The 72,089-nt window shown below is 38.3% G+C and overlaps 1 protein-coding gene across 1 annotated transcript; it reads right to left on the bottom strand.

Moving 5' to 3' along the window:
- Positions 1–27,262: 27,262 nt before the first annotated feature.
- LOC119141422 (hippocampus abundant transcript-like protein 1) lies at positions 27,263–59,024 on the bottom strand. The gene is made up of 12 exons (XM_037373755.1): positions 58,738–59,024; positions 47,961–48,056; positions 45,390–45,452; positions 43,014–43,141; positions 41,989–42,103; positions 39,976–40,194; positions 38,747–38,860; positions 38,125–38,196; positions 36,024–36,136; positions 35,015–35,112; positions 33,137–33,294; positions 27,263–28,889 (listed from the first exon to the last, which is right to left on the bottom strand). The coding sequence occupies exons 1-12, from the start codon at positions 58,939–58,941 to the stop codon at positions 28,686–28,688; spliced, it is 1,584 nt and encodes a 527-aa protein (XP_037229652.1). The 5' UTR covers positions 58,942–59,024; the 3' UTR covers positions 27,263–28,685.
- Between the last annotated feature and the right edge of the window lie 13,065 nt (positions 59,025–72,089).

The raw sequence follows: 72,089 nt of genomic DNA, 5'->3' as shown, positions 1-72,089 counted from the left end.
GGCATTCTTAATTGCTTAGCTAGGACAGCTCTTTGCTCAGATTGCTGGATCCAGTGAATGCTCTGCTTTGGCATCAAACTGCAGGTTTTGCTAGAGAAGCCAGTTGCTATTCAGACTAAGCTTGATGGTCACAAAGACATACACAAGCTGCAGGAATAGTCTGTTGTAATGAAGAATTGCCCAGGGATTGGGAATTGTGTCTAAATAAGGTATAAAGACTGAATGATTTTCCGTGTCATAACACTTCAGATAATTAGTTTAATTCCCAAGCATTTTTCATGGGAAAATATTTGTACGACAAATATGTTTCAGTACAATATTTAAGAACTTGATCTAAAATCCAAGCAAGATAGAGTAAATATCACAGCAGACAGTATTTTTGTGTAGTTCTGCCCAAATCAAGCAGCTGCATTTAGCATTTCTGTAACAGCTGTTATTAATGTTTAATCCAAATTTAATAAAGGTGATAATTTAATTTATATAGCTATTCATACGCAAAATACTGTGCAACACTGGTGACTGCAGATCCTTTATGATGAGGTGCACATTAGAACCAGGCTTTTAAGCAACATCCTGCAGAGAAGTACATTTCAGTACATATCATAATGAGTTCAAGGTAGAAATGAGCAAATTCCATGTGAGGCTACTGTCCAAATTGCTTAGTTAAAACCGCAGATTGTGGATTCAGGCATCCACCTGCTTGCACATCAGAGTAGGAATATCACAACAGTAAACGGGCAAAGGCTTTCCCATTTTAGTTCTGATAACAGTTTAGATTCAGCTTGCCTAGAAAAACACAGAGAGTGAGGAAGCATATGCAAAGTCTTCAGTGACAAACTATATTCCATTTGGGAAATAAAGGTTATATAACAGTGACCCCATTTTAAAAACCATGTTCACAAAAGAACTCTATAGTCACAAGAAAAAGCATCCACATTGCATTTCAAAAGTTTGAGATATGTGAATTTTCTGACTCAAGCCATTTTTCCTGGGTACAAAAAGCAAATTTTTTGTGGGAGAAGGAACGGGAAGCGTATCATTAAAAGAGAATTTGTCAGCTGGCTGTGGGGATAACAAACCAGTTCTGAGGAATTGCACTCTGGGGCTTGGAAGCAATGACTGAGAAGGGCATTTGGCAAGAGGAAATGTTTGAGATGGAAAATGAGAACATGAAGAAACATGCAAACAGTTTAAATGCCTCTGTTCAACCTCTCCCTGCAGTAAGTGCAAGGCTTTCAAACAAAAAGTCTGGTCCAGCAGAAGTTCAGTTGGTAAACACCACTCCTTTGCATAACACAAACAGTTCAAACAGCAACTCACCAACAAGCTGCCAGCACCAGCTTGGCATAAAAAGCAGGAATTAAATGAGTGATTGCATCCACCAGGCCTCTATAGCTATGTGGCAGCAAAGTTGCACAAGCACAGACAAACTCTGAAAAACTGATAATTTAGTGTTCCTTCCTGAAGGAGCTGGCTAGGAAAATTAAACTAAAAGTTTAAAAAGCAAACAGAGAAAGTGAAATCTCCTAGACCACATTTAATCTGCATTTCAGGTATTGGTGAAGACGTTGGAAAAAGCAGCAAATTGCACTGTGTGAAATACGTGTTTCAACATTACATGTTACTGGAGCTGGCACATGTACTGACTTTGGCAACAAGCATTTCATTCCACCAGGCCATGTAAAGCCAGCCTATCTATATGCATCAGCACTAATTCCTCTCTAAGCATTACAAAATCCAGTGAATTATACTTGCGTGCTCAGTAAAAGGCTGACCCATGTCATAAAAAGCATACTGAAGACACCAGCCACAATGCAATAACCAAGGTCTAATGCCGTTGCTGTTGCCTATATTACTTGCAGGGTATAAGTGGCAGTGATGAGTGGGGTACAAAGAAACTAACTTGGTATCCAGGATAAACATGTACTGCTGTCCTGGAGGAAAATAAATCCACATTTTTTTTTACTTGTAAATTGAAAGTGTTACATATGGAAATTAGACAGAAACAAGAAACACTAGCTACTGTCACCTTTCAGAGTAAAATTGTCCTTTCCATTTATTTATTTCAATATCTTCTCCCATAAATCTGGCCTGCCTTAAATACACAAAAAATGTTTGCATAAGACGGATCTCAGATAGCAGATCTCACTCCGTACCTGATTACTTTTTCTCATGCCTGCAATGTTCAAATCACCCTTAGAAGAAAGGCATTTGGTAAGCAAAAATGAGAACAGTAAAACATTCTGCATTCTATTTAGCATCTAAAATGGAAAGGTTTGAAGTCTTTCTCAGACTGGTTTTCATCTTTCTCTTCTGTTCTGCCTAAAAGAGAGAGACTACCTAGATTTTATTCATAGCCATGTTAATTCAGAATTTATTCTCCTCCCATAGCAAATTTTCTACCCTTGGAAATATTCTATGTCACCTTTCACTGGTGTGAAAAACCCAGATCAGACCATTTTCCTTTTGTAGGGTTATTTAGGTATGATGGCATAGGTCACAAACCATTTTACTTTCCTTTCTCATAACATTCAGTTAGGGGCATCAGGAATAAAACAAACCAAGGACTGAGTCATACTGACCTTTTATTCTCTTTTAAACAGCAAGCTTTCTAAATTAAATATATATATATATATATATATAATTACTGCCAGCAGCAGCATTGTCAGGAGCAACAAGCTCATGCCAGGCATCCAGCCCCAGCCCAGTCCTCAGATGGTGATGGCAGGCCACTAACTGGGCAGCTCTTTACTCCTCTGCCCGTCCTCTGGCAGCCAGCTCCCCCATGACAGTACTAAACCCAGTTGCTATCGTAATGACAAACTGGTCATTACTCCCTTAGCATGCCAGCTAACAAATTACAAAATTAAACTTTGGTCTCCAAACCCAAAGAGTAATTATCATATTTTTCACACAATGAGCACAAACCGTGTGCTAAAGAAAAGCAACCCAATGTTCCGCAGGGGTTTTGATTATAACTTGTGTTGCGACAATGAGGAAAGTTGACCTCTTCTGAGCGGTTCCCTGGCACTGCTCACTGCTTCTTTTCTCCATGTGCTCCACTGGCAGGGCTCCTGCCAGAGCACCACCAACCCAAGTGCTCCTATCTTCTAAATTGTTTAGTATATAAACTAAACTGTATTGTTTCTGTAGTCTATACAATGCATTCTGCAGTACCTGTAATAAACATGACAGTACAACATTCCTCATGGACTGTAAAACTCCAGGCTTGCCTAGGTTTAAATTTTGCATACATTAAGTTCTTTGCCGAAACAGCATCACAGTCAAACATGGAGCTGGTTGGGAATTATTTTATCTGCTTTTTCATGTGGAAATATAAATAGAGGTTGCAGATCAAAACTGACTAGGAATTACATCTCACATCCAAGATGGGTTGGGTAATCAAAGAGTGAGCACATGAGTCCACGGCAGGCAGCTGGTCAGAGTATCTACCTGGGTTTGCTAGTACAGGGTATGAATTCCTGGCCTCAGTCAGGAAGACCAGAATAACACCTGGGTTTCTCATAGGCTGCATGAGTGCTCTCTTGAAGACATCTTTCCTTCTGTTTTTATGCACAAAAAAAAATCTGAGAAGACCAAGGTTTATCTTAGTACAAAAAAGGCTAAGATTCCAGATATTAAGATTTTATGAGTAGGAAAGAAAAAATATTTACTGTCTAAGTTTTTTAAAAGATGATAAATATTCTATGGAGCAGTATGAAAGTGTTCAGTCTTAGAGAAAAAAAAAAACAACCTGGTTTGACATGGTTTCTAGCATCACTTTATAGCATTTATCTTTATTGTTTTATATTGGCTAGAGAACCCTGAGTATTTATTTGTTTGAATTCCTTTCACACTGCTGAGTTAGCCCTTTTGATGCTTCATCCCAAAACTTGTGTTTATAGAGTATTTCATATTTTCTTTGATGCTGGCAAGTCTCCCAAGGAATGATACAGTTGAGAATTCACTGGAAATAAAAAAATCAATTATTCAAGAAAATTCTGCTCAACTTCAACCACTCCAGATTTCCACACTTGTGCATGCACATGATTTTATATGCAGAAAGTAAATATATTATTTGTATGTGCATAACTTTGGCTGACAGTACAAACCCCAGGGATAGTATGCAACTCCAAATACTCAGGTTACAAAAAATAATTTAATTTATAAGCTTTTAAGGCTATATTAGCTCTGTATTAGTTTCCTATGCACTATCACAGCTCCAGGTGTAGAAGAATAGGAACACTCCAGAAGCATTTCTGATCCCACCTGTCAATAATAAGCACTGTGAGCTGCAGCCATAAACTGTGCTCCACAGGTGAAAGCCTGATAACCTGTGACCTCAATTCGTGGGTACTGGGTACAAGAAAAATTGGTTTTGGACTGGACTTTGTCAACATATTCTGCAGCATACATTTCTGCTAAGCTTCAGTAAAGCACAAGAAATAAAAACTGAGCTAGACAAAATCCAGGGTGATAGCTGAACACAGTCAGAAGAGATGGAAGAGATGCAACTGTCAGCTTCTTAATGGGGTTGTTCCATGTACAATAATATGAAGAAGGATAAACCAATATCCAAGCAAAATAGCTGAATGCAGTACATACCGAAGACTTGGCTGGGTAATTAGATATCTTGGTAGTCTAATGGCCAGAAAGAGTCAATTCCCAAAGGAGACATGAACAGCAGATCAGTAACATCCATGCATGAAATGGTGGAAACAGAGAACTGGTTTGAAACCCACTGTGTCTGAAGTGACTGAAGACCACAGCTTCCTTTGCAAGTCACTGAAGAATGGCAGACTGTATGTGCAGTTGTTCTGCAGATTTCTAAAGGTCTGTCTCAATGAAGAGTTTTCAAATGTTTCAGTTCCTCCAAGTACACTGCTATTTGTGCTGTACGGTGTGATAGAGGTTTGTTCATTTCTTGCATCGGGAATAGACACTTCTTTCCAAATTCCAAAAATGTCACGCATATTTCTGGGAAATTATTTCCCTGACAACTATCCATTTGCCTACCCCAAACAGTGAGATATCAAAAGTTTTTCTGCTCTGTCTGGTGGTGAAATAAACTTTTCAAATCTTTTCTTAAACCTGCATCGCAGCAGTTGGAGCAGGGGTCCTCAAACTTTTTAACCAGGGGGCCGGCGCGGATGCAGTGGCAGGCAGCCATCTGCGGCTGCTTGGTTTCCCCCCAGCCCCCGGTGGGGGGGCGGGGAGGAGGGGTGTCTGTAAATAGCGGGGGCCGGATTGAGGAGCCTGGGGGGCTGTATTCAGCCTGCGGGCTGTAGTTTGAGGACCCCTGAGTCAGAGCAATCAGCTGGTCTTTAGGACATGTCCATTGAAGTTTGGCCTTCCCATTCTCTCACATGTTGCCTATCCTGGAGTGAGTTTCTTTTAATATCTTCTTGTTAGAGTATTTCACTTTGTACAGATAGTTAATAGAGGTGAGATTTGAATTGAATCCTCTACATGAAGTAAGTACCTTTACCTCTTTCTTTTTTGTGATTTTGATATGCAACTACATCCAGCAGACTAAACTTTCTTTCTGAAAGTTTAGTCACACCTGGTACAGTCCCATGAAAATGCATTTTGTCAAAAATACTCCTAACAAACTAGCGCTTCAATTAAGCTGTGCCTCACAAAGGTGTCTAAGATGTGTGATGGGAGCAAGACTTGACATGAAGTGAAAAAACTGAATGAAAAAGAGACCCTGACATAAAAATCCAGCATGGTGTTCTCTGATTCCTTTAAAGCAATTCCATCTACTTTATTTTCCACTTAAAGGTGGGGTCAAAAATATGGAGACTTTTCTCCCTTCAGTGCCTTGCAGACATGCTTAGGTGTTTCTGATTGCTTCTTCTTAGAGAGCTAAAGAAATACAGAACAGACCTCTGGGAATGAGTCTTTCTATTCCCTTACCAAATATAACTATGCATAGCTTTTCACTTAGACAGAAACTTATATAAGGTGTTTCACGCTGATTTTGGAAAGCCATGCGTGCTAAGAAATAACAATCCATGTGATACTAGACCCCCACAGCCCAAGAGTGAAGCAAAAAAGGATTCCTACTATTCTTTTCCTGATTAGGGGCAAAACCTTAGAAACAAGTTAATTATCTAAACCTCTTACACATATTGCTGAAGTGCAGATGATTTCCTTACAAATGGTTCATGCTCATTCCCTCAAGTGTTCTTCAGGTTCTAAATTTAGCATCTTTTGCAAGTATAAAGCCATCTTTGAATAAAACTAGAAGTTTAGAAAGAAAATTTGAAAGCTAGGAGAAGAAGCTTTAGCAGGTGTCAAACAACCAAAAACAGAAATGAGGATGAAACATGATTATAGTGGAATTTATACTATAAATACAAGTATCAGCCAAGCCTATGAACACCAAAGTGAAGTAAATACTTTCAACTGTGTCCTGGTTTCAGCTGGGATGGAGTTAACTTTTTTCTTAGTAGTTAGTACAGTGCTGTGTTTTGGCTCTGATGTGAGAACAATGTTGACAGGACACTGGTGTCTTTAGATGTTGCTGGGTGAAGTTTATATTAAGTGAAGGACTTTTTAGTTTCTTGGGCCCTGCCAGCAAGAGAGCTGGGGGGGGGGGGGCACAAGAGACTGGGAGGGGACACAGCCAGGACAGGTGACCTGAACCAGCCAAAGAGGTATTCCATACCATATGACATCATGCTGAGTATATAAACTGGGGGAAGAAGGAAGGGGGGGACATTTGGCATTATGGTGTTTGTCTTCCCAAGTAACGGTTACACGTGATGGAGCCCGGCTTTCCTGGGGATGGCTGAGCACCTGCCTGCCCATGGGAAGTGGAGAATGAATTCCTTGTTCTGCTTTGTTTGTGTGCACAGCTTTTGCTTTACCTATTAAATTGTTCTTATCTCAACCCTTGAGTTTTACATTCCTTTCCAATTCTCCTCCCCATCCCTCTGGGTGAGGGGGAGTAAGCAAGCAGCTGCGTGGGGCTTGGTTGCTGGCCCAGGTAAAACCATGACAAACTGACTATGAAAAATGTCATAATAGACCAGAAAAAAGTTCATTATTCATTAAGAGTCCCTGTGATTTGGTACTTTCCAGTAAGACTGTGAATTCCAGTTGACCAATATTTTTGCCAGAAAGCATAGAGAAAAAATTGGTGCATTTTCATGTTTCCTTATTTTTTCCTCCTCAGGATCAGATTCAAATTCCTGCACTTAACTTTCCAAGTTTCAGTATCTTTTAAGAAGGCTATTTCAAGGTAGTTTCTAGAAAGGCCATTTCAGCTGGGAGACATCAGTTTCTATATCCTATAGATGATACTGGCCACAAAAATAAAAGAGTCAGGGGCAAGAAATAAACATTTTGTACTTGATTGTGTGATTGTTTGGTCTCATCAAAACCCAGTTCCAGGATATCAGGTTGAAAGTCTTCCACAAAGGTGATGTGAGACCTGTAAGAACCAATGGTATTTCCAAATAAAGGGAAGTATACTACAACAATGTGCCTAAGGAAATACCCAAGGAAAACATAATAATTTTAAAACTGTGTATTTATTTACAATTAAAGTTAAAGCACTAATTAGAAATCACTAACTAATAAGGGCATTAAGAATTAAGGCTGATCTGCTATTTCTCTTTGTGATGACAGAAAAATGTTGACCGTTTTCCTTAAGCTCTTTCTTACCTGCCAGAACTGGAATTCATGGAAAGGATTCATCCACACATTACAGATAACAGAGCAGGTTCTGCCCACAGACAGTCCATAGGTGCTTGGAGCAGGTCTCTTTAGTGAGCTAAAGGGTCACGGCCTCCCTGTTTTAGAAAGGTGGTCTACCACTGTGGCCCTGGAGGGCATAACTGGGATGCAGCTGGGGAAGCTGGCCACTTACAGTCAGTGAAGAAAACATTTGGTTTCCCAGTCCCCAGTTGTTCCAGAGGGAGTAGCTACAAGACGACCAAATTGCACATTTGTCTTAATCACTTCCCAAAACAGTTCCAACTACTTTCCAGCTATGGCCCTTCATAAAGAGCGCGCTAATCAAAATTCACTTTTGGCTTAAATTGCTATGAAGCCAATATTCTCATTCTCTGAACAAATAAGAAAATCTCCCTCTAGATTTATATGTGTTCTCAGGAAAACAAACAAACAAACAAACAAACAAAACAAAACAAAACAAAAAAACCCCAACAAAACCCCAAACATCAAATTTACTCAAAGCAGAACAGGAAAACATCAGTTTTGATGTTTCTCACAGCTACAGTAAAAGTTTATTCGTGTAGAAAACAGAGGCAAAATAATCAATAGAAAAGACACTGTGCAGTCTGGGAAAGACTGTGCAGGTTGATGGTTTGGTGTGAGATTTATTCACAGTTGTGTTATATCTTGTTCAAGAATAAAACAAAGAGTAAAGAAGTACAGTTGATACTCTCGCAAATTACTATGTATGGTGCGTTGGTCACTTCAGATGACTGTTTGGACTGGGAAAAATCTCAAAAATCCCAATGCCATTCTTACTATCAGTCAAATTACCATTTCTTCAGTACCTGCAGGAAATAAGAATATTTTTCTCTGCTTTGTATCATTGTGCAGTTGAGTTAATATTCTACAAAAAAACAGTTTATAGAAAAATTCTGATTTGGAAACCAGATAGAGAATATTTTTATATGGATTTCAGTGGCCAGATATTTTATGATTTTATTATTTTGTTAAAATAGACTTCTCCAAAATAATAACTAGGATAAAATTGGTTTTGTTATTAGAAACATAAGAAAATTTCATTCCATTTTATTGTCTTTTCAGCCAGCTTGCTTCAGGTTCTTTCAAAGATCCCAGGTTAAGCAGAAAAGCTCAAGGAAGAATTTGGTTTCCTAATCTTTGATGATGCTCAGGTTGGACAAAGCAGACCTTATCATAGGCAAAAAGAGCCATTTTGCAGCTTCTGTGATCTTAAAAGTTGACAATAATCTCTCACAAACGTCATGACAATACTATCAGAAAATCTACCCTGTGGATTATTAACCACAATTCTAGAAGTGTAATTCTAAATTCAACAGAAAATCTTTCTTGGCTGAAAGGAAGAAAAGGATATTTTTCCCTATTTAAAAGAGAAAAAACTAGGAACAAGGCAACGTGGTGTTCTCTGTATTTTGCCTTAAGAATTTGCATCACAGTGACCAAATTCTTCCCTGTTTTTGCTGAAATCTCATGAGGAATGAATGCAGTGACTGTGGCAGTTGTTAAAGCTATTTTTCTATAGAACTGTAAAAAAAATAGTGCATTATAGATAAAGAATTAATTTTTCCTTTAACTACCAAAAATATCTACAAAAAGATCAAAAGCAAAACAATTACTACTTTTACAATAGAAAATCAGAAAATCAATATTTATAGTTCTAATAAACAACAAAATGCATCAATATGTGCAAAGTTATTTTCTATTTCATTTCAAGATTAATTCCATCTTGCTCTCATTTTAGTACATCTCTTACACTAGAAAGAACAATATAAAATTTTCATCAGAAACAGCTGAAGATGTACACTGGCAGACAAGAGTCCTAAAATTTTCATACTTTCACTCAAGTTAATGACTGAGAGCTTAAGAGTTCAATAAAACATTGCACAAAATGTACACTTAAGTAAATATGCAAATAGCTGTGACCTTTTGCATTCAATTTCAATTGTGAATGCAAGGCTGCATTGACGTGCGGAATTAGACTCTTTAACTCAAAAGTTATAAAGTAGGTATCTTTATTGCACGCAGATGCACGGGGGATCGCTCCTCTCCACAAGCGTGCATGCCTGGAAGTGACGAACCATCTCACATTTATACAATAAAACAAATGAATATTCAATTAACGCCTATACATATTCGTTACCTAAACCCCACTTCGTATGTTAATTAGCTTATCAGTCTGTTGCCTGGAATGTGGTGGTCTTGCAGGTTTGTAGGTGATTCATGTTCTTGTGACCATCCGATCTTCTCCAGCAAGGAGACTTAGCACTCCCTCCCTCTAGATAGCATTTGAATGTCTCTCATCCTTTTCTCATTCTTTTTTAAAATAGCCCCTTTGTTAGAGAAGGAAGGGCAGGCGTCTCCCCTTTTGTTAGAGGAAGAGGGGCAGGCGTCTCCCCTTTTGTTAGAGGAAGAAGGGCAGGCGTCTCCTCAAAACTGTAGGCGTCTCCTCAAGGCTGTGTGCCTATGTGACCAGACACCGCACCCATGACCAGTCACCATACCCACATTCCTGGGCAGACATATACAATCACGATCGATGTCCATTGTCCCCATTTCACACTATTTCTCCATATCAGCATTTTTCCAGGCTCAGTAGCCAGCTTTCAAAAACAGGCCATGAAGAGTACCATATATATTGTAAGCACCAGTTTCACATGGCCCAAGGTTTCCCAATTACAAACTTAATTGAGATTATTAAAAGTACAGAATATCTCCCCTGTTGCTCCCAAATAAATCAATGCTGTCTTCACCATTGACTTCCATAGAAAGAGTATTGATTTAAAATGAGTACTTCTGAAAATTCAATTTCCACCCCTTAAATAATTAAAGGAAATCCTTGGCAGACAAATAGCACAAGGAAAATACAAAATAATAAAAAAAAAATAATTACCTGTTTTACAAGTAACAGCAATGCACTGTTTTCAGTCATAAATGAAATTACTTTTCATCATTTCAAAAATTCAGCAAATAATCTAAGCAGTAATACAGATGCAAGTAATTAATAAATCTGAAACAAGCAAAGCTCTTCCAGACCTTAAAAAATATTTGCCATCAAAGTCAACATTTACAGAAGGAGATAAAGGTGGGTTTGCCTTCCTTATCATTACAATGTAGAATTGCATCTCTATCCTACCTATGTGAAAAGGTATGGAGACCTCTCTCCACCCCTTCTTCCTTCAGAATTTTACCTCAGGCCTATAAGAAACCCCAGATCTTCAGATTTTGCTTGTGACAACAGAAAAGCTATGAATAAACTAATGTTTTATTAACTATGACTTTGTGTTGTACAATGACACAAGCCCCTAAAATAGCATGGCTTTGCCACAGAAACCAGGGAACTGACTTCAATCAGTATGAAATATCTTACGGATTCAGCTGTTTTCTACCCTTGGGAGAGGTCACAGAGGGAAAACTCAGTCTAGAAGTTGCCACAGTGTCTTAACAGGACCCATCAGTCAAGCCAAAAAGTTAGCTAAAAGAAAATACATTGCTCGGTGCTTCCAGTGCCCCCCACACACTAGGTGAACACAGTTTCAAGAAAGCTTGTTCCTGCACACTGCAGGTCTGTGCTCATTTCTTCATTGTAACTCAGAGGTGATGATAGCAAAGGTGCTGAAAAACCTGACCCATATATTTAATAATGAAATAAGTTCTCCTGGGTTCATATGGTCTCAATGCTCTCTCAATCTGCTGACACAGACATTTTAATTAAGCTGCAAAAAAGCGATTACGTAGCTCAGTAAAATACATCCTGTCCTCACACAGCTCAGATAATAAGGTCTTTTCTTTGTTCTGTACATCACACTCTGTGGAAATGTATTTTTGAAAGTGCAATCAAAATCAGCCCTTTAAAATTTAGCACTAAATAGTCAGTATTATAGCAAAAAATTCAGAAGATAATGGCATATTAAATCTTATCTCTGAGGATTGGAGTGGTGGTTTTATTCATGAGAAATTTTAGAGTAGAAGGGCAGAAGGAACTGCCGAAAAGGCACTGCTACGCTCCAAACCTCTACATCACAGCACAGGTCATGAACCTAAGTTCTTGCTGAATTAAAGAGCATCAGAAAACCTAAATCTCAAACAATCTGAACAGGAAATCCAGTGTACCACCTACTGTTTTGTTCCAGTACTTTAATGCCATTGGTGACACTCTTCATTTCAAATCTGAATTTGTCTAGTTTCAACTTCTAAATGTTGGGTCTTCTATAACTTCTGTCTCTGCTTCTCATATTTATTACTGTTCTGTCCCTTCTCAGATGTCTGTAAAGCATAACTCCTGCCCTTCTCCTTGATAAGCGAAATCTTTCCTGGAGTCGCTCAACTTACAGTAAAATCCTCACTCTCATGACTCTCCTCTGAATCTTCTCAGACTTACCAACTTCTATCTACAGTTAAAAATGACGCAAGATTTTGAGGGAAGCTGCTTTAGAGCCAAATACAAAAGTAACCTATCTTCTGCTTTTCTACCCATAAATCCCTGATATACTCTACACTTTAGTTCAAACAATTAGGGGAATGCAATCAAAGGTGTCAGAACTAATCTGTTGCAGAATCGGGATGAATTCTACTTCACAGGTAGTAAATGATGTTTTACACCCTAATTATCTAATGACTTGTTCATTTTCAAGTCTCACAGGCAATAGTAAAAAGATGAGTCAAGAAAAGTGTTAAAAACCAGGCCCAGTACTTTGGGGACTTGCTTACTAAGAAAAAAATTAATCGGCTATTCTCAAAACACCTCTGTCATTAACGTGATATGACTCTTGACCTTTACAAGACAATCTGACACATTGTGCACAGTAATGAAAAAAATACTGTAATGCACAGACTGCTTAGCTGCAAGTGAGAAACAAAACATTCCTTAGAAATGCACAAGCACAAAGGAAGTAATATGTAATTTGAGATGGTGAACAGATTGAAAACAAATAAAATAGACACTAGGTAGTCATATCTGAAGACATCATTAAAAAATTCCATTAATTTGTTAGATGGTAAGTTTTCTGCCTCAAGCAAGAAAATTACACTTTCCAATTCTCACATTTTCATGTTCAAAACAGAAAGAGCAAGAAGAAAAATCTTATCTCTTTACCAGGTACAGCAAACAGTTTAACTGCAGAGGAGATGCAATGGAAAAATTTTAAATAAGACTTTGTGTTAAAAAAATCTACTCAGAAAGTGATTAGGTGCAGTCAAGCAGAGTATGGAAATGACAAGACCATCTGAACAAATTCTGTTTCACAGAAATTACAACCACAACATCATTTTGTACATTTGAACCAGTTTGCTTGCATAACTTTTGCCTGTTGTTGAAGTCTGTATCTCAATAAAGCAAATGTGCAAATGGCATGATTCCCGTTAGAAAAGAGTCTCTCATCAGGTTATATAGCTGCACAAAACATTAAAATAGAGCAAGCTAGCATTCAACATAATTCTTCATAGAATCACAGAATGGCTGAGGTTGGAAGGCACTCCATGCAGCAGGTTCTCCTAGATTAGGTTGCACAGAGTCACGTGCAGGTGGGTTTTGAGTATTTCCAGAGAAGAAAACTCCACAGCCTCTGAGCAGCCTGTTCCAGTGCTCTGTCACCCTGAAAGTAAACAAGCTTTTTGTCATATTCCAATGGAACTCCATGTGTTGCAGTTTGTGCTTGTTGCCCCTTATCCTGTCACTGGGAACCTGTTGCACCTGTTTAAATTCTTGCTGCAGTAAGCAAGACAAAAAGGGTTAGAGGTATGCACAAATATGAACTTATTTTTTGTTTTTATTCTACCATATGCTGGCCCTTCCAAAACAATCCTTACCACAAACTTCATCATCATCATCATCATCATCATCGACCCAGTTAATAAAACTGACTGAATCAAAAAATACTATGGAAATAGAATCAGACACAGACAATGTGGGTTCCTTTGAGAATGGCAGGTGTAGAGAATGTTTTCTCTCTCCAGTTTGGATAATTTTTGGATAAACAATTCTCCACAGATTCTTAGACAAATTAAAAAGATCCCTACTGCCACAGTTTCATCCTTTGTTTATTTTTATGAAATCCTGATGGACATCCACAGAAGAGTAGAACAGTGCAGTTAGTGCCAAAACAGTAAGACATTTATTATGAATAAATTAATAGCAATGAACATTTTAGTGCCATGATTCCCCCTATTTAGTTGCGCCTATTGGCCCAGCTCTTTCCCAAAACTCAGTGTGTCATCTCTTCTAAGCTACCTCTGGCAAACACTTCATTCTTTCAGTAACTCATTAAAACTATATTTTTAATAACCTTTGTCTTGATTAGCTCTAGTGTCACCATTTCAGGCAGCCTTAGGGAGACGGCAGAGCAGTCAAAATAGAAATGCAACATACTAATCTACAATTAGTTCTTTTCTTTGCAGCTGCAGTGATCTGAAAAGAATTAGAAGGCATGTGTTAGAATATAGGTACCAAAGGATGAATAGATTTGCCATTTTCTGATGCTATAAAGCTCCTTTAGCCTGCAATACCAAGTTTTGCCTAGCGCATCACTTTAAGAGTGTAATTTAGCAAGGTGTTGTTTAGGCTTGCTCTGTGACCTGTTTCATGAGAACAGACTTCTTTTAACTTCAAAAAACCCGGCAGATGCATCTCAGTTTTAAGTGGTGCTACAGTTGGAGATCATTAGTACAGATCTTAGACAATTCAGAAAAAAATATAAGACAAATACCAGCATCTGAGAAATGGAGAGGATTTTTCCCTCAGGTATGCTGGTGTCAAAATAATCTTTGTAATTACTAAAATTAAGCCCATTTATAATACTATAAATAAAATTATATTTCATTAGTAGGCAAGCTTTTCTATCACTGCACTAAAAAGCATCCCTCCTTAATGAACACTTATGAAGGAAAACAAGGGTACTTTTCACATGACTTGAGCTCTAGCTTGCTCCCTTTGCTTACCAGTGAGCAGCATCTGAAAATTTATCCAGCACAGAAAGACATCTACTGACTAAAGTGTTTCCTGAAGGTTAATTTCATTAACCTTTCTAATGTGAACAGTTTCTCCCAAGAGAGAAAGCATGTTTCAGGTAAAAGATAAAAGAACAGCAAAGCAGAGTACATGATCAAAAAGAGCTTTCATATTAAAAACTAGCTGGCAGATATCAATAGTGTCAAAACCTAAGAGATATAGAAGGAGGTAATTACATAACAAAAACTCCACCTATTAGCATCCCAATCATAGCCAAACTCCACTAGGCAAACAGCTGGCTGCCAGCCACTCTGTATTTTTAGATAAAAGCATGCTACATCTAAGCTACAGTTGTGCTGTTCACATATTCATTCACTCCAAAGATAACTATTTTCTCGAAGCAGGGCGTTCTTCATGTGTAGAGCAGTCCTTTGGCAGCTGACTTCGGTAACCATGGCCTAGATTTCCCACTGCATTTACAGGGTGCTCAGCCACCCCTTTGGAAGAGCAGAGCATCATCAGCTGTCTACGCTGAACCTATTACATGCTGAAGCTGACTTCAAGATCTTCTCCCTCACTACAACTGCCTCCTAAATGCCTCTGTTTAAATTATTTACAATTGTATTTTCTTCTTTTCCTGGTGATGGTTTTCTCTCCATCAGGTCTTTGTTCTTCTACTTAGTTCTGAAAGGACCAAATGAAAGCACTGACTAGAGAAAGAAAAGTGAACACTGAGAATTGACTGTACCCAAGCCTATTGACTAACTGAACAAATGGGACTCAACCTGTTTCCAAAAATCTTACAGATATAAGAAACTCAAAACACTTTGTAGATAAAACATTTTCAGTCATGAGCATGATTGCTTTTCCAGAATCCCTTTAGAATTAAAAGCAGCATTTTATCCCACCTTTTTGTTCCCCACATCTGTCTCTTCCAGGATAAAATATGAGTTTACAGTACAAAATGCTGCAAGCAATTTTTAAAACTCATTTGTCTCAAAGTTTGATTTGTTTATGTTTTTCTTCACATTAAGAAATAGGACACTCAGACCACTGAGTTGCATATAATCATGAGTCTCCAGCTACTTGCAAGTAAGAGACCTGGTAACAATAAAAGAGTACAGTAACTAATGGCAGTTGGAGTATATGGTGCCTGAAGATAGGGATGTAGTCAGCTTGTGCTGCTATTGGTACCCATCCACATTGCCCTGAACTTTGGAGTAGCTTGCATTGTTTGTCTTCCTTGATTAGATGTTGAAGGAGACATGAAATGATGCCATAGAAAACAAACAATAGTGGATAGGCAGGAAGGGATACAGTTTTAAGACATTTGAAGGTGAGGGAAAGATATCTGAAATAAGTGCAATGAAGGACACCTACAATGGACTTTCAAAGAGCTGCTAGTATAGTCCAGGCTATTGGCAGATGATTAAATAAGCTTAATTTTCAACACACTGGATGGTTTGAGGTAAGTAAAAGGCATTTAAAATCAAAGTCAAAACTAAATACACAGAAATGGAGAAACAAAAGAAATCCTATAAGCAAAGGTTATTACTTCAGAATCTACTTCTCTCCACTGTCCTCCCTATTTTCTTGCTAATCTACACTGGAGCTTTAGTGGTGAAATATTCAGAAGTACCCAGCCCCACTGAAATCCAATTTCTTTTTCTATTTTTAAAATTAAAGGTCTTGAGCCAGACCATGATATATTATGCAATGAATCTACAACGGGAAGAGCTGTATAACATTGCCAGCTAGTGGTCACTTGACTTCAGAGCACAATAATTCAATTCTAGCACAGTTTTAATATTTTTGAAGTGTAATAAAACCTTTTATAGTTGTAGTTTAGGGAGATGAGAAATCACAAACATATTTCACTAGCTTAGCTATCAGAACCTAAAAATCTGCATGAAACTAACGTTTAGTTCATGAATATGTTAGTCCTACATTTATGTTTAGTTTTCCAGTTCAAGAGCACATGGATATTTTAAGACCCTAACAGCACGATTCCCACAGTGCAGGAAACTATTATAGCTTAAATTAATGTTGTTAAATTTTACTGTCTGTGCCATCTCTGAGCTATATGTTCTGACACCTGGATAATATGATTTTTTTATTATGATTGTTGCTGATATATACTGTTTATCAATTAAAAGTGAACTCTCACAAAGGCACAGACATCAGTAAAACAAATATGAAATGGGTAGTGAAGGGGCAAGGAAAATGTAGGAGCACGCATTTACAAGGCATGCATTTATAACAATTACACTCACAATATTAATGATGCATCTTTCTGAATTCTCTCTGTAATCTAAGGTCTAGCTTCAAACATGCTGTTTGTGAAGTAGGGTATAAAGGAACATGAACAGTAAGTAATGCAAAATACACGGTAACAGAGAGTAAAGGACTGCAAAGAATGGATCCTAAGGTAAATGTCATGTCCTGCAAAAACTCTTTCTATAGATAGCTTCACTGGCTACACTACCTTTGTGAGAATTAACTCAGTATTTGCACATGGGATGTAAAGGTTTGTAGAACAGAACAGACATTTTGGAAGGAGGCACTTCCTACAGATTAACATACAAAAACCAGAATTTGTAAGAAATTACACCTAATAAAAAATTTTAAAGGCAAGACTATGATACTATAAATAGGAACCAAATAGTTCCTATTAAGGCATTCCTGGGATTAATACTGTTTTAGTATGCGATATCACCAAGCAGTTTTAGACTCACTCTGTTCATACTCAGATCAACCGGGATTAGGAGCTACCATCACCTTGCAACAAATTAATCTCATATTGTAGCCAGATTTATTGCACGGACTTTATTTCTGAGCTAGCTGTGGTTATGGGGCCTGGCTGGCTCAGGGTGGGAACACACCAAGCTCAGATTGGCAGGGAGCACCAGCAGGATCAATTTGGTTTTGCCTGTAAGGGACCAGGCAAATATATCCTAAAAACCAACTTATTTAAGGTCCTTCCGGCTTTAGGATGCCATTCTGCAAAGATTTACATACCCATTTAATTGTATTCTGACTTCAGCACGACTGCTTAGCATGGATAAATACAAGCACAGCAGACATCTTTGCAAATGATTCCGATGGCCGGGGTAAGTACAAGGTGTGAACTGAGATACTGAATCTGAAGGCCAAGTCCACAGTTGTCTGGAAAATTGTCCTGCCATTAAAATTCATAGGAGGAGTATCTCTAGAAGAACAGATCTGTCAATAAAGGCACAGAGCTAATACTGGGGACAGAATATCTGTCTTAAACTTGTTACCAAAAATCGAAACCAGGAAAACTCTCTAAACGAAATGATAGTTTAGAAAGCCAACACTGGTTTATTGCAGCGCTGGGTGCACGGGGGATCTTTCCTCCTAACACGCACACCAAGTTACTCCAGGGTACACATCACAAACAGCAGAGAACTTGCACATTCACAGTACATCACACATTCGTTTTCATTCACGCACAGGACTGGTTACAAGTTCCTCACTTCTGACGCAAATCAGTGGCAGCCTCAGGTAGCGCTGCTGAAGGGTTTTGCCAACTAGCCGTGCTCCCCGAGCGGGCTCTGCCCTCTCTCAGCGGGGCTATTTGAGTTGGAGGTCAACATCTCCCATAACCACAATTACCTTTGCCCTACTTTGAACTAATTTTCTGTGGGTTGCAACACCTCATCGGCTTGTCTCCTTTTACAGCCAGGCCAAAAGTTTCTCACTTGGAAGCTTCTTTCTGCATAATTTAGAGATCAGTCTCTTATCCTTGTCTGTTCTTTGTTTCCCAGGGTTGACTCCATTGATTAGAAGTCCTTTCATTCATCAGTTTTGACGACTTGAGAGGGTGGCTCATCTGACGACTTGAGAGGGTGGGTCAACTTGACTTAAACTTTGTGCACATACTTGTTTAACATATAGTTAATTCAGGCATTTAGGCAACAAACTCAGAATCTTAAAAATTACCCACTACCTGTGATGGAAGTCCTAATTTAGGAGGTGTCTTTAAAAAGGGGAGAGAAGGCAGATTTCACTTTTTACCCTGCAAGAGAGATTAAGGCAGGCAAAGGAAAATTTGTTCCCTTCAGGACGCGGATCTGCACTAGTGGCTTGGTTCAGAGCAGTTTTGAAGCACTTCCCCTAACTGTCTCTACTTAACAGTCTAGGACTCATTTTCCTGTACGCTGAATAGATTCCTTGGGCCTTGTGCCAGATCCCTCTGTCACAAGAACAATCCAGCCAGCCCTTAAACCTTCTGCCTTTAGCTATCCCCAAACTAGATGTGTGATAGAGACTTCTGGCCCAGTGGACCCAGCTAGATGTAATTCAGAGCAAATCCCTTGAACCACCACTGTAAACAGAAACAGAAGTCCAGGACCAGCCTCCAGCTACTGCTCCCCTGCTATTGTGCCAAATGGTCTCCTAATCTAGGTAGATACAACAAAAGGTATTAGGTAAACCACACAAAGCCAAGCTCTGTTACACTGTTAGTCACCACTAATAGAATGTAGATCTTCAAACACAAAACAATGTTCATTTGCAGATTATTTAATTAGCCTCGGCAGTGTCAGCTACTGTGAAGTATATCTGTAAGCCTTCCAAGGCCAAGCAGACCTGCTGTCAAGCAGTGAAGATAATAGTTCTAGATGGGCCGTTGCTATCCCCTTAAGTGCCCAGGGATGACTTAGATTTTGCTAACTACCACAGTGCACCATGGGGTTCATCTCATTCAAGTTCTCAGATTGTCCTTAAATATTTGCAAAAGTATCCAGCTGCTGGGCAACTGCCTATTATTATGTTTTCAGGCTCTTGTATCAGTGCTCCACATACATTTTCTGACAGCTCAAGGGTGCTCTATAACTCCAGCTTCCCTCTTGGGTCTGATATGGCAGCCTCAGTCTTGCTGTGATCTACCTGTATGCCTCGTGGGTTTTGCCCCCATTTTCAATTTTAGGAACTTTATGTTTTTGTTTACTTGCTAAAAGATGTTGGCAATGCTCCTCTAACTAACTTGGTAGCTAGTAACTTGTGCAGCCACAAGTAGCTGGTGGAGGAGTGCTTTCAGGCTGACAATCACACCATTCCAGTGCTGCCCATGACTCTACAAAGACTAGCACATTTGTCACCTCTTGGATCACACTGTGCTGTGCCACCACTAGCCAGTTTTTACAATGTTTTATATAATCCCCTCAAAAGCCTTCACTCTCAACAGCCTAAAAGCTCTCAAGTGCCAAAGGCTCATTGATCTTGACTTCCACTGTCCCACACAATCCAATACCTGATCAGGGACTCATTTTCTTCCTTCCAACAGCAAGTACTGTCAATACACATAACATACATTTCCTTTCTTCTTTTATATACTTAGAGATTTTCTTGTTGTAGGTTGCATTCCTAAATTTTCTGTAATGCAGTTGCAGAGTTATCTCCTCTGTCTGAGATAATGGAAAGCTGTTAAAACCAAAGCTAGCCTTGTCACCAAAGACGTTATCCTGTGAGAGCCTTCCTGCTTGGTGGCACCACTTGTTTTTATGGACGCAGACCAAAGCACCCGGCAGCCACCACCCACTGCACTAAAATGTCGTTAAGTCACTACATGCCTTCTAACTCCTATATTTTCGGGGAATTAGTGTAGCAAAATTCAGTGCAAGATGTTACAGAAAAGGAAGGTGATTTCATTTAACAGAATGATCTCAGATAACACTGTGCATGTAGATGCATACTATGCATCAAGGCATGCAGCTAAGTAGACTGGCCAGGATTGCTTGGGCATGATATGGAGGACAAACAACACTGCCTACTCAGCTCTCACACATCTTGATTTCTTGTTGGTTGACTATGACATACATACTGGGGCATGTGCCTTTTATAACCCTTTAGTGTGGATACCGCTTGGGACCTTTCACCTCTCTAATTGGTCTCACCCTTTGTAAAACTTGAGCAAAATGCCAAAGACTTGTGGCTCTTTTGTTTTCCTATATGGGTATTTTATGGCTCCAGACCTCTCACCTTGACAGCATTAGTATTTCAGGTTTTTTCTTCTTGCTATCAAGTCATATGAATGAAACTATGTTCCATGTTCTGCAGCAATTAATGCATACCATACCCTTGTCTGGCCGTTTCTAAGGCTTTAACATACTGTTCTGTTTACACTTCAGTCATACCAGTGTTAATAGTTTCAGTACAAATCTCTATCCATTCCTTAGATTAATTATCTTAGTTTGTTTCCATTTGTTTTTCAGTAATTTAGCCATCTAATCCCACAGAGTCACAGCTCTTCCTGTGTCTGACTACTTCTAATCACAAATTCATTTAATACAACAGCTGACCCTTGCCAAAGGTATCCTGCTGTTTGCTATGTTTAATTATAAAACAGGAACACGTTCTGCTTTCCATCATCAGCTTCAGCACATAATTTCTACTGCATAGTGTGATTATTTTTGAAAAAAATAATAATTTCACTTTAGTGAAATCCAGAGTAATTTTTACAAAGACAGAAAAATATTCAAGCTTACTAAAACTTTTGTGAAATATGAATGACAAATACACTGCATTGTGCATGAGTAGGTGAGGATTTTTTAGCTTATTCACAGAATGCATTAATGAAGCTGATCTCAGACTTCACAAATGGCACTTTCAAAGAAAGAGATCAGCACAAGGACTCCTCACTCCCTCGGTCTGTCCTTTACTGAGGGTTGTCTTATGTAGCATTAGAAACAAAGACTGTATTCAGTTAACAAAGCTCTTCACGGTCCTTTGAGTTGAAAAGTGATGCCAGATATAATTTTTTATAAGTCAATAGCCTTTTGCCATAATGCAGGCATTGTATTTTCTAAAAGAGCTGAACAGGTCTCAGACTAACATCCAAGAACTATATGTCATGTTTTACCCAAGTGCCTTAGGGCACTTTCTAACTCAAACAAAATGCTGTTTTTTGCGGATGGATGTGCTATTTCTTCAGCTAAGATTTTCTCCTATGACTAATTCTATTTAGGAATAAAGTGGTAAAATCTTTTTACAAAGATACCTACACCTTAAAGTACTCCTGACACCATGATGTGAAGGCTAACACTGTGATAACAAAAGTCAAAATTTCCTGATAGTTTTACTACTAACACTAGGATTTCTAGACAGCTGCAACTAGCAGTGCCAGGTACTTCCAGTGCCTGCTGTCAATGGGATTAATCATCTGAACCTTGGCGAGTAAAGAAATGATGCAGTCAAGGCTTAAGTGGCCAGCACATACAAGGCTCTAAATAGCACTGCTGCATCACCCTTTTCTTAAGACTTTTAGATCTTTTTTATGCACGACAAAGAAGGACACAAGCCTTAAACTAGCGTTCCCCTGACAATAAGCACCTGAACACTCCATTTCAAGCACAGTTATTTCCTGCTAAACATCCTCACATACCAGCTACTAGAGATCTTCTCAAAAAGTCAGATGGTTAGAAAATAATTGTCACCTCAGGGAGAAAAAAGATTGGAGCATGAACAAATAAACAAAAGACATTTTTACAGCACTGGAGTTCTGGAGTTAAGGAAGTGCATCTTACTTCAATCAGCTGCAAAATACACACCCACGACTGCAGCAGTTGAACTCTCCCAGCTTTGAAGAACAAGGTATCTGAAGCTTGGTTTACATCTGAGTGGGTGAACAAATACTAGAAAAGCTTTTGGCACCCAGGGTATCATGGAAAAGTAACTCTGAGATGGGGTTGAATTCTTTTCTTTGAAGGCCAAGTTTTCCCGTTTTCAGAGATCAAGTTTGGTGTGCAGGTTTTCCTACTACTTTCTGATTCTCAGGACAATATTTTTTTTAAAATCTGGGTATATGTCAGATATAACCTTGACCAAAGTAGTTGATCAATAGATGTCAAAAATCTTTCATTTTCAAAGCTAGGTCTTATAACAAGTGAAGCACTTTTTAAATAAATTATTTTAACAAAACCTTCCTGCAACCAGTACTAATCTTCATTGTATCAACTATCAGATAAAGCTTCCTCACCTTATGAGATTTTTATCAAGTTTCAAAACTCAGTTGGTTAAGGAAGTCAAGCTGCTTTCTTTCCTTCTCTCCCTTCAGTAATCTCAAATGCATTTTTATTACATTTACGCTGCATTTTAGGAGGGCCATCATTTCTGGTACTTGTGTTACAAATAAGACAGCACAAGTTGAAAATCTCAGGCTGAGTTTGGAGCCTTTGCACTTAAGGAAAACTAAACATCCCATTTAAAAATAAAATTTAAAAAATTTACCCCAAAGGGCACACGTGGAATCTTTCCTGTTCCATTTTTATAGTCCCTTTTCCAAATATAACTACATTCAGCACCAAATACAAGCAAATAAATTCAAAGATATTTGCCCTGGGCTCCTTCCACAAACTTGAAGATAAGCTTTTACTTTTGTGTATTTCCTAATAAAATAAAAGACCAAGACCTCAACCAGCTGCTTGAGGCACCTGTGCAGAACTTTTTAATATTACTGCTACATGGTAGCTTGATGGTTTTTCTCCCCTAGAGATGGGAGAAATAGGGAAAACTGGTTGCTTTTACTACCGTCAGTTATTGCCTAGAGTCATGAGTTGTTTTTCCTTTTGACAGATGCTGTAATGTCAAGGTGGCACCAGCCCACTCTTGGTGAGGCTCTACCCTAAGAAAGTGTTTTGCTCATAACATGCTGCCTGACAGTCTGCCCTTTATCACATTTTTCTTTTCTTTCACCTTCAGGAAGGGCAGCTGTAGAGGCACTGATGTATTTCACATATAGATAAATAATCTCAGAATTATTCTGAAACAGTAAAAATTGGAGTCTTTCCTTGATCTTGCCACATCGTCTGTTTTCATATGATTTGCATTAAAAATAAAAATACCTGGATTTATTTAGTATTACTTGCTTTCAGAATCATCAGGAGTTTTCAGTGCTCCATATTTCCCAAGATATTTGCCCAAACACACTTTCATGTTGAAAAATTAAAGTTAACTCATTGGCAAGCTTACTTCTTGAGGAAAAATGGAAACCCATTGTCCAAGCATGTTAAATCCTAACCACTCAGTTCTAAGATCAGAAATTAGCAGCTCTGCAAACAGCTTTTTCCTCTAAGGACTATAGAGGGGCCTGCAGCCTCTCTCAGAGGTCAAAACGCGTGCCTTGCAAGGATCTGTGGAATGCAATTGGCTTTAGGTGGCATAGTCTAGCAAATATTTATATTCTGCAATCTTCCTTTTCAGTTTTATTTCTCTCTCAATGTTAACAAAAATATAAAATGTACACCTTGTGTACACTTTGTTAAATACTGTATTTGAAATATTCTACTAATGATTAAATGCATGTTTAAATCTTCTGGGATCACTAGCTGCATCGAATTACAACTCCCAATGCATTTAAGCATGAGCATAAAGTGTACTTGCTAGAGGGCGAGCTGGGCAAGCCTACAGAAGTTTGATGTTGCATCTACTTACAAGCCAGTTACAGATGCAACGATGATTACAAAATACATTTCAGTCATTATGCAAGCATAAACAAGTAAGACAGCAAGAAAAAAATGCTTTGGAACTGTAAGCAACATGGGAGGATGCATAGACCTGTATGTTTCATTTTTTCTTCAGTGCTTAACACTTCAGTCTGTTACTAGAACAATTTCGTTGGTTTTTTTCTTTCATTATTTTTCACAGGGATGTTTGAATCACTGCTCTGAGAAAAGGCATCAAGTTGTCAAAAGAGGTATCTGCATACCATGTAGCAGACACCTCCATAAACGATTAAGTATCTCTAACAAAAGAGAACGCATCACCTTCAGAAAAGACTGCAGTATTTTGCTGCAAAGCATAACAATATACTTTAAAATACTCTTTATCAAAACTGGGAGAAGGGAAAGAAATATAGTTGCCTACAAGACAAAATCTGTCTGTAGAACAGGTTTTCTGGATGTTAACACCACAACCACGGCAAAGTTTCAAGACATCAACATTTTCCACGTGTTAAAGTCATTTGACACGTCTGACATTGTTTGGCTGTTGTTCACTGTCAGTTTTTGTTGATACAGATAAATTATGTAAGAAAAAGGCACTTGGTATCAACACAAAACACAGGCTTCAATAGCCAGGTAGTAGCAATGCCATGCCTGGGAGTGTATTTTGAACACTGCCCAACATCTTCCATCCTCTTATTGCAGTGCTCTTTTAGGGAATGGAGCAAGACTGTTCTTTTGAGGCAATAAGAGACAATATATAATACCTTCTTTTCTTCCACACTTATTCAAGATAAATTGTCTAGAAAATAAAAAAAAAAATGGTTTAGTATACTTCTTTAAACACAAGGGAATCAAGCCCTTACCTCTACTCTTAGATCAATCTCCTTGAAGAAACAAGGATTAGAAAAATTTACAGGGTGTGGGAGGTTTCTTATCCAGTTGGATGAAAGACAGGTGTTTCTAACCTATCTCAGTTTATGGTATTTGCTACATTTTTAAAATGACCATGAACTTCCTTGTCAGTCCCTAAAAAAAGATGTACTAGAGAAAACAGGTTCTCAACAGTAAATGCTTTCTTTAATAAAAATGATACTTTATGGAAAAGTTGTACAAGTTGTAACCATCAATGGAGTAGCTGCTTTCACTGGAATAAAAAAAAATGGATCCCAGGATAAGGTTATAGCAACAGTGAAATTAATTCACTGGATTACTCATAGGCAAGCCAGTGCAGCAAATATGCTCCAGTCAGAAGCACACAGACTGCTCCAAGATGTTATGAATGTGGTTAATTTTATAAAACCAAGACCTTTCAATACTAGAATCTTTTCAATACATTGGAAAGAGCTGGGGAGTGACCACAAAAGTCTTTTGTACCACAGAGGCTCACCAGTTATCTCTTGTCAAAGTGCTTAGAAGAGTTGTCAAACTTAAAGATAGGTACATATTTTTCTCTCACAGAAGGACAAGCAAGTATTCCAAATCTGCTGACCTTTTCTGTGATGAAAAGGGACTGTCAGTTTACGCTACCTAAGCCAGTTTTTTAGAAAAATAAAAACATTTAACCTGTATCTTCAAAGTAAATGTGACACTTGAACAAAGAGTGAGAAAATAACTGCTTTTTAAAAGAAACTTATTGTATGGAGACAGCATTTTGAAGACAGAAGTTTGGAAATATTTCCATCATCATGTGGTTTTGTTGCAAAAAATGGTGCAAATGTGTCACCTGTAACAACTCTCACAACTGTACACTTGAACTTGGAAACAATTTTTTAACCTGCTTAGAATCTTCCAGATGAAAAGTTTTATTGGGTTTTCAATCCATTTGTTAAAAAACAAAAACAGACTTTGCAGTCAGATTGCAAGAACAGCTGATTGACACTGAGGAAGACAAACTTACTACTTGAATTTTAACAAACACTTTTGCCTAATTAACTGGTGGATGGGATTGAAAAGTGAGCATCGTGACTTAATAAGCACAGCCATCAATGCACTACTACGATCTGATTCTCTGTATCTTTGTAAGTTATCTTTTTAAGTAACAATAGCCATCAAAACCAAGTATCAAAATAAAATGAACTTAGAACCAGACCTTTGAATCTTTGTACAGCAGTGTTAAACCAAGATTTTTAAAAAAAAATAATTAAGCGTATTCTATAGCATCACTTACTGAGTTATTAATTTTCTAGTGAGAGCAAAAATGTATTTCATACCACTAATAAACACATTTAAATTGTTTACTTAAACTAGATCTCACCTTTTTTCATTTTTTTAATAATATACTTTTAGTATAGCAATACACATATATAGTTTATATACGGTATGGGTGTACGCTCAAAATATTTTTTTGCATCTAGCTCTGGGTACCCCAGCACAAGACATGGACCTGTTGGAGTGGGTCCAGAAGTGGGCCACAGAAATGGTCAGAGGGCTGGAATACTTCTCCTGCAAAGAAAGACCAAGAGCTGGGGTTGTTCATCCTGGAGAAGAGAAGGCTTCGGGGAGACCTCTTCAATATATAAAAGGGGCTTATAAGAAAGACAGAGATGTTCTACGAGGGCCTGTAGTGACAAGACAACGGGCAACAGTTTTCAGCTGAAAAGGGTAAGTTTACATTGGACATAAGGAAGAAATCTTTTTTTACAATGAAGATGACAACACTGGAATAAGTTGCCCAGAGAAGCTGTGGATGTCTCATCCCTGGAAGCATTCAAGGTCATGGTGGATTGGGCTTTGAGCAACCTGTTCTAGCGAAAGATGTCCTACCTTGTGATCTTTAAAGATCCCTTCCAACACCGATCACTCCGTGATTCTGAGATCCTACTTTAAAAATTAAAATTTGATCCATTGCTAGAATACTATTAATTGTAATAAATTTGAAAACTGCTACTTTTAACACTAACATATTCCATGATCTCTTTAAGCTCCATATCAAGTTGAAGACTCTGTACACTGGGATAATGCAAAACCTACTGGACTGCAGCCCAACCTGCAGCAAAAAAAATATCCAGCATAAAAGCCCAGACTTGAATTCCAAGTAAACCTCACCAGAAAATTAGGATTAAACCACTTCTGTTCTGAAGAAGGGAAGGCACAATAGTGAACTTGGAAGAACACACTTACACATGAAACCTAGAAAGCTTAAGATGTAGATTTATTATGCATTAGGAAGCTTATTAACTTAAAAACCAAACTGCATAGTACAAAAGGTCTGTTGTCTCTGCCCAATGTTGAACAAGTTTCAAAATATATATTTTTTTAAATTTGTTCAGCCAATACACAATCCTTTTAAAAAACTGTTTATCTGTCAGTACCCTCGTTACATTTATAATTACATGATTTACACAGTGCTCCACCTGGAAAAATTAAAACTCCTTACAAATATCTACATATATTGCATACATATAAAACATTCATAGCAGTACTTCATTAAAGTTGGGTTTAATGGTCCATTTACACTGCAACAAAATACATATAAATCTGTGTCTTTTTCATAAAATGTCTCTAAAAATTAGCATATTTTTAGCCATTTGTAACTTCTTTAAAGCATCTTTTAGAAATTTGATATGAATATATCAGCAGGTAAGACAGTGATATGAAGGCTAAATATGACTAATAACTGAACACTAAGTAGCAATTAAGGCAGGGGTGAAAAGAATTAATAGGGAAGATTATTTCATATGTCAGATAAAGTGACAAAATGCAATAAATATACATATTTCTTGATGTAAACTACTCCGGCACCCACTGTTTTTCCTGCTTCAGAAGTCACAAGTGTCCATATTTCTGACACTGCTCTTTTTATAATTAAAATTCTATTTTTTACATGAAAACATTATTGTGACCAGTGCTCTCAGGTGCCATCTGGATTTGCTTTAACTGCTGAGAACATACTGTTCTGAAATGCGGGTTTAAGACTTCAATATGACCTTGATTTATGGGTAACGACTGTCATGTGTGACCATACACCCACAAAAGGCATCTCAGTTTCATCATTGCTTTCTGGTAACTACTGGACTTCTCGTTACTAAATAGTATTTGAGAATGTATCTTCAGGAAATTTAATTACTTTTATTGATAACCACTACTTCAGATACCAGAACCATGTAGATCAGTCCCTCTTATATTGTAAGGGCTACATGTAGCATACCTGAAGACAAAGGCGTAAGAAACGCAAAACAACCTTTCACAGTGGTGGCAGAAACTGTTCTGCATTAAACCTGATTATTTTGCATATAACTTTGGGAACAGAATGTTCAAACTTTGGAAAAAAAAAATCTATTACAACTGTATATTCTGCTTTCTACCCCATACCAGGATTTGACATAGCATTTGCAGTCCTGTATCGGGCAGAATCATGTCTAGTTGTGACCTGCCATGCTAAACAAACCCTCCTGTAGGTATGGCATCAAACTCAAGTATCGTACAGCATCTGACCTTCCCCTGTACACAGCCACCTTCCATTCAGAGGCCAGATACTCTCTAGACCCCACCAAGCTTCCAGAGCTGCAATTCAGTGCATGAATTTGTTCCCTAGTCTGCTCAGAAGTTAGGCTTCATACACTGCTATCTTGCAGCAATGGTTCAGTGTCCTCTTCACTACTTTGGTCCAGGTTGTTATTCAGAGTACTGCTGATGCTGTCGCTGTGTTTTCTGGTACTGCTGGCTTTGCTGTTCTCAGGAATAAATAAGGCAACTAGAAAAGCCAGAAGAACAATGCACGCTCCGGCCAGGAAGGGGGGACCAGGAATGATTGCTCTCTGCAGGGAAACAAGCATATCAAAGAATTCATGAAGTTTTAGACATTGACTTCTGCATTAAGAACTATAACATTAAAGCAGGAGATAATGGCAGACTTATTTACAGTGACTATAAAGTTATGCAAACAAGTTCATACATATACCACAACCTGAATTTTCTGCATCTACAGTCCCTAAGAATTCCTCACCTGATCTGCATAGTGATCTAAAAAACAGAAACACGCACAGAACTACCAACTGACAATAGGCTTGCTTAGCAAATGAAACAATGACTGATGCTTCTTTGTATTTATTTTTTCTTTAGGCAACATGCCTGTTAAATCAGCAAGACTCCTCTGAAGACTAATAGGACAAGGTCACAACACCCAGAAGGAAATGCTCAGTAAATCTTTCAACTTCACTTTTTCCACTAGCTTCTATGGCTGACATACATTAGAATCGTTAGCTAAATAAACATTCCCAAAAACTAATACATGAGTGAGGAAAGTACTGCAGGCTATGCAGTACATACTGTTCTCACTGCAGAGTCAGGCTGTTGGCGTGTATAACTTGGTATTTGGAATTATTCTCTCTTGCTTCTAAGCAGTTTGTTTTTAAATTTAAAAAACAACTTGTCCACATTTCATAACCCCAGTTAAAAGCATGCACTAGAAAGGTTGTAAGACTAATTTTAAGCCAGCTATGTTTGATGACAAAATTCCACAAGAGAAAGTGTCAGCAATCCAGCAACTATTTTTTATCTTGAACAACTTCTCTGTATCTTTGTCAACTAAAATCAAATAGAAATCAGAAGATTAAACTTGTCAATCCAGTGTCCTTTTTCTCTACCAAATGAAATGCAGTAAGTTATTTTAATACAAAGTGGGAAAGCAGCTGAAATTAAACATAAAGTAACAGCATATTTCCCTTGCTTCAACTCTTACTACAAGCAGAGGCCTAATTTTTCAGCTGACAGTCTTTAAAGTATATAATCATATTAACATAATTTATACTAACAATATTACTTAAATCTTCAAGTGGTGCTAAGCCCACAAGTACTCAAATGTAATAAATTAATATCCTCATCTGTAGTGTAACAGCTGATTTATCTTAGCAGCTTTTGAATATTCCACTACTGCAGTTCCACTGAAGGGAGTAAGAAGCTTTGAACAGCAGTCCCTGCTTATTGCATTGCCAAGTTACTATCGCTGTCCAAACACAGCCTACGGCTGCCCTGTTCGCTGTAAGGGCTCACTGTGGACCGTTATGCAACCTCACACTCTTCTTCAGGGTCTCCAGTTTTGAAAACAGTTATTTAAATAGGAATTAAGCCAGATATGCTTTTACTGTTTATGCTTTGCATAGCAGATACACAATTTTTTGAATAGGTACATCAATTCTTTGACAGAACAGAATTGCAACTGTGACCTGTGGTAACACTGCAACTCTCCCACTTCCGCAAGGAAAAAAAAGTGATATTCAGTAAAATCCTGTTCTTAAGTCCTCTAGAGCAACAGAATCTAATACTTTTTTGTTTGTTTTTCTGACTTGCCTTCAAGTTCAAGCTCCTTAAAATAATCCTCCAGAAATTACCACTGGGATGTATTCCCATCCATTTACTCTACACATTAAATAACCGAAATTTGTATCCAGATTTCCCTGTCTACTGTCGGAATATAGAGGTTTACAAAGCCATTATATCTAACAATTTGAGGTTTACAAAGCCATGGTATCTAACCATTTGTTTTAGCACTTTGTCCATCAGTGTACACAGAAGACTTTATATCTGAAAGGTACAATACTAAATTATGGCAATAATCAGCTTTCAGCAGTTAAACTTTTTTTTTTTAATGGGACAAGACAGCTTTCTGTCAAAGTAAAATGTGTCATAAGTTACACAAATTTATTCTTCACATTAATTATTTTAACAAAACCTATATACATAACCTATTTCTGATAACAGCTTTAAAATCCATTTCCTGTAGTTGTAATAATCCCCACTATTACAGTAGTGGAAATAAAGGAGGAAGAACTGTTTTTAATTCACCTTAACAGCACCTTGGGGTTCGATCAAGGTTCAGCACAGTAAGAGTGCATTCTCAGCTGTTTCTATACACTCATAGCTTTGGACAAGCAGGGGTAGAATACAAGCTTAAATAAAAAAAAAAAATTAACAAAGCTTGTCACAGACTAAATGACTTACCAGTTAACAGCAGTTCCACAGACATCCAGTAACTTTTTAAAACAAGGTACTTGACCATTTAAACTTGTTATTAAAACATCTCTTAGTGAAGATTTATTAGCATTTAATAAAATAAATGTTTTTCAAACTATGTATATCTGTAAAGCATCTCCTAATTATCAATTTAAAATACTGAACAAGATCAAGAGACATGTAGCTTGCATTTGGGCCTTGCAAATCCATGGTAGTTCTAGTGTTGTAAGCTAGGCTTGTACACATTTTCCTTGTCTAATCAGCGTGTATTCCCTGGTTTTTATTTCCACTCATTTTACTTGGCTCAATTTTTATGCCTATATAATATTTGAATGGTGGTTCTTTCCCACTGTTACATTAGACTTGAACATAAGAATCAGTATGAAAAAGAACTGTAATATTTTCCTGAATGATAGTCCCATGTGTTAGGTGCCTGGTAACTATTAGTAGGGGTAATTACAGACATTTAACAAAGTTTATGAGCTCATACATAATTAAACATAAGAGCTGTCCTACTGAAATCAGAAGAAAAAACAATCTTAGTTATACAAATATGTATTTATTTTGCTGTACTTCTAACTAAAAAAAGTCTACTTATTTATTAAGTAGGTTTTCAAGAAAACAAGGATGTCTGAAATGATGGTTTAACTTCCACTTACTGTTTAGAAAAATCATTATTTTATAAGGAAGCCTACATATAGGCTTCACTGCAGGAATTTTTTCTACCGTTAAGTCTTAGAAAATTCTGCTACACAAGTTCTGACTCATTTATAACTTACTGGAACAGTCAGTTACTCCACTGTAATACATCTGGACTACTTCAACAAAAAAAACACATGGATATTCTTAAAGTAACAGAACATACTGAAATTACTTATAACAGAAATGTATGTTCAAGGTCAAAAAGTCATCACACTTCCTGCCCCCAAGAAAAGCTTACGTGACTTGATGCTTTAAAAAACAGAGTTCAAGAATGAAATTTTATCCAGTGGAAGCATGACACAGCTCTTGAGAATCTGAAACTGTGATTATTAATGGTCTCCATATTTCACTACAAGTTCCTTTTTGAAGAAAAAAAGAGTGTTTTTACCCCCTTACTCTCTTACTTTAAAACTCTACTTTGTTTGCTTGAGCAAATTATGGAGCACGCCACCAATATGTTCAAGCACTGGTTATAGTTAATAGCTGGGAAGAGGCTTGTTTCCACAGTAACACTACCATTTATTTATTTATTTATTTATTATTACCAGCTAATCTGTTGTCTGTCTTAATCAGCTTAATGACAAACTAAGAGATCATCACCTCTCTGGAAAGTGCATTCTTAGTATTTTGAAAAAGCAATGAAATTGTAGTTGAAGAGGTCAGAGCAATCAAACTAAAAGGAGTCCATAAGGTTCCAAACTCTAGTAAGCATATATTTGACATTTTGGAAGTCAAATCGGGAAGAACAAAGTAGACAAAAATGCAGACCTGAAACAAAGACGGAAGGGATTTAAAACAAAAACAAAACAAAAGATCGAAGGGAGTTCCAAAAATGTTGTATAGGATTGACTTCTCCATTACCCTTCAAGTTTCATACAGGTAAGGAAAGACGATAAACAGCATTATTACTGTCATTGAAAAAAACCCCAACCCAAACAAACAAAAAACCATAAACATATCTTAACTGTATACTAAATTACTGTGTACATGAATAATTAACCTATTGCTGTGAGATTCAGAGATAAACTTGTTACAGTTTACTGAGTTACAAAAATTACCCTCCTATTGTCAAAATTTCATGTTTCCCTGTAATACTGAATTTTAACTGTGTTATGAGTAGATTCACATTAACTGGCTCTGTTAAGACTACTGAAACCAAAGCTGCTACTACCGTAAATCTAAGTATGTACTATCAAATTTAAGTTATAAGCTATCTTAATAGTTCAATAAAGCTGACAAGTGAGAATCGAGGAGTTCAAGAATTAGGTATCAAGGATTTAAATCAACCAAAATGACAGATTTTTATCCCCGAGTTCTACACTGCAAACTTCACATCAAATTTTAAACTCACCTCATCACTGGTATCTTGCATTGCTTTTTTTCCAGATGTCTGATCAGGTGGCAATTCATTGAGCTCCACATGAAAGAGAAAGAAAATAAAGCCATACAGTGCTGGTCCCAGGCCATTGCAGAGACCTCTTATTCCAGTTATTATTCCTTGGACAACACCTAATGAAGAAAAATAAAGGAGTAGGATTATTTATTTTTTTTAAATAAAGAATGAAACATTCACAGCTTACAGCTCTTGAGTATATTCTAATAGCTGTTCTAAAATAGCACATCTCATAATTATGTCTGCATACCAAGATCATAAGAAATACATTGAAGACAACTTGGCTTGTTAAAATAATTCTCTGCATGACCATAGTTCTGTCACTGTACTTGCATGCTACTGGAAGTAATGCGAGTTTTGAGTATGAGCAACTACATTTATGTGCAAGTCTGATTTTCTCTATTAGAGTTCTTCCACCCTCACCCAAAGCCCACAACAAAGAAAGCAGAGATTAAGTGTGGTACCTGCTCAATTTATTTTCAAGTGAAAGTTAGAGTAATGCATCCATGTGTTACGGGTTGCGTAACAGATTTCTTCCACCACCAGTCTAAAAATCAGGATTTATTTAAGTACGAAGTAACTCATTCAGGGCAGTAAATGCAGCAGTACTAGCTTGGATGCAGTTTTACATTAGATTATTTTAGAAGTTTGATTAATACAGGTTCTAGGGGTGTATTTCTGTTTCAACTTCCTGAAGCGTAAGAAGTTTTTTGGTGATCTTACAGATTAAGATTCTTCAGAACACTATTTTTACAATACTAGTAGTCTGTGTATCCACCTCCTTCCTAAGGCAGTAACTTGTAAAACGGAAGGAAAGAAAACAAGTGTAAAGCAAAGTTGTGTAAGTTTTTTTCTTCATAGGTTGACACGTAAGCTTAAAATTTTTGTGCCACTAGGTGGCAAAATATCACTCTAGAAACTACTGTACGCCTGCACTATTAACAGTAGTTTCCTCTATGTAAAATGAAAGATCAGTGCCTTCTCTCAACTTAACTATTCAATTCATGACATAAATACAAAACAAAAATGGGGGAGAAGAGAATGATTAAAAAAGCCATGCAAAACACTGTCTTTTGCAACTTTCAAGCTCAATGGAAATGCGCCTCCTAGAACTACACCTCCTTCATACCTCACATATTAACTACACTTCTCTAACTTCAAGCAGTAAAATGTTAAAGACTAATACTTATAATGAGAACACTAAATTCAATTATTATACACAAGGGTTCTACTTTGTGATGACCCCTTCCCCCACTTTACTTTAAATGAATTTATTTCTGATTGTTCATTCCTCATTCATATCAAAACCAATTAATTTTGCTGTCTTCTTAGATCAGCTACTTCCTTAAGCTTCCTCTTCTTTTCCTTGAAAATCTGAGGTATTAAAGCAAATAGGGACAACTTTTCCACACAGAATAGAGCTTCTTGTATAGGTTTATTTCAATCTCAAAAGATGCCTTTTTAATGGAAACTAAAAAAGATGGTACCGTTACATTAATCCTCACTTAGAGATTATTACTTTTAATTAAAAAAAAACCAAAACAACAACTTGAAAGTTACCACATCTGGTTTTGTTGCTTTTGTAGTACTTTTACAGGAAGCTAGAAGACAATTAGCTGGTCAGACAGAAAGTATACATATTGCAATGCAAATTTGATAAATTTGTGTACCTGCCTCTTCCCTACAGATTGGCTGACTTCCTATGGACAGCTACTGCCCAAGAAACTGATTCAACATACTTGAAAAGTACACCTAGGTAAATATGCTGCTTTCTAGACAGAAGAGTCATCCAAGAAAGTAGTCTGATGTTGAAACAGAAATTCATCTAACACTCACCTTGTTGATCTGACTCTGCATTTCTTGAAACCAGAGCACTGATTGCTGGGAACGTAATGCTTGACATTGCTGCTACAGCTCCTGCTGCCCACATCATCCTGTGTTAAATACATACTTCGAATTAAAAATGAGCCTGCCCATATAATTACACCCCACTCCCCTGAAAAGGGCCACAAGGGTACCCTCATTCAAGGCTTGATGCCCTTTCAAAAGTACTCTTATTGAAGTATCTAAAGACTGGAAATGATCTGTTCAGGGCTGTCTTCTGCTCCCTTCCTACAAATTACCCTGAGCTTCTTGGAATAGAAGCACATTTGATTCTACACTAGCTACTACAGCAGAGGAAAACAGGGGAGTAGGAGTGATGCACAGGCTTTCCTTCTCCAAAGGCTGTAAAAAAGAAAAATTTCACAGGGTGTCCCAGTGAGGCAGTTCTCTAATTTGTATAACTCACTAGGAAGTGCTCTGATAAAGAACAAGCATTCATCACTGTCAGCAGGTCAAACTTTGTAAAGAAAAAGCCGCTCCAGCTTATTATGGTTCTAGTTCATTTTACTTCAGTTTTTGCAACAAAAGAAGCTCTAGATAGTTTCCAACACCAAATATAGTTATAGTAAGAGAACAGAAAGAAAAAAAGCAGAGGTCCAGTAATCGATTGACTGAATGGATATAGTGGAATTATTGGAGAGAAAATACCACTTACTAGCTTGTGAGTTTAACAAAAAGTTTTAACCACATTTGTAGACATAAAACTCAGTGGACCATAATGGTGCAAAGACTCCTTTTTCAAAAGGGCTGTTAGTCTTCAACTTCCACTATGTATCTGGAAAATTCTAGCATTTCTACATGTGCAAAATACAAGCCAGACTTAGGTAATACCATGCAAATGAGAATACTTAATTCACAAAACATTTAAATACTCATGATGACAGAACTGAATGGAAGAACATTTTGCAAAAAATATCTTCAGTTCCTTAACAGGTATGTACCTATGAAAATGCATGCTTACCAAGACTGAGATCCAAAACCATACCAACCCAACTGAAGGATTTGAAAGCCAAGGCCAAGAAGAACTGTATTTTTGTTCCCTATAGACCTCATCAAGATACTGAGAAACACAGTCTGTAAGAGAAATTGATTCATCCAAATGTTATTTTAAAAACCAGATTGCTAAAATAATTTCTCCTTCTACACAAAGCAATACAGAAGACCTTTCAACAGACAAGGAAATTCACACTACTCATGCTTTTACTTCTCCTGTATTAAGTTAAAAATGCAGACTAGTCATATCAATATTTGATGTACAGACATTCTGAACTATTAAAGTGTTTCTGCTTCAAGACATCAAGAAGGCAAGGTACTGCCTTCATTATGGACATTGTATCTCAGTGTCTGTTTCCACTCTGAACAGGCTCTCATTTCCACCTCTGCAATTCTGTTCCATTACAGACTAGAGAGTTCCATGGTAAATGCTGCTACCAAGTTAAGATAGTACAGGTTGGATATGGGTTGAATTTACCAGTATCTGCAAACACCAGAGGGGAAAAAATACACTTACTTCAGAAAAAAGTGATCTCTTTAGGTCAGATGAATTACTATCCAATTTTACAACTAAAACCAGCAAGTAAATCTTGCTGCTTTTCCAACTTCACCACATGCACAGAAATTTGGCCAAGGCAAATTTCTAAGCATCTTAAATTACATTTTCTGCTGATTCTTTACACCACTGATATGACCTTTTTATTTGCACATGGAAACTAAACCTAAAGGAAGGCCACTGTTTTTCATCTGTTAGGAGTGTTTCTGCTGAGTGAAAAGAGATCGCAATTCACATACAGCAGCAACACACTCATGTGGCAAGGAGCAGACTGCTCCTTGTCCAAAGTCCATATGGACAACTTCACTCAGTTAACAGAGTACATGTTTTTCTTTAACACAAGAAATTCAGCAATGCATTAATAAAAATCCAAAGAAAAGGAACCAGAGGGACTGCAAAGCAGCACACACTTCCTCTCATGTACATCTTGCACTACTTTACTTGTTTCTCATTCATAAGACAAAGCTAGTTTGAAAGCTAAATAGCAAAAATACAGTAATTCTATCTACATCATTCTGGAGATATCCAACATGCCAACATAGATCAGTATTTACGAAGCAAAGCTTATTTCAATAAGCACTCTTCAAAGAGTTCAAAAATCAACGCAGAACCTCCTCATTTCAACACTGAGAATGATGAAACACAAGGGCTGCCATTTTAGAGATTTTCAGCAAAAATACTAATCTGAATAAAGTGTGACTGACAAATGTGAGCATACATAACAGCATCAGAACAAGCCACGGGGCAAGGACTAAAATAACAACTTGAACTGATAAGGAAGTATACAACTGACACCAGCGGTGAACTCTGAAGAATGTGTTGTTTACATCAAAACAGTTAAGACCTCCACTCTGCTAAGGATGGCAACAAGGTTGCAGCATATTGTATGTGCCATTCCTCTTCTGTTATCACAACAGGAGGACAAACTGCACAATAAAGATACCAAAATCGGCATCATAAAAACTGTTTGATTTCTAAAAGGTATAAAGGACCTGTCCAAAACCCAGTTCAGTGTTGCCAGTTAAGAGGTATGAAAGCAATATACCAAAGCCTCATAGTCCCTCAGCTTTTGTGCTGACCCTGAGTAACTCTGGACAGACCATGTCAACACCTGCACTGTTTGCATGCAAGATCGAAAGCATGAGCCGACTGAAAGGTGCAAGTAGCATGATTCTTTCTTAAAATTAATAACATGTTCCCCTTCAGAAGGCCTTGCATTAAGTAACCAATTTCCTAAATAATTTTAAAGCCAGAGTTCCAGTAAATTTACTGATCCAAGCTTAGCAAATTTTAATTTCATCTTCTGATGTCCAGGTCCAGTACTTTCAAGGAAAGCAGATTTAAAGCAAGACATTTACACAGACTATACATGAATGCAACGTTAAGTGAATGCAAGATACACTAGCCTTTTAGAGCATGTACGAAGTTTACGGCCAAGCTTCATAGTCTGAAGACCATGCCTTAGCATTCAGTTTGTACTTTCTAATAACACACTAAAAAGAATAAAGCTTACCTGAGCTACTATAGACAGTATGCCTACCACAGCTATAAATGCTGCAATGCTAGCAGATCCAAAACCTATAATCTGAAGAGAAGCAGAAAATGCATAAAACAAATGCTGAACACAACCCAGGACAATCACTAGCAATGACATATCTTCTTCAAGTGAAACACTGATCCCTGCTTATAATTCTAAATCCATACAGGAAGCGTACACTTTCATGAACAATCCTTAACTCAACTGCTTGCCAAGAAATCCACACAAGAAAAGAACACTGCCTTGAAAAAAGGAGACAGAGGAAGTCGTGTATCTGGAAACTGAAGTTCTCCGCTCACTCCCAGACACAATAGCTCTTCAACAGGGAAGATCCCACCTCAAGACATACAAACTGCTGCACTGAATGGGAAGAAAGGTCTGCTTAACTGTATGAACACATGCTTAAGCTATGGCAGGACTTATGTATCGGAAATCAAGTGTTATTCAACTTTTGGCTTAGCAAAGTACCCTGCCTTTATTTTTTAAAGCAGTTATTTTGTCAGAAAGCAGTTTCTGAGCAAAACCTTCCACAAGAAGCAGGTCTTGGGGAATACTTATATAAACATCCTTAGTAAGATGTGAAGACACCAACATTTACCTGTCGCAGGTACAGAAAAAAACTAGAATACTGGCCAGCCTCAGGCAGATAGGAGAGAAACACTGTAATGCAGATCAGGAGAACCGTAGAATCTTTTCTAACCTTCTTCAGAGACTGTAAAACAAAGAAACAAAACAAGTATTGAAACATTTACTCAAAGTCTAAAGGAAGTAGAAGGTGGATTTACTTTTTTCAAATCCATTTTTACCCACATATAAGGGTAAAAAAAAAAAAATCACACACAGAAACAGCTGAACATCAAGTTAGAAATAACCCCCTATTATATAAGGTTTGTGGTATCCAATTCTGCAAAGTTTCTGTTTCATTTTTCAAGCTACTGTTCAATGCCAGATTAAAAGTATTCACTGAAAACAGATTCAAATAATATTTAGGGAAATGCATGTCTTCTAATTGATCATCATAATCTGTTCTGAAAGACACTAGCAAATTATATAGCCTCATTACAACTATTTCTCTGCCCAAATTACAAGAGTATTTTTCCTTGTACATTTCTTGTTCTTGTTCACCCATAATATGAATCACCTTGAGTAGCAAACTGTGGAAAACAAATTCTTTAACTGCAGTCTTTCAGGCATGTCACTCATCTCTCAACATGCACAACTAGTTCCAGCAGGATGGATCTCATGAAGAACAATCACTCTTTCCTCTCTTTAAGATATTAAGGTGTAACACAAACACAATTTAGCTAAGTGAGAATACATGAACAAGTTACTAGAAAGACCACATGATATGTTTTAACCCCTCTTATATATATGTGTAGACAAACTGGGTATCGTTGATCCATTCTATATTAAAAAGAAATCACGTATCACCAAGAGTGGAGAGAGATATTGCCAACCAAAAGTACAAACCATAAAATAAATATGGAAAACCCTTAAAAGATCAGGGTTTGGGGTCTGCAGCAGTATAAGAACTCAGCGTTTCTCTTACAATAAAACAGAGAAAGTAACTTAGAAAAGTAAAGCAGTTTCCCTTTAGATTTCACAGTAAACATTGTTTCCTATTCAACAATCATTTAATCCGCAAAGTTTGGTTTGATTTTTGGTTTTAGATTTATCTAGATCTTTTTGTGCGACAGTGGAGAACAGAGATTATGGTATACTGAATATTCAAGCTAAGATTAAAGATTTATCAAGCTTACCTAATGCAAATTATTATTAATAATAATTAATCATCAATTATTAATTACTTAATGAAGTACATCTTACTGCAAAGGGGTCTGCTTGTTCCCATGATATACATGCTCCCCATGAAGCAGGTCTCATTTTTTCTGGCAGAGATTCTGGTACAGCTAGCAAGATGAAGCAGATGTCCACAACAGCCACCAATGTGGCCACTAGTATAACAAGGTTATCTCCATAGCTAGCAGACAGGTATGCTCCAATGGCAGGACTAGTTACCAAACTTGCTGCAAAGGTGGCAGATACCTATGCACAAGAACAGTTTCAAACTTGTTACTCTGCCACTGCAGAAAAACAAAGTAACTTGATCAATACCAGCCCTCCCCAGAAGTGCAGTTTTAAAAAAAAACACCAGTCAAAATATAAGTTTAAACAAACAAATAAGTAACTTAAGACAGTACACATACATGGGCTCAAATAAAGTTTCTCCAACCTCCTCCACAGCGTATCATACAAGACAGAATTTGCAACCAAAGACTGACTTCGGCTCAAAGGAAAACGGGTCTTACTTTTGAACAGATTAAAATGGCGTTTGTTTTCTAAGTATGAATCTTAACGAAATTTCACTGAAAAACTTGTCAGGACATCTAAATGCCTGCCTAAATGAACCTGAGCCTCAGCACTCTGAGTAATACATAATGCCTTTGTTAACAGTTTGTATTTAAAATACATAGCTACCACTAGATAGCAAAGTAGAAAATCATTAGCTATGACAACAACTTCAACAACAACTATAATGGCTTCATCCTAAGTTGCAGTGACATGCAACTACGAACACATCACTTACTATATTCACATACGGCAGAACATGATGAAAAATAAGGGCTGTAGTTAAATTTCACTATAAAAATCATCAGAAAAGGTTTGAATAAAGCTAGTTTGTTTGGTTTTTTTAAGTACCACTCTTTTCCAGTCCCTAAAATAAAAAGCACTGCATAACTATTTTATAGACTAATTAAGAAAACAAGCTAGAAATTTAGCTTTACACCAAGTTAGGAAAAAAATTCCTAAGGAAAACTATAACAAACTGATTAGGGATACAGACCTCATCAAACCAACTGCACTTTTGTCTGTATTTTACAGACTTTTAGATCAAGCTGTTAACAAAGCACTGTTTGAAGGCAGGCAAATATATGCTCCAAATATACAGACTTCTTTATAGGCAGAGGAAATAAAGTGGGAATTTCAGAACTTTTAAAGCTGCTTTGTGCTCTACTACAACAATAAACACAAGTTTGGTTCAAAGGTACCAAGTTCTTTATTTTCTTAACTGTTACATCAACATCTGAGGAACCGTATGTCCTTAAGGTTTGCCTTTATTTTTTGCCTTAACAGCTCAAAGTAAATTAGTTAGCCAAAAAATCAAGTTCATTAATATCTGTACAGTGAAAACAGATGCACAGATGATGGAGGGATAAACTGACGTTCAAAGGCTAAAGGCATCTACCAATAGGCCTCCAAAATCTAAACCAATACAGATACTCAGGAAAGCAAACTAACCAGGAATTACATTATTACTGGAAAGGCTCATTCACACTAACTGAACTATTTTCCTCTTGCCTTGCTAATTAAAAAAGGTCACAACTACTACTAAAAACACTGCATTACGCATTTTCATCCTTTCTGCCTGTTTTGACTACAGAAAAAGCCATTCCATATTAAAAAGAATTCATGTAAACTAAAAGTGCAATTTACAGGTGGGTGGGAAAATATGCCAGATCAAGTGTTAAATAACTTGCATTGCCTTTAACAACATTTCTTGTTCCGACTGTGAAACTTAAAATATGTTTTGTTACACATGCCCTCTATGCAGGTAAAGTCATCAAATTCTTACTCTGTTCCTATAAGCACAGAGCAGTCTGTGCAGCAGTAAAAAGTCTAAATTAGATTTCCCAAATTCTAACGCAGTGACTTGACGCACAGTTCATTGCTTTCTCTATCAACCTCATTACATTAATTAGGAAACAATCTGTGCATCAAAACACAAGTTCAATATGAAGGTCATAATCTGACCTTTTCATCAAGTTTAGCGTCTCTTACCAGTCCGTAGGCTGTAATTCTTTCATGTTCTTGTGTTACATCAGCTACATAGGCAAATATTACAGAAAAGGTAACAGAGAAGATTCCAGATACTGAAATCATAGCGAAGTACCACCTAATGATTTAAAAGCAACAATTAGAAAGTTTAAGCTAAGACCTCTTTCTTTTCTCCTACTAATCAAGCAAGTTTGTATTTAAGCTATGAGTAGTGTTCCTCAAGAACTAGCAGAGCTTTACTGGAGATTTAAGTCTCACTTAAATATTGGAAAATGGAATTTTATTTTTTTATATTTAATTATTTTAACTTTTATATTCTACTGTTTACATCAGCCTAAAAGAAGAAATGGCCCCTTCAGGCCATGGTATCTATACATTTTCACACTCTCAAAAAGCTGAAGCAAGTTTAAGTTATAAAAAAGGAACTACGTTAGAACTCAGTTTCTCAACCAGTTAAGGAATAAACTATCATATATAATGCTTTGGAAGCCGAACTCTGCACACACAAGGTTCTTTTGTAATCCTCCCAAGTTTCACAATGAATGTAAATGAAACTGAAACCAAGTCAATTCCACTCAGTTAAGACTCCAAAGTTGCCTAATCAAAGAGTTAAAAGATCTCATTTGCAGCAATTATATTTTTCTGTGGTCTCATTTGCAGCAATTATATTTTTCCGTGGTCAGTAGACTCTAAGGGTCATTTAGCTTTAAAAATATGTTTTATTACAGCACTATCGGTCCTCAGAGGGAAAAATGTTAACAGCTGAGGTTAAAACTGAGTTAGGGCTACCAAAAATTTGCAATTACTGTTGTACTTGTGTGAATGGAATGTGATTTAGTTATTGTATAATTTCTACTTATAAGATACACAGTTTTAATGCCTCTTAAACAGAAAACTCCTGAATAATGCAATCACATCTTGAAAGGAAAACTGCTTCCCTTTTATTATCCTCCCACTTCCCGAAACCACTCCTCTGATTGAATTTCTGCTGTACTGAGCAGCTCACTACTGCAGTCTGTACCACTTACCACGGACTTATTCTCATTAATGGAATTGGGGCACAGGTGAAGAAAACTGTAAGAAGAAGGAAAGATTTTCTTCCCCATGCATCTGATAAAGCACCTATTAGCGGAGCACTGAGAAAGGACAAAAATCCCTGTGACACAAGAAAAACAATATGTCTATACTTACATTTCCAAGTTTCACTTTAACCACAATATAAAAAAGTACCAAAAATTGCAATTTGATTTGAAATTAAACATAGAAGTGTTGATAACAAACTGTACACAAATTCTCCTACAGTCTACTTTTCTGTGATTCTGATGTATTGTTTCAAATTATTAAACTTGAGTGCATTAAAAAGGCATACGTTTTTTCAAGATCAATTTGATTCAATACAGAACTACTACAGACTGCAAAATCTTCTTAAAAATCTACAGTCTAGTTTCACAAAAGACATCTTCTCAGCCTCTAACACGAGACCAGTGTTAGGTCCCAAACCCAAATTCCCCTCTAACTTGGACTGTCCTTAAGTTTTCAGTAATCTAACTGTTCTCTGAAACAAATTAAACAGAACACCTACGGCTTTCAGTATACTAGATATTGATCATGTACATGACATTTGTACATTGCAAGAACTATGAGGGCCGTTTCAGCAAGCCTGACAACTTGAGATAGTGGAACATACCAATATTCCGGTGGCAGAAGTCAGATGTATAGGCACAACTGTCATGCAATAAACCGACTAAGGATCAAATACTACATTTTTCAGCATTTCACAAAGTCCTAAAATCTAGGCCTCAAATCTGTTTTGTATTACACAGAAGAATTAATGTAAGTACAGTCTTTCACAGGTTTAACTCTAAAACCTCCTGAACAGATGCATCTTCCTTCTAACTAGTATACTGTTCTCTCATCAATTCAACTCTGTCACAAGTCCAAACATTAGTAAATACATGGCTCTGTAAGCACCTCAATACACTGGAAGTCCACTCCAACTAACTTTAGCTAACGAAATATTTGCTATTATAAACACCAGACAAGTTTAACATGTGTACAGACTACTGTACTAAATCACTATTCTGCCAAATCCCAATAAACAACCCTGATTCCAATGATCTCAAAGTAAATTCAGAGCAAAAGCTATAAAGCCAGATCACCGGATCCTAGGAAAGTTAAGACATCTTACTCAGCTGAAACTGTTTTTGCTCCTTAAGAGTCAGATTTCAGTAGAATATGAACTAACACATTCTGCTGTCAACTGAAACACTTTTGATGTTTCATAAACAGCACTTTAAGAAAATACTGGACACTGAAGTCCAAGCTCACGCCATGCTCCCCTGTTTATTACACCTATTAGAGCAATACATACATTAAGATCATGGTGTATCAATGCACTCTTTTACATATATGCCCTGTAGAAAATATATGGGGAACCTTCCATTCACTACTTATATTTTACACTGCACTGTGAAGGAACAGAGTTGAAAGAAAACAGGAAGAGGAACATGAACTCTGTTTTTCTAAGAGAACAATGCAAACTCATTCTTTCAGTCTGAGACATCCTGACATGCCCAGTGCATGGTGTTCTGCCAATCCACCATGGAAGATATTGACAGCAAGTCCATCTAAAATATGTGATGTACTTCAACTAAAAACAACACTTCAGATTTTGTTACAGAATACAAAGTTAAATACATTTCTGGGTGCTATAAATTAATTTAGTCATAAGTTACACTCCGTGCTTTGAAGACTCTCAGTAAGACAGCTAGCAAAGAAGAGAGTTTCAAGTTTTACTTACGTTACAGAAATTTGGCAAGCTTTTTTTGTGGCAACAATCCAGCATGACCACTGTGTGAATGCAGTGGTATAAGTAAGTTATAAGCTGCTCTGAACATATTCACTATCACAGAACGCTCAAATTTTGATTAAAAGACGACCAGGAAGACAAAAAATAAACCACCCTGATGAAAATTAGCTTTTATACTATGTCTCGGACAAAATCACAGCATTTGTAAGAGCTACATTTTTTATCTTAATAGTATCATCATGGCTGCATTAATCTGCTTTTGATATAAACCATCTGACATTAGGAAGCAGATATTAAAAACCTACCACAATTCTCGGAAGGATCCTTATCAAGATTACAATAGCTACAACTGGTACCTATTCAGATGAGAGGATTTTAAACTTCTGAGAAATATTCCACTTGTTTCAAGATGCTACCATTTTGCAGCAAAACTTGAACTGTGCCCAAGAACACAACCATTACAATGACAAAATGTTTTAAGAATTACTTACATTCTCAGTGCTTTTTATGTTCTTACAGAGAATGCAGGAGAGACAAATTACAATATAGGAACATACAGAATATTTAGGTCACACGTTTAAAAAAAATACCTTACCTTAACACCTTGAATAAGACCATTCATCAAAAATGTATGATGGGAAAATGTTTCATGTAAGACCTGACAGGGGAAAAAAACATTATTTGAATCAGGACAGACATGAGAAAATTGGTTTAAAGTTTGAATATTATTTGTACAAGAGGATAGCTCTACCAGGACTTGTTAAAAAGGTTATCTTCACTCAGAGTTATACCCTTATTTATTTTCATAAGAAAATATTGTCAAGGTTTAATATCAATGTATTGGCATAAATCCCTCTGCTGGCACAAACTACACTGTACTGTGGAGACTGTTTGGTGTGGGTACTTGTTCAAAACAGGGTTCAACATAAGGAAAAAGCATTTCCATGTGGTACAAATTACAGAATTCTTGAGATATATAATAACTTCAAAAAGCTGACTCTATCATTGTTACCAATTATGAGTGAAAATGAGATTCAGCTAACTTACTCCATCAAGAAAAGAAACAGTGCTATATTCACAACTGCCCAAAACACTGTTCAAACTGCTGTTAAACAAATTGCAGATATTCAATACTCATACCATTATAAACACTTCTGGGAAACAAGTAGATGCTTAAAAATACTATTAACAGTTCTGAGCATTTCACGTATGCTTTAAGTCCAGCTATGAATTCATGTAAGTGCCTTACCAGCAGTCTCAATTCAAGGGCAAGCAAGTTAATCTACACTAAACAGATTTACCACAAATGTAAAAGACAGTTAAAAGGATTCGTAGGTGCTACTATGTCAATTAAAAAAGTTACTGCAATGATCGGAGCCTGTATGCACACACACTTCAAAATAATTTGCTGTTGTTATCTATAAATACCAACAGCTGCAGAAATTATTTATATGCATATTGACAAAGCCACTAGCCTGAAGAAACACAATACCTGTGTCACCAAAAAGTATCCGCATTGTTTTCCAAGAATGACTGAGATCCTCAAATCATAGGTTTAATAAAAGTGGTTGTTCCTATGTTAACTACTGGTCAGATAATTCTGCTTATTTACACCCCTTCCTCCTTTTGGTCTCATGTTCTGTTTAGGTATTTAAACCAATTCTGCACCTGTTTGACCACTGATTTTATGGTATGAATGGAGAAAGTATCAAACCAGATTTGAAATTATTTAAAACAAACAGCAGCCTTTCAGTGTATGCAAAGCTGATTACAAATAAAGATGATCACCTCAAGAACACTGAAGTCATCTACACGTCTCTGAGATGTTACACCATTACTGTAACTCAGTGCTTTAAACTGTTTTCAGTCCAATGCAACAGCCTCTTATTCAAGTACTCAAGACCACATGAGAGGGACACAGCATTCAAAGCACAAGACATTGAAGACCACATCTGTACTGAATCCACATACTTCAGTCAAAACAAGAATTTAGCTTTACAATAGAAGCATTTCAGAACACTCCTATTAGACCTAGCACAATGATAAATACTAATTTCAAGAACTAACATTTCAGCTGCATGTGACTAACAATAGAAATTCATATGGAACTATTTCAATTGGAATACACTATTGAAGAACTACTGAAGAACCCCTCTAACACAGTTTTAATAAAGTGGAGGGCTTTTTTAAAGACTACTGTTTGGACATTATCCCTTTAAAAGAGAACTGGCAAGCCTGGGCGACTTACAAGTTGTGCATTTTGCTTAAGAAAAAAAAACCAAACTCTGTAAGCTTCCCTATATGTTGACACTGGCAAGACAGCATGAAAGGATGGTCATTTAGTGAGACATCTACTTCAAGGAAGGCTGTTAACATGGTTTTCATTATTAAGTTACATTACCAAGGTCAGTGATTCTCTTTAGGAAGGTTAGACAAACCCCTTTCAACAGTTATGTAGATGATTTTCTTTGGATTTTGGGGAAGGAAAATTATCAACTCCAAGGTCTTTCAATCCCTTGCTTGTCATGTGTTCAAAATGCTCTATTATCTGATGAAAAAGTGAACTATCACATTTTGATGACTTCAGTTAAGTCAGGCCTGATTTCAGTAAGACCAATGTCCTCAGATGAAAGACTTCATACCCTATTACCAAACACTCAAATTATCTATTTGTCTGGAAAACTGCATTTCAGATTAAATACTTATAAAATCTAATTCTTACATGAAAGCCTTTATGTTTTACTTCCAACTACATGCTGACAAAACAGCCAGCCTACAACAGCATACAAAGATTACTATGAAATGTATAGTTTATTCAGTTGTTATGACTGGAAGATGAATTGAACTATGAAGGCTTAAAAAAGCCAGAGTTTCCAGAGACACTTTCATCTATACACTAAACTGATCTTACTCTAAAAGGCAAATAAAAGCTAAAGAGTAGTACAGTGTACTGCTAATTTATTTTTCACTATCTTTTAGTGTTTCAGCAGTTCATATCTCAGCTGCAGTACACTACTATTGGGCAATGCTGAATGTTAAGATTCCTGGAATTCAGTTAATGAGGTAAGCAGGAAATGTAAAATAAATTAAAACCCCTGATCTCTAGGAATTAGAAAAATAACTTTTGTCATCATTGCTCAGCTGTCATCTTGGCAGTAATACTTACCGTTAGCATTGGAGTTGTCAAGAGTCCCCAAGCAAAGAATTCTAGAAATATGACCACCACCGCATGGTATACACTTGGCCGGCCAATACCTTGTTGCTAAGAAAGAAAAACACACACAGTTGTTGTACATATCCAGTTTGTTACATGTGCAAAGATCTCTTACAAATGTATTTTGAGCACAGCCAGCTTTCAGGATGACCTACTACCAAGCCCCTGGGAACAGTAACAAGCCAAACAAGGGTGGAGAACAGTTATTACGAAACTACTAAAAATCTCTAGGGCACTTGAGAGAGTTTGTTCCCTCAAACTCTTGCTGACTGAAGAGAACTGTTTTCCCCATGCCTGACATTGCCCTGTACTGTTCTCACCTCCAGTGGGGCATTTAGGCTTCCTCCCTCATAAGCACTAATCACAACCCTTCCACTGCAGCGTGACAAACCATGCTAACTCTCCCTACTAACCTCCACAAGTGGCAACAGAACATATCTGCTTTACGAAAATCACATCACTGTTCCAACAAAGCTGTGACAATGCACACGATCAGAATAACATCCATTTTTCTATTTGAAAGTGCCAAAGCATGAGAAAGGAAGGGGTAGCTTATGCCATCTGTACAACTGCTTTCTGTGGACAGGTGATAAATTGATTTCATGCTTGTATGTGCCCATGGACTAGAGATCCAGGAGCTATGCTACTGGTCAACAAGTAATCCCAGGAAGAATTAACAAACTACAGAAGAGCTCGTGATGCTGTGAAACTGCTGCTGTTCAAGATCCAAGGACAGGATCCCAGATGAGAGATCTGGAATTGTTGTTTCGATGAACCAGGCAGAACCCTTGGGTAATGCACATTTAAGCAGCTTCTGCTTTCTTCCATTTCTGTGCCCCTTGCCACAGTAGCTCTTCTACAAATTTTCTGGGTTCTAAAATTACCCTTTTCCTTATCACTTGTCCTGTAGAAAATACTTTTTCAATGCTTCTAGCCAATCCAAAGCCATTACACTCCCACAGGACTGGGAGTTCTTAGAAAGGAACAGTACAACGCTTTCACCTGGTATGGCCATACATACCTGAACTTTATCCAAAATATAAAAGTATACATCTTGTGTACATTACGCAAGCTACTAATGCAGGATTCTGTTGCAGAGACATAATCTAGTACAAGTATCAACCAGACTGTGTCATTTCAGCAGGTGGAGAGTAAGGAGAAAACGGAACTCAGAGTCTCCCACTGAACCAAAAGAAGTCAAGACAGCCTATGATAAAGGTAGAGCAGAGACGCATTCAGTGTTTCTCTCCTGCTCAGTAACTTTCACCTAGATTGGCAGGAATTACAGGTTTAGAAAACACTTGTATTACAAGATTCATTTAAGCTAACTGCCTATAGTAAAGATTTTTAAAGAAATCCCTACTGCCTGCACTGCTTAAGTGCTCAGATCTCTAACAGTATTTAAATATTTCAGAGTTCATCAAAACCTGTAGCAAAAAGTCACCCAGACAAGCATTTTTTCTACCTAATAAGATTCAAACAATTTTCTACATTGCAGCTTGCTTCAAAACTTGAGGACTTGAAGAAAACAGTTCTTTTTCTCCTGGAAAATAATACGATAACATCATAGATCAAATAGTATCTCTGGGAGGCTGATAATTTCAAGCATTTTTAATATTTCTCTATAGGTTACCATGCAATTTTAAATCTCTAAATAGCAAAGATTCTGGAGACTGGGGGTGGGGAGGAGCAGAACTTCCTTATCTAAGATCTAAGAAGTCCGCAAGTACTTCTACATAATGTAACAGGGTAACAATTTCAGGAGTATTTTTTTGCCAAGATGTATGTCACTCTGACTAGCACTTAACACTGATTACACTGAACTCTGAGGTCCCCTTCCACAACAGTTTCCTCTGGAACAGGCATACACCTCCAGTTTGCGTTCAGCAAACATTTCTAATGACACTAAAAATGAAGTTTTGAAGTGTTTGGGGGTTTTTGTTATGTTTTTATTACATGTAAATTTGATCTGAGATTTACCAGAAAGATGATGTAAATGCATACTCCAAAAGACATGCATAAGTTCGTTTTTTTACTCAGAAGTCATTTCAAAACTACTGTTTTTTGCTGTACTACCCCTAAATGAGTATTTACTCCAGATTAAAATAGTCTTCAAATGATTTCTGGCAGTATCACACAACTTAAAAATAGTTGCACTGAACTACTGAAAAGAAGAAATCTCTGTGGGCTTTCAGATTCAAGACATGACCTGGAAAAGTAGAATTTAAATCCTGAAAGGAACATTCACCTGTTAAAATGAAGTCAAGTATTCCACATCAGACATACTAATAGCTACCTATGATCCCCATAGACTCTAGTTGATGATTTTCAGTTTTCTTTACAGAGCCCTAAATGTCTAGATTAATTCAAGAACAATTATGCAAATGGCTGTACTAGGAAAGTAAAATCATGCAAACAGGAAAATTCAATGACATCATCCAATGGACTTCTGAATGCCCATCTTTTCTGTAGGTCCTAAAAACTCTTACAACAAAAGCTTTCAAATTTTTAATCAAGCATCAGGTTATTTTCAAGAAAGGAAAACAGCTTATGATTGATCACATACACAGCCTGGACCACTGATGAAAAAGCAGTAAAAACTCTTTACTCATTTTGAAATCAAAGAGCTTTCTAAAAACACTTCACACTTGTTTTTAAGATGAAGCTACTCCACAAGTAATGTCTGGCTCATTTCTACACTGAGAAAGTGCTTTGCAACAGAACGCAACTGCATGAAATTTGTACAAAGAATGAAGTTGAGACACACATGCAAAAAATCATTATAAACTTGAAGCACAAAGAGCTTTAGGCTCCCTGCACTAGACAAAATGAGAACAAGCTACTAAATTATTTATGGTTAAAAAGATTTAAATACAATTTCAGAAATAGCGCAGATAGGGTCAACAAACAAGTTGCTTTCATTATTAAAAATTAAGTGCCCTCAGGAAAGTCTTAAAACCTGTTATGGGCTTATTTTCTATCCACACAGACCTTCATATGACAGTCCAGCGTGTGGGCTGAGAAACTACATATGAACATTACAATTGCTTTCAAACGCAGCTGCTGGTCAAGCTGTTACTTGCATAATCAATACAAGCAAAACATTACGTAATCTCAAATGCTTAACAATAAAAGTTTAAGGTTATCATTATAAAACCTGAAGCCCTAGAACTTCTGACAAAATATCTACTATTTCTCCAGTTTTACAGTTCTGCTCCTTCTGTGCTTCTTTTCACCTATACCCAGTTCTAACAATCACTTTTTCTTCTGGCTTTATTGGAGGCAGAATAAACCCAAAAGTTAATCTGAAGATAAGAGGGAGAACTACTCGGATGTAATACAAACTGTTGTGTTCCTTTAAAGCAGAACACAGCTGTTGAACATTAATAAACCAATGAGAAGATGTGAAGGTCATAAACCCAGCTGGCAAGAACTGGTCACAGAAAAGGGGAAAAAACTGCAATGTAGTGTCAGTAAGAATACCGTTATCTTAGACAATCTGAAGGAGCACTAGTGCAATTCACCCTAATACACTCCACAAGATGACACAATTTTAAAGCCAGTTCCAGATCTCCAGAGCAAAGCTAGAATTCACAGCATTCATTTATTCACACAATTTTTAGGTAACTATCTGTTAATTCAAACCTATAATTTAACAATTAAAATTGTTCAAATGGCTGCAAAAGCACCTCAACATCCAAATTCAAACATGCTTAACTGTTTGTTTCCCTTAAGCAATGTGCTTATTTCATTACAAAACTACTTCTCACTGTTCTAAACCCAAAGTCTTCCAGAGTGACTTCTCAAACTTTTAACATTTTGATGACTGCCAATATAGTCCTGCTAGGCAGATTAAGAAACAGACTCAATTGGATAAACGCAGCATGCTTTTTTCTTCCCATGAGGGTGATGCAGCAGAGCCCATTACCCACAGAGCTGGACACATGTTCTCTGTCCTCAGAGGTTTTCAACACCCAACTGGAAAAGCCCCAGGCAACCTGCTCAGGCCTCACAGCTGATCCTGCCCTGAGGAGGAAGCTACCTCCCCAGATTACCTTTCCAGTTGAAGAACCCCATTATATCTCACACAGATGACAACTGAACTCAAGCTGAACTTCTGAAGAGACAATCACAGAAACTTGCCTTCCCCACCACCCCCACCAGCCTCCTCCAGGAAATTACTTCCCACAAGGCAGTCGGGTGTCTCAGTAGAGCCTAAGAACAAGCTAGCTCCTTGTTCTTCTTCCACTACAGGGGCAACTTTGCAAACAGCACTCACTGTCCTTCTATGGTATGTAAACCAACAGTGATGTGCATGAAGAGTTTTCTTACTTTCTTTTAAAAAAACACCTACAGCAATATTCTCCCCCTACAAAAATTACTTGCTACATGTTTTTACACAACCACCTGTACGGCAATCTACTGTGTCAACTCTCATATTTTCAAGAAAACTATGAACTGAACTAATAGAATCAGTAAAACATTTTCAGAAACATGCTTTCACGTATGAATCATTCAGACCTTAAGTTCATGCCAAATTATAAAGCACATTCCCCTTCGACATTTATTTTCACTGCAGTTTTCTCAGTTTCCCCCCCAAAATTCAGCCATTTCAAATGCAAGCTTTTCCTGATCTGCTTTACTACATCACTGTTTAATTATTTTAGCTTATTCTGGCATAAATATTATGCTACCAATACATCTCACTATGTTATGGATGCTCTTTTCTCTGCATGTATTACCCAGGTAGCTCTCTAGGTATATTGCATGTTTGCAATACTGCATACTGCCCCTTCTAGTGCCTTCTAACTTCCATTTTCAAGCTGAAGTATTTAGAAACCACCTTAATGCCAATTGTTCCCCATAAATGCCCCATTTGCTGGAACCAGCAAAAATTCACTCAAGTGCAAAAAGCATCCTGAAGACCTTAGCTGCCTTTGTCACTAGAAGCAAACACCAAGTGATTATGTGTACAAACCCCAGTCCATGACATGTAATTTGAACACACAGCAAAAATACTCCCAGCGAAAGTGCTTTCCAATCCATCACAGCCTTTAGCATTTTATTTGTGCCTTGTGAGCTGGAATAGAAATCATAACCAATTCTGCTTACACGTGGTCCAAACTTGGATTCATTTACAAAAGAAATACCTTAAGCAGATCTGTATCTGGACACCAAGACTGTGATGCACTCTACCAAGAAAAAGCTAGGCTAAATCATATTCTACAGGTCTAGAGTATCAGAACCACAACTCATTCAAAACGGAAAAGCCTGAACAGATTTTGCAAAGAGATACTGTGCCTTTTTTGTAAAGAGAAATTGTGCCTTAAGAAACCTGGAGTTCTCAAAAGAATGTGTATGGATAAAGACCACGTTAATAAGCCTTCTGAAAATTCAAGTAAATCTACTCAAAGGCCTGACCAAAGGCTCTTAAAGCAAGCAGAAAAGGGTATAAACTCTTCACAGGAATTTAAAAAAATAGTAAAAAAGAAAAAACAAAAGCAGCAGGATTAATTAAAAAAACTTAAATTTTCACGGCAGCAGGAAGTTACCAGATGTGTCCCAGTCTTCTGTCCTAGTGCCTATACAGTTCAACATATTCATAACTGAACTGTACAAAGGTTGCAAGCAAAGTGACAAAGTTCACTGATGGCAAAACACAATTCACATTATGGAAGCTAGAAAGCAGTGGTGAAGAGCATCAGAAGTTGATGGAATTGGTAAAACTGATTAAATGGCAGATTAATTTTAATGTAGATAAATTTAACCACTGCAAACATGAAAAAAAACAGTTTTAAATTCACATACAGGACGACTACTACTTAGGAATGTGAACACAGAGAAAACAGTTCCATGAAAGACACCACTTTAGCATTCAGCAGTGGCTTACAGAAGCGTATTCAAAAATACATCAGATTAAGAAAAATTATCATTGTAATACTGTGTAAACATGTGATGTGCCTGCCTTGTTAACCTCTGCTTCTGGTCTTGTAACCATTTTTATTAGATCTATGTAAAAAGCCTCCCTCTTAACCCATGACTGCTTGTTTTGTTCAGAAGCTTCAAGCAATACACACTGTTGAATAGCCTATTTCACAGAAGCATGAGGCCTACAGAAGGACAAAGAACACTGCCAAAGGTAGGGAGGAAATCTGAGGTAGGTTTCTCCAAGCTGCAGTCGAAACATCTGCAGAAAGATACAACTGGGATTTATTTAATTTGGAGTGCCATGAAAGCTGTGAAGAAAATTGCCACCGTCTTCTCATACTAAAATACAGGAAAATAAGCAGCACCTGAGGCAGCAAGTTTAAATCGCACGGCACTTCACACAATTTACTCTCAGGGTCTAAAATGTCTTGCCAAATCATTCTTCTGTCGGGAACACATTCCTGTTTAAGTTTAAACTGGACAAGCTTACCATGCAGGAATCTTCTGAGGGGCGTAAAACACCATTTCTGGTTCAGTCTCTGAGGCTGAGGCCATCAAGGGTAGGAAGAGCATCCAAGAGAACAATCACCATATGCCCTCCCACATTCTGAAAGCTCAGCTTTAGACAGTACTGCATTGTCTAATTAAACTACTTTTTACAGAGATAATATATAACCAGTGTATTACACTACACCACACTGCAGGCTGAAGTTTTCACCCTAAAATGTAGAAAGACATAGGACACTGAGAAGTTCCTCTAAAAAGCACAGACTCTTAGTTAATTCACATGCTTTTCCATGAGGTAGATAATTACTCAAGCTCATCGCCCAGTAGTTAAGTTTGGAACTTCAATACTAAAATATCAACTCTTATTTATATAATTAAGTTTCTATTGCTCTAGCCAAGCACGCTTTTCTCTGGACACACAAACCTTCCAAATTGCTAGAACCTGGAGGATCAGTAACAGCAAACTCAGAAGAGTAGAAGTGCCCTCTCAGCATGAATATAAGCAGCTAGTAACTCCCGGTAATGGTTCACAGTTCAGACTCAGTGTTAATTTAATGTGATGGGAAGAATCAGAATGACATTGGCAACCTTGAGAAGGCAACACTGCTCATCTCCAATTATTCAAATTTAAGAGGAAAATTAATTTTTGTGTGTGAGAAAACAGTGCTCCACAAAGGATTAAATACCCAAACTGCACACTGAACACTGTGCCTACTACTAGCAATTCAATTTAAATCCTACAAGCAAGAAATTTAAGAAACCAGCTTACTAGACTGAAAGCTGTTTTAATAGTGTCTCATTAAAATTTAATCATGCTTAAATTAATTTTTTAATTCTTTTTAATTAACTTAAAATACCATACAGTATTTTTTATGAAGTATTAAAACCAAAAATGCTATCAGTAAGGGTAAAAAACTGTAATTTGGGGGGTATATAGCAGTTGTGCTTTGCTGTGTAGAACAGTTAATGAATAAAGGCTAATAAACTTCTGAAATGTACAGTTTTAACCTTCAGATTACTTTCATTATTTTTCTAAAAAACACAGATGTCTTGGACGAGGCATTTTATAGTTTCCTAGAACATGAAACCAACGTATGGTTAATTCCCAAAAAGGTATCTATGTGTATTTTCTTCTGAGATACCCCATTTCTGGACTTCTCCCATAAAACCACTTTATTTAGGCAGTACAGCACTTCATTTTGCTAAAAAGCTTCCTTTGTGTGGCATTATTCTACTGACAAAAGGTTGCATAGAAATGAAGTACGTGGTATGAGTATTCTGAATGTCACGCTAAGTTTTATACTACCAGAGCTCATAATTCAGATGGAACAAGATTGCATAACCAGTAACAAAATGTTCACAGCATCATTTACTTCAATTTCTCAAGCTCACTGAAATCTGGTATTACAGCCAAACTGCTTTAATTCCAGTGGAACTTACTTAAACATACTATTGTTCTTAGTAGTTTTGAGCCAGTAACTCAATTCATTAAAAAAATCACTCATTCAGCATTTATATTTTAGTTCTTCAATTCAGTGAAACCAATGCATTCAACAGGGTCAAATTAGTTACAGATCAATCAAAAACTAGAAGCTTGTTATTTGCAAGCTGCAGGAGTAGAGAGAAAGCCTTGCGCAACCTGACAGACTTGGTCATACTCTTCCACCTGTCCTACTGATCTGATGTGACAAAAGAATCAGAATAAAAATTAAAACATCCTTCACAGACCAAAGCAGCAGCTCACCAAATTTCCATTTATTTACTTCTTCAGCAGCAGCCTAAAGGGCAAGCTTCCACTTTCAAATGCCAGGGACACACTCCCACTGACATCAAAGAGAATCTCTACAATTAAATCTACAGCTATGATCCAGGCCCTCATATTTTAGTTTTACTAAGCTCTTCCAATAAAGTCTAGGCAGACAGAGTTCTAGCAATATGACAGCCACATGAGAGTCACAGGGAGGTGTAGGAACTGCAATAACAAAGTAGGAAGCAGACTGTTCAGTCAAAAACTGTGAAGCAGACCCTAAGCTGATGCAAGTATAATTGTACTACTCCTACACCAATGTATAGAAGGTAAGGCTAGACCCCCAAGTCTTTCTCTCTTGTAGGAGATGCATTACAGGCACACAAAGTCCCTTAAGGGCACAACTAGGAAGGAGGGGGCAAAAAAACACCCAAGAAGCAAAAGCTGAGAATTTTATAAATTAAGAACTTATGTCATTTAGAAGCTAAATTTTCAGACTGATAAACCAGCATACTTTAAGTACTGAAAAGCATTATTTTAATTCTTAATCTGACTTTAACAAGCATTCCACGATTAATACAAAAAAAACCAACACAAAACAGGTAAGCGCCTGTGTCAGTTACGGATTTATTTTCCACCTGAGTTTTACTCTTCTTCAAAAAATAAAAAAATGAAAGTCCCCAGATTTTTAAAAAAATTATCCACCTGTAGTCTCCATTTCCTACCCCTTGTTCATATTTAAATGTATCTGGTTTTCTTCTATATAATGACATCATCCATGCTGATAAAACCGAAAGCTTACATTTCTTAACTAGTAAGTCAATGGGCCTCTTCTACAGTTACTTTCCTATTCTCACTTCAGACCTCTTTTGACTTCAGACCAGGTTACCGCATCATACATCTCTAGAGTCCAAAATGGTAGCTGCTGTACACAAACCTGGAATAGCAAATATATCATAAAGCAGACATCCATAGCACTTCTTGAAGGAGTCCAACCTGCTTCTTGAAAAACATAACCATTTCTAAAAGAGAATTGAAAGACTCAAATACAGAAGTGGTCAGTTACAAGAAGTGTGAAGCAGTCACTTTGGAATTAACTTATATAAAATAACTTATTTAATTAATGAATTCCACATAACTTTTTTTTTCCTCTTCTCTGGATTAATCATGTATTAAAAGTATCTTAACACCTTCATCAGCAATGAGTAAGAGACAACCTACTGATATCAATTATTTTTTTACATTCTTGAGCTCTAGCCATGGTATCACACTAATACTACACTATTAATGCTCAGCTAAATATATTACCAGTTCATTCACTTCATATTAACATAACACAGTAAACTGTCCTCTCTCCAGTAGCAGATCTGTGGGAAAGTAAGTGACTGGCTTCGCACATATTGACTCCCTGAAACAAACTTAACATTGTTCTAAAATTTTTTGGCATAAGCAATGCTTACAGCGTATCTAATTTTGTGTGAAAATTATCATTAAAAACATTATTCAGGAATACCCAAACATGAACATAGTCTAAAAAACTATTAACAGCTAGTGTCAGGTTGCAAATAAAATTTACGTTATTTCAATCTGCCAAAAGAGATTTATCACAGCAAGACGTTGCCTAGTTTTGCATCTGTAGCACTTCAAAAACTGTCAATGACTGGATCACCTGTTCTGTTACTGTGTGCATTCCCTGGGTTCCTCTACTCCCATTTCATACCCTGGACTCACCGGCAACAAAACGGGATGGCTTGTATCATCTCAGTCCGGGCCATCCTGCCTGCAGCAAGTCACCTGTCCCCACCTACTGCAGAAAGCTCAGGAGGTGTTATCTCAGATCTGGCTTTAAGGCATCCAGTGAGCACACACGTACAAAGGGAAAAGCTTAAGTCACTGTAAGCACGTTTCTCTAGAAGTAGTTACACGCACCACTGCCACACTTAGGAACACAACCCTCCTGCAGACGCTTTCAAGTGAGTGCACGGACCACTCCCTTCCAACTCCTTTTATTTGCATAAGGACATCTTAATATATAATGTAGTGGGAAGAGATGAAACAGAACGAGCTTAGTTATTAAAGCTGCATGATAACTCTGCAGGTTAGGTTCGCCAAGAGGCGCCTCCCAGAACTCTGGAACCTCGGATTTACATACGTTTAAAGAAAACTTGTCTACAACCACCTGCTTACCGGAGTCGCCTCTGCCCGAGGCAAACTAGTAACGAATGCCCTGGGGCTGGCAGAGACCTGGCGCTGACAGGGAGGAGGCGCGGCCGGCGGGACGCTCAGGGCCTGCCCGGCCCGAGGTGCCGCCAGCCGCTGCCAGCGGAGCCCGCCACCCCACCGCACCTCTACTTCCAGCGGGCTCCCAGGGCCCTCTGGGGCCCCGCGGGCCGCGCCGGGGGCAGCTGGGCGCTCAACGCCGGGAGGCGAGGCGGGCGCTGGCAGCCACGGGCCGCCCGGCCCTGCTGGCACCGCGGCGGCGCCCCCCGGGCCTGCGGCGCCCGCCCGCCGCCGAGCACACCGACCCCAGTCCCGCCCCGCACTCACCGCGCCGCCACCGCCCACCTTCAGGCCGACCCTCTTCACCAGCATGATGCAGCCCCCCCGCTTGGCGCCGCCGCTTTCCCTCGGCGGCGGCAGCGGCGCCGCCGCCGCCGCCACCTCCTCCTCCTCCTCTTCTTCTTCCTCCTCCTCCTGCCCCCCCTCTCCCTGCCGGGCCGGAGCCGCCGGCGGCTCCGGCTCGGGGCTCATCTCGCTCCCACCATCCTCCCGGATCGCCCGGGCCGGACGAGCGGTGGGGGCGGTGCGGGCTGAGGCTGGCTCCCGCCCCCGCCCCCGCCTCCGCCGCGCCGCCTGGGCGGGGCGCCGCCGTCGGGGTCACGTGACCGCGTGGCCCGCCCCTGCGCTCCGCCGACCCGCTGCCGGCCGGCCGGAAGCCGCGCGCCCGCCCCTCCGGCGGGTTCGAAGGGAGGCGCGCGTGGCGCGGCCCGTAACGGCTGAGGCGCCGCCGGCTGCCCCGCCCCGCCCCGCCCCGCCCCGCCCCGCCCCGCCCCGCCCCGCCTGCCCCACAGGGGCGCGCCCGGCGAGGGCTGCCGGCCTCCCCGTGAGAAGTGACCCTCTTCCCACTTAGCGCCCTGAGTGGCTTCAGTAAGACTTACGGCCCCCTCGGCCCTTCGCCACCGGGTGAGTGCGATGGCGAGCTCGTTTTCCTGTCACTGAAGCGCTACGGGGCCAGCCGGTTGTCACATGTGGGACTGCATACCTCTGAGCTCGCCAGATGTGCATGAACAGAGTGCTTGGAGGTAACGCAGCGCTGACAGAGAAGGCTGTGGTTACTAACGGACCATTAAATACCAACCGAGCAGGCCCGTCCAGCCTGGGTTGTGCGCCAGAGAGGTCAAAGCGTCCGTGTGGCCGACGCCGAGAGGTTTCCGTCCTGCAGACACTTCCGTCACGATGTGTTGTTACTGGGGTCAAGTCACGATGTGTTGTTACTGGGGTCAAGCCGTTGTCTCGCTAAGTACCGAGCTGTTTGCAGGATCAGTAGTTTTCCCTTTGCTGGAATAATAAATGTTAGTTTAAAATGCTGTTTTCTATTTCCTGTGTATCTGTTTTGTCACTGTATTACAAGCTAGATACTTTATAGCACACAGTGAAATTTGCCTTCTGTGGTATGTTTGCAATTTAACAATTTGTTCTTTCAGCAAAGTAGCATGCGTTGACTTGAAAGCATTCCCCTGTATGACCTTTCTTTGAAGCCCTTTTGTTTAAAGTAGACCTCAACATTTTAAGAGGAACAGAGATTCATAGAATCATTTAGGTTGGAAAAGACTTTGAGATCAAGTCCAACTCTTAACCCAGGACTGCCAAGTCCATCACTAAACTAACTGGACACTATGAAGTAAACAGATACTGAAGATTAGAATTCTTATGTAGAGATTAGGAGATCCACAAATATTCTTTAAAACTACTTTTCCTAGCCTGCCCAAGCCAATTGTGTGTAGAATTTCATGTTTGCTTTCCACTTTTTATGTTCTGGTAACCTAGAAGCTCTTATGAAACCTTTCATTTCTTCAAAAGTAGTCACCACTATGAAATGTAGTTACATTTTTTTCTCCTTTGAAGACTCAACCATTTTTCCGTTTAATTGAAAACCAAGGGACTTAATCCCTTACAGTTTTCAATGTTTTGGGTTGTTTTTTTTTTTGATTACCAGGCTGCAAAATACTGAGACCTTTTTTAATTCAAACAGCTTCCTCAGTTAGAAAGGTATGAATTTATAACCTTAATATGTCAGCTTTTGTAGGTAGACAGGTTTCTGGCCCCCATATCAGGTTCGCATAAAAAATATTGCTTGGAATCATCATTGTACTTTGAAAAAGTCCGTGTTAAAATATTCACATATATCACTGAAGTGTTTAATTCAATTCATATACAAATCAACAGAAACTCTTCCATCAACTTTTATGGCAGTTTATTCAGACTTGATAGACAGCTACCAGTAATTTTATGGCAATATGTCCTTATTATGTAAAGAATTTTAAGTGTGAAGAGTTTTGTTCACATGCTGAGCTAGGTATATAATATTTATGAAGAACCAGTTAACCAAATAACTGGAAGCAAAAAGAAAGAATAAATACTCAGTTTATGAAGAGATGCTACTAGTACAGTTTGTCTCAGTTCTGTGCTGTATGCTTTTTAGACTAAAGCAATATTTTTAAGCCATCTGGAGGGGGGATTAGTAACGAAGATACAAAGTTTATTGCAGAATGCTACTCAGCATGATGAAAACAATGAAGAATTGTAGAACAATAAATGAGTCAAAGCTAAAATGTCTGCTGAAAGTGTTGATGAAAGAAGGTCATCTAGGGGAAAAGAATTCTGATTAGTCATTGGGTTTATAGGTCTCTGAATTAGCTATTTCTACTTAGGAAAGATAGTAGAAACTGTATAGGTAGTTTTCTGAATGCTCAGAAGTGGTTAGAAAGGAAAACAAATTAAAAAAATATTAGGGGGTAACTAGATGAGAAAAAAGCTTAAAATACTATGTCAACTTATCATGAATCCATGAAGTCTGCATGCCATTCTTACCCCCTTCGCAAAAAGGAAGTAACACACAGACAGACACACACACACACAAGTAGCATGTGGAGACCCATAAAAACCTGACTGGTGTGGAGAAAGTGTCTGTCATCATTACTTTATACTCTCTGAGTGCAGGAAGAGGAGCTACTAAATGGAATGATCAGGTAAAAAGTATAAAACAAACAGAAGCAAGTGGTTTTCCAGGCAAATTGTCATTAAATCATGAAACTCATTTCCATAGGATACTTTGGTTCAAAAGTACAAGTGGTTTAAAAGGGAATGACACAAATTTGTGGAATAAAACTCCATTAAGGGCTATTAAACTTTCTAAAGTCCTAAGCTGCTGGCTGCATGAAAGTGGTTGAGTTAGTTGGAAGATCCTTCTGCTGTTGCTCATATTTTTCACTTTCTCCATAAACATACACTTATGTCTCTGAACCAGGATAGATGGAAGTTTGGTGTAGCTCTGCATATCTGCTCTTTTATTTTAAGGCTTGAGTCTTGGCAGTCTTACAGACTCCAAGTCTTTGAAGCAGAAACCACAATAGCACTGTCCGACCAACTTTGCAAGTATCCAGCAGCTGGTCTGACATAAGTATAACTGCCCCATTTGTGTCATCAGGTGTATACTCTCTAGAAAATTGATGGTAATTTGTCTGTCAGTGCTAATAACCGTTATTACTGATCAAAGAAATACCGAAGATTACAGAATCATTTCAATGCAGAAAGTGATGTCATTGGTTGGGCCCAGCTTAAGCACAGGCAGAACTTGAGAAAGTGATTCCTGCAGCTTGTAGAGTGCTCTGTCTTGGCAGGGTGCTGATGAAGATCCTCTTACTCAGTGAGGTGTTAATAAAAACTTGAAGACGCCTGCCAATGAAGCCATAGTGTGTGGAAGGAGTGGGCCAGCTCATTCTGCAGGGTTGCCTTAGTTTCTACATTTGGTCTGAGCTATGTGTTACAATCATAAGAGCTATAGGTATTGTGGACCAGAAACACCCTCCATGTTCTCCTTACTCCATACATCACAGTTCCTGGTGAGAAGATTTTAGGACTGACTAGCCATCTTTCCTGTTCAATTGCTTTGTTATTAAAGGCAAAAGGAACAAAACCAGTGGAATGTGCTCATACTGCCATTTAGCTGTGTGCACTGCCAGAATTCATTACTGCTTTGCTCAAATTCATGATAGCCTAGTCCCCAACATTCACTACAGTAAGATTGTTTTCTTTTATGGTCTTGGGCCCCCTTGTAATTTATTAATTTCCTCTGACCGCAGACAGCTTTGAAAGAAATCAGTAAAGTACTACAGAGACCATTGACTGACACTACTTCTTCCCTGTACTTTTCTAGCTATAATAGCATACATCTCATAAAACTAGATACTTAACTTTTTTTTTTTTTCCCCACAGTGTTACACTAAGCCTTTTCAGAGCTCATCCAGATAATACAGTAGATGGTTCCCTGCATGCGTCCACTCTTGTTGCTGAGAAAGTAACAATAACGGTAGCAAAGATAGTATACTTTAAGGAGAAATCTGGTGCAGGCAAAACCTGGGAATCTGCCACTTCTATTTGATGGTCTTTACTAACACAGAATACTCAGAGTGAGAAACAGGTCAAATCCTATCAGCTATTAAAAAGGAGTCCCACTAGATGGGGTTATAGTTTCAAAGGAAGAGTATTTTCTAATCTGGTTTAACAACAGGCATTTTGTTGCTTGTTGCAGTGTTCAGGTTATCTACACAATTCTATGCAATTAAAATGTATTGTCCTTATCTCTTCAGTAAACTGGTAGATTTTTTTGACCATTCTTAGATTCAGCACAAGCTCTTGTAGCTTTTTTCTGAGTAAATCTTGATGTGTTTGGGGCACTATGGCCACTATTCATAGATTTCAGTGGCTGAAAGTCTGTTACTTTTTAGGGTTTTTTCTTCTTTGTCCCTAGCACTATTGCAGTACCATTTCATACACTACCATACAACAATTACAGAAAAAAACTTGGGCACAAGTCATTTAAATTTGGAATTAGTAGCATCATCATTTCTGTAATCTATGAACTTTTTGAAACTGCAGTTTCATTTGTTTATTCATTTTTATAAAGGAAGACTGGTTAGCACAGGGGTGCCCTGTGACTGGGTTCAAATTCTCCTGAAGGCAAATACTAAATAATTACATTGTATGTAAGTAATAATTATGTTCTTAGATCCTTGTTACTGCTCAGTTTTGAAAGAAGTTTCTCAAACGAGAATTAATCAAATGTACTAATAACTAAAAGGAAGAATGCATACACACAAATCCAATGAAAATTAATTGAGATCAACAGGCAAAATTAATTTCTGACATTGCCTAGTTTGTGACTATTTAAAAACTTATATTAATAAAATATATTAATTATATTAATAGTCTCATACCATGTTTGTTGTTATTATGCTTAACACACTTTCATTCCTACATCAATTTCATTAATAGTCACAGTAATGCCTTTGCATTTTACACTTTAAGAATGATGGCAGAAATCTCAAGGTCCTCCTTATTGTAATGAAGTTAATTGAATTTGGTTAGTTCTGTATCACTTTTATCTATGATTTTTAATACAAAGGATAACAAATGAAGTTAGCTTTTAAAATCCCATAAAAAGAAAAAAAAAAAAAATCGGGAGAACTGGACAAGGACAGAAACACAGGGAAATTAAAAGTATCCTAGTGATAACATCAAATATTGTGTCTTCCAGTAAGAGGTACTAGAAAATCAAGCAACTTTTAAAAAATTATCTAACACTTATCAGAACTCCATTTTCAAAAGTGATTTGAGACCTCCCTTCCCTAGCCATAGTATGAGTTGTAATTTAGTTCAAATTCTGAGGATGGAATTTCTGACAACATTGAACCTACAGATAGTCAGTCATTACACTATGAGTGAAAACAGCAGGTACAACAGGTAAGTAGAATACGGAGTGAAGGAAAAGCAAAAAATAATAAAAGAGGGGTTTATTACTTCACTTTCAGCTCACTGAGTCTCAATTTTTAAACTTTCCTTTTTATCAGAAAAAGATTTCTAGCTTGGGAGCTGTCAGAAGTACTGTCATTGACTGTATGAAACAGTAACAAGCATAATAAATATACAAAGGTGAATCCTTTTCTTCAAGGTTCTTTAGGTGAAATGAGTTCATTAATACATTTCCAAGCATTCTTGCTGAACTTAATACATATTTTCCGTCATTGTTCAAAGATGGCATTAGCAAGTGGAAAATGGATTACAGCAGAGCTCATTGGAGATCATCCAGTCCCAAGATATATTCTGCTAATGTACCTGTTGCTTGCTGGATGTCTTCCAATTGCATCTGTGTATTACTTGATAATTCAACTTTAATGAGACTTTTGCTTGTGTTGCAACATTTGCTTGACCCATGAATAAAAAATTCATATTATATGAACTTGTTTGCTTGACCTGTAAATAAGAAATTCGTATTATATGAGCTTGTACTTACCATTTTTATTTCTTCTCTGTGCTTGAAACATGGCATTATCTAAAAGTCACTTGGCCCTCGTATTGTAGTAAGTTGTGATTTTGAACTTTTGCAGTTATTTTTTAGGTCAAGCATTTAGTAAAGTTATTGCACAGTTAAGGAGTTTGATCATGTTTTGATCAAAATCTGGTTTTGTTTCAAAACTTTATCTGCTCCTACCACTACTCAGGAGCACTTACATAGTGAAATAATGTATAGGTACACAACTAAAATAGCCTTAATTGTCTAAGCCATTTCTATAGTGATTTGTTTTCCTTCTGAATGAAGAATCCTGTAGCCACATAGTATTTTACTTTATTGGTTGCAGCAAAATAGCTTTACTAGCCTTCAAGAAAATTAAGTTCAGGAAAAATAGGTTACTGAGTCAGAAATTTGTATTTATAAACTTTTCATTCTGTAATAAATTTCACACAAAAATGTGGGTGCTGCAGAGCTGTTTTTCTCCACAGCTCTGGGAACCTTCCAGCTGCCTGTAGGACCATAGCACTGTCACAGGGTACTAGATAAAGTGTAGAAGTACAGGATAATATGTTTCTTTATGGTTTGGTCAATATCCTTGCAGAAAGTTGCAGCATTCCTTGGCTGAGTAGCAGAGGAAGAAGAGGACAGAAGTGTGCCAAGGTCTGCACATGCACCTGTTTAGTGCTGCAACTGTCAAAGACGGGAGAACCACCAACTGAAGCAGCCACCCTCTGTTGCCACCAGTAGCCCCTGCCCTCCTCCTAGGGCTCTTCCAGTCTCATAGGAAAGCTGTCCATTACGTGCCTACCTGATGGCCAGGAGACACCAATGCTGGAGCAACCATGCTGGCCACCACAAGCATTCTATGCAATCTGGTATGGCTGCTACCTCCCTGGGGCTAGTAACAGGAGCTGAGACCCAGGGTACACAGTGAAAAAAGGCACACAGTTCCCTTTGCCCATGGCTTTGGGGATATTCCAGCTGCCTGTGAGACCATCATGGAGCAGGAGTTGGTGCTGCCTTACCTGTACTGTAGGACTGTTGGCAATGGTGCAGCTCAGTAGCAGAGGAGGGAGATGACAGGAGCGTACTGTGGTCAGGTCATTTCCCCATCTGCACATCCAACTGCAGCAGAAAGCAGCCAGCCTCCACCACCACAGGGAGCCCCTGCCCCTGTGCACTGCACTCGCTTCCCCGCTGCACCTGCCTGCTCATAGTTTTTTCCACCAGCGTTCTGCTGAGTTGTACATGGCCACTCCATCACTACGGCTAGTGCCAGCACCTTGGCCCCAGGGTACCTCAGTAAGAAAGGGCAGAAAGCCCCTTTTCCCATGGCTTTGGGGAGCTTCCAGATCACTGTAAGAACACAGTGGAGTAGGGGTTGGTGCTGCCTTATCTGTCCTGTAGAACGTGCAGTTGTACAGCTCATTGGCAGAGAAAAGGACAGGAGTGCTCCATGGTCCGGTCGCTTCCCTGTCCACAGTACAAAGTGACTGCAGTACAAAGTGGCCATCCTCAGTCACCTTGAGCAACCCCTGCCCCATCTCACCTGGCTGCTCACCTACCAGACTGGGCTGGCACAGCCCTTTTCATACACGTTCTGGGCTGGCTTTCTTACCAACTGCCACTGCCAACGTTCTATCTGCTATGGGACCACCACAAAATCTCCAGGGCTGACTCCAGGAGCTGGAGGCTTCCTTCTGTGACATTACCTAGGCTGGTGCACTGACTTAGTTCTGCAACACTATGACATGGCTATTATCTTCCACCAGCTGGAAGAAACAAATCTTTTATATTTTGAAAAATGGTAATACTGGAGGTGGAAATGAATTAGCTGTAGTGGAAATTTGAAGAACAGCAGCTTAACTAATCTTGAAATAGAATTTAAAGCAGCATGTCCTACCCTCTGCCTAATTTTAAATATTCATCGTGTGATATCTGATGCTGAGATTTTTGTGATTGAAGGTAAATGCTTGTTATTTTGACTGAAGGCAATATTTCACACCTTTGGAATTGAAGACATGTACAATGCCAAATGTCATCCATGAGTGACTGGCAGTGCTGAGGACTTTTCAACATGAACTGCAAGACTTGTTTGTTTCTTTTCCTGAAATGAACTGAAGTTTCTGCCGGAATTCTCTGTGCTACACATTTTGGTTGGACATGAGAACAAAATACATAAATCAGCTTCCATCTAATTGGTTCCCTGAAGACTGTTACATCCTCTTTAACTGACAGGGCAAGAGGCAGTTGGCTGAAACTCAGGAGGTTCCTCCTGAACATCAGGAAACACATTTTCACTGTGAGGGTAACTGAGCATGGGAAAATGTAGCCCAGAGAAGTTGTGGAGTCTCTGTCCTTGTAGGCACTTAGAAGCCATCTGAACATGGTTCTAGGCAACTGGCTGTAGCTGGCACTGCTTGAGTACAGGGCTTGAACAAGATGACCTCCAGAGGTCCCTTTCAACCTGAACCATTCTGTGATTTTGAATTTATTTAGACGTATCTAAGTCATTATTTGTTAACCTGCTGTATTTGTATATGCATGCAGAAATATTTTGTCCAGTTAGAACAGTTTGCTGTTGCTGCCAGGTATCTAGCATATGGAATTGGTTTTTATAATCCCTTTTTTGCATTTTTTTTTTCATAATTGAGTTTTGCATTTTTCTGCAACAGCTTCAGTGAAGCTTTGTATGTTTCAGGAAGGACCAGAAAGTTTTCTTCCTGGATGATAGGTAATGCATTCTGTACTAAAAGCATCCATGTCACAGGATGTGTGCATGTCACAGTAGCATGTGCTGTTTTCTAAACAAAAAATAAATTAATACAATAATATTAAGGTGAAATTATTATGGAAAAAGAATGGAAGTATACCATGTAAATTACTTATACAACATTCTTATTCATCACTGGTCACTCACACTGATGCGACTTTGTGGAGGATACCACAGGAAGGGCATACTTCGTTTATCAGAGAAGGACATACATGTTGGTTATACCATTTCCTTAAGTCTATAGACAAAAGTAGCAAAGGTCAAAATTAGGTGTTATATCAAGAAGTACAAACTATTGTTATGGATAAGCTGTGTAACATATAAAAACATACAGCAAAAATTAGTGACAAAATATGAGACGTGAGATCATTTGCAGCTGCATGTGTTGTGTAAATGCTTATGAGTGCTAACTTGCAACTATTCAGGCTAACATGCTTACAGGAAATTTTGTGCAATTCAGTGATACACAGCTACAGGATATGGATAATTTCCTGCCCTAGATAAGGAGTAGTGGAAGCAAATTTCAATTTCATTTGTCATATAGTTTGTGTACAGCCATAAGAGGGATACACATGAGTACTCAAAAAATGTGTAATGGATTTGCTTCAGATTTATATGTGCAATGGAAATATGGTTTCCATAATTACTATTAATAGCTGTCAAGTAGATTATATGCAAATATAATAGTTATCATTCAGGAACAAGTGTTCACTGTGAACTGAAGAAGGTGTTGTGCACATTCTACCTTTGTTTTTTATAGGAATACATCCAGGGATAGACATCAATTTAGGTATTCTGCTCAAAGCAGTCTTGGTGTACTTGTTTACAAAGTGCTTTACTGTTAGGTACATGAATATATTATAGCTAAATTAAGCAAACTCAGGTAAATGTCCTTTCAAAACCTGTAAAAATGCCATTGCTAATGAGTAGCAAGAATTATTGTTGACATGTTACTGTAGTCAGAGAAGACCTGGAAGATTAGCATGCAGATGTTTTAAAAAATCATATTCCTGACAAATCCTAATAACTAGTTGGCTTGAATGTTTTTGTCTGCTACTTCATGTGAAATTACCTCATAGCATGGGAAGAGACTAAGGAAAAGTCAGCTGAGCATTAGCATTTTCCCCTGTGGTATTGCCTATTTCAACCTCTAAATCAATTATAAAACAGTTGCTTAATATAGCATCTATGTGTTACAAAATGTAGGATGCACAATAGCTCCACTTAGTCTTGATAAGAAACACGACTGGTCAACAGCTTGACAGAGCTACTACGCTAATCTCCGTTCATTCAAAATGCAAGAAAGAATCACAGAATAGTTGGGGTTGGAAGGAACCTTTCAAGTTCATCTAGTCCAACCCCCCTTTGCAATGAGCAGGGACATCTTCACCTAGATCAGGTTGCTCAGAGCCCCATCCAACTTGACCTTGAATGTTTCTAGGAATGGGCCATCTACCACCTCTCTGGGAAACCTGTTCCAGTGTTTCACCACCCTCATTTGAAAAAAAAAAATATTCCTTATATCTAATCTGAATCCACGCTCTCTTAGTTTGGAAACCGTTACCCTTTTTCCTATTGCAACAGACCCTGCTAACAATTTTGTCCCCATCTTTCTTCTAAGTCCCCTTTAAGTATTGAAAGGCTGCAATAAAGTCTCCCTGGAGCCTTCTGTTCTCCAGCCTGAACAACCCCAACTGTCTTAGCTTTTCCTCATAGGAGAGGTTCCATCCCTCTGATCATTTTTGTGGCCCTTCTCTGCACCCACTCCAGCAGGTCCATGTCTTTCCTGTGCTGAGGGCTCCACAGCTGGATGCAGTGCTCCAGATGGGGTCTCACAAGAGCAATGTAGAGGGGCAGGATAACCTCCCTCGACCTGCTGGCCACACCTCTTTCACTGTTTGATGCAGCCCAGGATGTGGCTGGCTTTCTGGGCTGTGAGCTCCCATCGCTGGGTCATGTCCAACTTTTCATCCACTAGTTATGCCAAATCTTTCTCCACAGGGTGGCTCTCAATCCCTTCACCCTTCAGCCTGTATTGATACTGAGGGTTGCCCCAGCCCAGGTATAGGACCTTGCACTTGGCTTTGTTGAACTTGGCCACTTATTGACCTTGACCATGTATCTCTGGATGGCATCCCATCCCTCAGGCATGTCAACTGCACCACACAGCTTGGTTTTGTCTGCAAACTTGCTGAGGGTGCACTCGATCCCACAGTCAGTTATTGATAAAGGTATTAAACAGTGCTGGTCTCAATATGGACCCCTGAGGGATACCACTCATCACAGATCTCCATCTGGACTTTAAACCATTGACCACCCTCTGCATGTGACCATCTAACAAATTCCTCATCCACTGAACAGTCAATCCATATCTCTCCAACTTAGAAAGAAAGATGTTGTGGAAGACTGTGTTAAAGGCCTTACAGAAGTCCAGATGTATGACATCCATAGCTTTTCCCTTGTCCACTGATGTAGTCACTCCATCACTGCAGGCCACTAGGTTAGTCAGGCAGGATTTGCCCTTGGCAAGGCCATGCTGGCTGTGTCTAATCAGCTCCCTGTCCTCCATGTGCCATAGCAGAGCTTCCAGGAGGATCTGTTCCATGATCTTCCAAGGTACAGAGGTGAGGCTGATAGGTGAGTACTTCCCAGGGTCCTCCTTTCCACCCTTTTTAGAAATGGGTGCAATATTTCCCTTTTTTCAGTCACCTGGGCACTTCACCTGCCTGCCATGACTTTTCCAATATCATGGAGAGTGGCTTGGCAACTACATCAACCAATTCCTTCTGGACTCTGGGATGCATCTCATCAGGTCCCATAGACATATATATGTCCAGGTTCCCCAGGTGGTCACAAGCCTGATCTCCTCTTACAGTGGGAAGGACTTTGCTCCCCAAGTCCTCGTCTTGCAGTCCATTCACCCGAGAGGTGTGGGAAGAGAGGTTCCAGTGAAGACTGAGGCAAAAATGTGGAATACCTCAGCCTTCTCCTCATCCATTGCTTCCAGTTTGCCAGTCATGTTTGTCAGAGGGGATACACTTTCTCTGACCTTCTTTTACTAGCTGGCATACCAGTGGAAGTCCTTCTGTCATGAATGAGTGGTTTAGGTTGCTTAAATAGTCACCATTAAAGGTATTAGCAAATACTTTTAATACAAATTTCTGAGAGTGCAACTTCACAAAGTTCGGTGGCAAGGTCCACTCTATTACTTCTTACATAGATAAATCATACAAAGAAGAGTCAAACTCACAGTAAGCTGGAATGATTTACACAAAGACTAAAGACATAAAAGGGTAATGGGGACCCTCCTGTTGAGTCACAAGGTTCAGAGTGGACCCCCTTGCTTTCTAAATTCTTAATAGAGCTTAGGTGTGGCCAGATCTGGTCCTAGATTCAGACTTGGACAACAGTTTATATCTAAAGGGTATCTAAGGTTTATTCACACTTTAAGGTTGTTCATAGGATTTTAGGAGCACTTAACCTATGATTAATCTAGCATTTCCAAAGTGAGTCAATACAATTTACTTAAATTACAAAAGCAGCTTAACTATGGATTTGGACTAGTAATACTTATACTATACGATTATGAAGTACCTAAATCAACTCACACACACATGAACAAGCATAAAAGAGATATAGATAGATAGATAGATAGATGCAAATATACAAAGGTATATACCTACTAAAAAGTTCCCCTCCAATTCAGTGAAATATGTTGAATGCCTTTACATTTCTCAACAGATGAAGGGTTGAGACTCAAGGAGGATGTGGGTATTGGCCCAGGTTCAATTGTTAGATTTTGGTGATGGTCCTCCTAACATCATCAAGTTGGGAGTTTGCGAGCTCTGAAAGGTGTCCCATGCAGAAGGAGATGCTGTTCACAGCCTACTGCGGTCCAGGAGAGCTCAAAGAGCCTCACTTAGAATCACTGTCTTTAGGGTCAGAGATGATTGGCTTTAGTCATCAGTAAATTTCTGTAATTGGTCAGCAAATAAATAAATGAAATATTCATAATAATAAATATATAATATAAAAAATAATAATATATAGTACATATATATAATATTATAATTAAATAAGATAATATAATAAACTTTTCAAAGTTTTTCAAAATTCCTGTGAGAGTTATACTGTACCTCTCAGATTCAGATAAGGGATGTTCCAGGGCTTGTAAGGGGATGTTACAATTCAGAGAAGGAATGCTTCTGATGCAGTCAGTGCTATTTCTCACCTCAGCTGTGCAAGAGTTGCTGGCACCATCAAGGGATGCTTAACCACCAACTCATTACACAGCGGGTAAGGCCTAACAGGGATTCCTGAGATCATAGAGGGGCCCAGGGGAGGGAGCGAGATGCACCATCACAATCCATCCTGTGACTAAAGCCAATCCATCTCTCTCAGGGTGGCAGCCTCTCACCTCTCAGGGTTGCCTCTTGCTTCTGTGCTTATGAACAGATTAATACCATATTGAAGTTATGATTTGAAGGAAACCTTTGGTTACCCTACCTTTGTTTAAATGCAATATTATATAAGCAAACAGGTTTTTGTAACAGT

This window comes from Falco rusticolus, chromosome Z (assembly GCF_015220075.1).
Source record: "Falco rusticolus isolate bFalRus1 chromosome Z, bFalRus1.pri, whole genome shotgun sequence".
Taxonomy (NCBI): Eukaryota; Metazoa; Chordata; class Aves; order Falconiformes; family Falconidae; genus Falco; species Falco rusticolus.
This window is presented reverse-complemented; position numbering and strand designations above follow the sequence as displayed.

Coding starts and splice junctions, on each gene's coding strand:
- LOC119141422 (XM_037373755.1), bottom strand. CDS start 58,941: ATGAGCCCCGAGCCGGAGCCGCCGGCGGCTCCGGCCCGGCAGGGAGAG. Junction 43,142..45,389: donor GTCTTATTCAAGGTGTTAAG/GTAAGGTATTTT, acceptor CTTGTGTCACAG/GGATTTTTGTCCTTTCTCAG. Junction 36,137..38,124: donor TACTGTCTATAGTAGCTCAG/GTAAGCTTTATT, acceptor TTTCTCTTACAG/ACTGTGTTTCTCAGTATCTT.